The sequence below is a fragment of the Hirundo rustica genome, chromosome 2 (genome assembly GCF_015227805.2).
Source record: "Hirundo rustica isolate bHirRus1 chromosome 2, bHirRus1.pri.v3, whole genome shotgun sequence".
Lineage (NCBI taxonomy): Eukaryota > Metazoa > Chordata > Aves > Passeriformes > Hirundinidae > Hirundo > Hirundo rustica.
In genome coordinates this window covers 16368070-16440158 of record NC_053451.1, presented here as the reverse complement: position 1 = coordinate 16440158, position 72089 = coordinate 16368070, and the positions used below count along the sequence as shown (strand labels likewise).

At 40.2% G+C, this 72089-nt stretch overlaps 1 protein-coding gene across 17 annotated transcripts; it reads right to left on the bottom strand.

Moving 5' to 3' along the window:
• Positions 1-17490: 17490 nt before the first annotated feature.
• On the bottom strand, positions 17491-60973 carry EMSY (EMSY transcriptional repressor, BRCA2 interacting). 17 transcript variants are annotated; one of them, XM_040055048.2, is made up of 21 exons: positions 60772-60972; positions 59664-59772; positions 56158-56257; positions 55454-55528; positions 53085-53260; positions 51704-51856; positions 47526-47656; positions 42692-42956; positions 40436-40705; positions 38187-38336; positions 36272-36445; positions 33789-33925; positions 32122-32295; positions 31030-31228; positions 29513-29677; positions 29091-29249; positions 27335-27394; positions 26029-26180; positions 24052-24615; positions 22717-23085; positions 17491-21156 (listed from the first exon to the last, which is right to left on the bottom strand). In XM_040055048.2, the coding sequence occupies exons 2-21, from the start codon at positions 59731-59733 to the stop codon at positions 20962-20964; spliced, it is 3738 nt and encodes a 1245-aa protein (XP_039910982.1). In that variant the 5' UTR covers positions 59734-59772; positions 60772-60972; the 3' UTR covers positions 17491-20961. The 17 variants fall into 17 exon arrangements, with proteins under 17 accessions (XP_039910982.1, XP_039910986.1, XP_039910975.1 ...); XM_040055041.2 differs by having other exon boundaries at positions 17492-21156; positions 47397-47656; XM_040055053.2 differs by having other exon boundaries at positions 17492-21156; positions 22717-22881; positions 47397-47656.
• Between the last annotated feature and the right edge of the window lie 11116 nt (positions 60974-72089).

The window sequence follows — 72089 nt, the reverse complement described above, 5'->3', positions numbered from 1 at the left end:
CCCTTTCTTTCTGAATTATTATAACCTTGAAATTTAGGGACTTTCAGGCAAAGATATAGGAAAAGGAATAACAGTTCTTTACTAGTATATATAACGAGACAAGCAAACAACGACAACAGCAACCAACAACAAACAAACCCAGTAACTGAAATGAGGTGGAAAAAACTCCAGAACTAATAATAGTTGTTAGAGTGGTATGTATTTAATCGATATTGAGATGCGTGGGGAGTAATTTCACTAAAGACACGCATGAACACCAGAAAGCTTGCCCCACTTATTATTTCTTGAGATCTTACATATGCATGTCATTGCACAATCCACCTCATACATATTTATTGCCTGGCCCCGCCCCATCCTCTCCATGTATGGTATTTAACTCCACTCCTTTCTAGGCATGCTTAGTCTGTCATGGTGGCCCCTGGAGGTCTCTGAAGGATGAAGGAAAAAGAGTCTTTCTCAGGGAACTGTCACCTTTATATCTCTCTTGTTTGTGCTTTGGCCCCCTTGGTGCTTTTTCAAGGAAAAACTCAGTCTCGGCTGTCTAAGAGTCTGTGTTCTTCTCTTTATCTGCATTCTTAGTCCTGTTATCCCGTGGTGTTTAGGTTAATTCTTCTCTTTATCACCGAAGGGCTCTAAATGCTTTTAGTGTTTTAAAAATACATAAAAGGGTAACAGCCACAGCATTCGGAATTTACTAAAAGCCTTCTAAAATGCGATTTAATATATATTCTAAAGTACTACTTTAAATACACTCTAACGTACAGTGCACATTCTTAAGTTTACTATAAAGGATCAGCTGGGATTTTCTAATTTCTGTCTCAGTAGCAGCCTTCTCTCTCCCACCGTTCAGAGCACTTTCCCCTTTGGTGCAGTTACAGTCACAGCCGGCAGGGGCGCTGGTGGCTCCCGGTGGGCAGGGCAGGTGCGGTGACTCCCCCTGGGCTGCAGGGGGCGCTGTGACACACATGGACAATAGAGGACGCGCTCGGCCGAGGGATGGAGACGGGGTTTCCTTTACAGACCCGCAGGGGCAGCCGACCCGCTGCCCCCTCAGGGTCCCGAAGGGAGCTGTAGCGGGAACCCGGGGAGCAGCAAGCGGGAATGGCAGGGCGGGATCACCCGGGGCAGCAAGCAGGAGGCAGCAGAAACGCCGCAGCTGTAGCTGGAACCGCGGGGTGTCCCGGCAGGCAGGGGGTGAAGGGCTGCAGTGTAGCGAAAACCCGCCTGAGGCAGCAGCAGAAAGCAGTGGGGCTGGGCAGCAGCAGTCGGGCTCCTCCTCAGCAGCTGCCACTCCAGCCCGGGAGACGGGAGACGTGCCCTCCGGGAAGAGGGAGGTGTTTTGGGTCCTGGTCTTTTCCTCCGAGGCATCCAAACAGATGGACAGGATTCTTTCCAGTGAGGCAGGGTGCCAGTAAGGTCCCAGATCAATGGCTGCTCTCACGAGCAAAGGCCTACCCATGCCAGGAGAAGTGGTACAAGGCTGTGCTCCAGCGGCGGCACCGTATTTCCCCCCTAGTAAGCAACAGCTTGACCACTGTTAGGAAAATTAATCCATGAGCACCAGAGGGTTATGTCCAAAAAGGAGACAGAGGAGTCCTTTTACTTTATTTGAATAAAGAGGGAAGCCATGGGGCATTTCCCCTGGGGTCTCTCAAATTTTCAGAGGAGGCAGCCTCCTTTTTATCCTAATTTCCCGGCTGCATTTCCCTCTCTCTTTCCTCATTGGCTGAGGTACTTGGGAGGTACAGACTTTCCAAAATGCCTAAGACCTAAGATTCCCCTTTTAATGCATAACCCCCCTGTGATAAACATTAACTATTTTTTGTTCACTGGAGATCAAATAACTCAAGATAACAGGAAGTTACTATGTTACTATCTAAGCTTATAGGCAAACAGACCCTTGCCCATTCCTTCTTTCTCTCTCTACTTGCTTAATCAGCTTTAAGTTTCAGGAATTCCAGCTTACAACTACAGCCTTCATCTCTGCGACCACCGAGAGACAGAAAGAGACCCTCCCAGCAACACGTCACACATACATCATCGGAGGAAAGAAGCAAGATAAAAGCAAGACTGAAAAACCTGCCAATTCACGGCAGTTGGTGGAGCGAGACTCCCCTGCCGTCCAGCGCTGTATTTGCCTTTGCTTTGCCTGCTGCAATGTAATAAATTCCTATTGGAACTTTTCTTCGTGTTCATAGTCTATTACACCCCTAATTTTTAATTTTTACGGGATCTATGGGTTTTCCCCATTGTTACTTTCATCTTTCACTGTCCAGTTTCATTTATAAACAAACCTACAGTTAGTTTGTAAAGGCAAATTTCTTCTTTTCCATTCGTCAATCAGTAAAATCCTTCCCATTGTTTCTCTTATCTCTCAGTGCTAGTTTTATCTACCAGCAGACCCAGAACTTGTTTGTAAAGACAAATCTTGTCATTCCTCTCACCATCCCCCTCCGCTGCTGAGAGGAGCCGAGCCTAACCCCTCTCCCCCAGCCAAAATCTGGCGGTATCTCTGCCCTTCCCAAGAAAATGCCCATCAGGTACAATAGTGCAGACAGCTGCACCGCTCCCCCTTCTCTGTGGCTGCTTTTGTCTCTCTTAAGTACTGGTCATTATTGTCTCTCAGCAACAAGATGGGAGGAAATTCCCTGAGAGAAAGAAAAGGAGCAACACTAACTTTCGACACATGCCATGAGTGCAGGCTGTTCCCCACAATGCCAGTGGCAAAGCCAGAAAACAAACTTAGGAGTCTAACCTGTGTGTCTCCAGCAAACAAACAAACACTAGAAAGCCAAACAAACAAAAGAACCCACCCCAAAATAAGGTAAGAATTCCTGGTAACTTTTGCCTGGAAATGTAGCTGAAGTAGCTATGGATAACGGGTAACAACGTAGACACAAAACAGACCCACTGTCCTGGTATTAGTTGGCAAGAATTGTCTAGCAACTCAATCTAAGCTGCTGTGACTTATTAAAGAAATATGGGTATCGATCTAGTATTGATACCCAACTGTGACGGACAAAAACTCTCTAACAGTTTAGAGTTAGAAAGTGTATGTTTATTACGGCCGGGCAGCACGCGGGATAGTTCCCTAATTCGCACTGCAAAATTCACAGGTAATTACAAAGTCTTTTATTTACAAAAGTGTTGAATATCCAAAATACAAATGCATATTCATACCCCTGTCACCTCCCATTCCTCGCTTCGTACGCTAATTGGCAAAAAGGCTATTAAGCATGCGTACTTTGTTTCCTGAAATGAGTCGGGGGTCTATTTTGGGGAGGAGTCACCAAAAATGAGGAAGTAACATGAGTCTTCCTCGTCCTGACCTTTCTACCTTTTCAATGCATTCATGACAAATGAATCCTGGGTAGAACTTACAGTTTCCTGTGTTCAGGGGGTCCTTTAAGCAGGAAATCTGCAGCTATCTTATGTCCTGTTTACCACATTTTGTTTTTCATTGCAAGCACAACTACATAAACATAAACCTGACAAGAAATGAGTTAACTAAATCCGGGATATCTTATCTAAGATCTGGCTTCTGTTAACTGCGAACAAAGCTTACCTATCTACTTCAGCTAATTCAGCAACTTATTATCTTAACTTTCCAAAAACTCCTTAGTTCCCCAAAATTAACATCTGAGCTGCAAGGAGGGTGAGATGGGAAGGGAGCCTGAACACGTCACAGAGGAATTTATATCACATGCCATGCTTCACATGTAATGTTTTGTCCCCCACCTACTCACACAGTAAGTTTGTGATTTTAATCTGTTTATTTTTAGTAGGAATTATAAGTATGCTCTGAGCTGATATTTAAGGCAGGGAGGTTTAAGTGTATATGTGTGCTAGCTGTTGTTATGTTTCTGGATCTTGTTGGACTTGCTCTGAACACTCCTGCACTCCAGGAGAATAGCTTGTTTGGCTACTAGCACAAACACTCCCTGCTACTACTGTGCAAGCTGCTCAGGGTGGAGGTTTCCACACCTCCCACATCCCCCTCCTGTTCTCTGCTAAGTACGTTGGAGCTGTTGGAAGTTGCCAAATAGGTCTTCGGAGAGAATCCTCTTTTTTGTCTGCAGGACAAGTGGAGGAGCGACTATTGCCATGCAGGTTGTCCCTACACCACACTGGCAAAAGGCAGCCACTAAGATGGTCAAATGAGACACAGGCTCTGCTGTTGCTCTGCTTTTGCTTCATTTGCTGCAAGAAGTGATGAAATCAGCTGTAGCAGCATAAAAACTTGCTGCAAGCTCTGCACATCTTGCTAAACTACTTGATGACTTACATCTCGCTGCCTCCAGCATGTCAGTGAAGATGCTCAGGGCTCAGGTTGGTAAGGAACAATCTTTCACCTCATGCCTATATTGTAGGTCTTGCAGTCACTCGAGCAGTTGTGCAAGCACTTGGCCCCAGTTCCAAATCCCGCAAGCAGCATAGGATTCCTCAGGCATGCACAGATATCTTCTAGGACATCTTTGCATGGGAATATTTGTTGAAGAAAACTTTATAACTTGGTAAATTTGCACCAAACTTAGAATGTTTACACAGCCCTCTCCTTATTCCCTATTTCATTCTGACTTCCTGAGTTAAAAACTCTTAAGGTAAATATCAGATTTTTTATAAACACTCAGGTTCAATTCCAGACAATTTACATGGTGTTTGGGTAACATCATCAAATAAAACACAGTATAAATAATGCCAAAAACTATAGTGCAAATAGGTGTGAAAAGCAAGGTTCACTTTCTTAGAAAAATTCAGAGGTTTAATAAAAAGAAAAAAACCCCCAAACAACAACAACAACAACAACAACAACAAAACAACAACAACAACAAAAAACCCACAAAAAACCCCAAAAAACAAAACAAAACAAAACAAAACAAAACAAAACAAAAAAACCAAAAAACCCAAACCAACCAACCAAACAAACAAAAAACCCAAAAATCCCCACCAGACAGGAGAGACAAAAGCAAAATACAGTTTCTTGGCTGAGGATGCTTGGCACCTAGCCAGCCAGCATACTTGCTAACAAGTTTCCTCCTTAAAAGTATCAGCCTTTTGCATATTTATAAATTCACATGCAGGATTCCAACATTCATTTTGAGTGTGAATTTCTTTGTTAAGTTTCAACCCCCCCCCCCCCAATAACTTTATCCAGTAGATCCATCTGCAGGTGGCTCCATTCCATCTGATAGCACAGGTCCTATAAATTCTTCTCTTGGGGTTTTGGCCATCTTCATTTGGATAAGATACTTGATAACAGAAGTTCAATAGCTTTTTGGTCAGCAGTCTTCATGCAGGAATGAAGGATGACTCCCCCTACCTTCTGGTTTGGCCAGTTTAGATGTTACAAACAAAAAAAAAGAAACCTTAGTCTTTTACTTTTAACACTAGGCTACAATCATAAAAAAAATATAAATTCATCACATTTCTAAACTCAATAAAAGAAAATACAGTACACTCTTCCCACATTATACATACTGTGTTCATTTTAATATTTACAAAGAGCCAACTATATAATATGCATTTATAATACAGGTAAACAAATTATAAGGTCTTTTAAAATGACTTGATTTTGATTAAAACCAAGAATAAAAAGGCAGACCAGAGTTTAGTCTTCAAATGGCAGAGGTCTTCTTGGACTAGCTGAAGACCTCCCAACCAAAGTGTTAACATGCTTCATTTACTTTCTAGACTGTAAATCAAACTGTAATTAATCACCAACACCCCAAGCAAACAATCTCTTCTAATCACCTTGTCATGACAATACATCTTTGTAATATTGCAGATGCTCGGGGACATCTTATAAACAGGATGTAAGTGAATGTCTATTAAAAGAATTAACTGGATTACTGCAGTTGCTAAATATTATTCCAAGTTTCATAATACTGTGTGCTTTAAGGCCAACATATAAAACAGCTGCTGCTGTTAGAGGAGTTTGTTTTTCTAGTAATAACCAAATTTTGGCTTGTGAAAGGCTGTTGTTTTTCTACCCTAATTTATTTTTTCCCCCTGGGAATTGTTGCACCAAGCACAGGCATTAAAAAAAAAAAAAAAAAAAGGGGGGGGGGGAGGTGGTAATCCCCCTGTCTTCCTGATTTTTTTTAAACGTCTTTCTTTATTTTTGTCTTTAATCCACCCACCTCCCCACTCATCAGTAGCTGGTAGCTCTCTTCTGTTACACTGGTGCTGCTGGAGACAGCTCATTCTCTCTGCATTTATATTGCTAAATCAGGAGATTTCTCAGATCATGTGTCCAGATAGATGCCCCAAACCAGCTCCTGGATCCACATCATGAAGCTAATTTTTAACTCAGGTTTTTGTACGAATTAGCACCATAAAGGTGGAGTGTTCTTTTTGACACATATTACTATATACAAGGGAGAGAGATCCGCCAGTCCTGCCAAGAGAAGAATTGTTACAGAGACACACAAAGCAATCACACGCAGACAAGAGATTTTCGCAGAGGTTCTTCCGATCCAGCTCCCAGCTGAGAGAGTGGAGAGAAGAGAGCCCCTTTGTTTATTTCTTACTTTTTATACATTTGTGGGTCTAGCAGAAGATTGGCTTTTTGGGGTTTCCACCCCTCAGCCTCAGTGACCAGACCAATTGTCAGTTACAATTGTTTTCTGGTTAGAAATATGCAAACAAAGGACAGAGGATGAAAAACAAAGGATTTGTTTATGTTACATCTGTGGGAAAGGTAGAAAACTGCTCTTAATATTGTACAATAACTAAAAAGATCTGACTCCATTTAAGAAAATGAAAAGGCTCAGAAAAACCAGGGTAACAAAGAATGGTAACACATCCTGCATCAGCTGCCAGGGTGGAAAACCTAGACCGGGACATGGCTTTCCTGCATCACTGCAGAACCCTGAAGGTCAGCTGGAGGGCCTACTTGACTCACAGTCAAAGAATGAAGCAAGGGGCAGACAGGTCAATACAGACAAGGGAGCACAGGGAAGCAACAGTCATTCTCAACAAAAGCCATCAAGATTTCTGCAAGGTGTAGATTTATCCAAAGGGGAATTTTATCAAGGGCAAGGCACAGAATGGAAAAGCACAGACTTGTGGTTTTGGAAGTACAAGTGATCTAGTGAAGGTGTCCCTATCCATGGCAGAGAGTTGGACTAGATGATCTTTAATACCCCTTCCAACCCAACTCATTCCATGGTTCTATGATAAGCAACAATGGCCACATCCAGGCAGAAGCAGTTGGCTTCTCTATATTGTAGAAGACAGAGGGAAGAAAGTCTTTGACAGAACAAAGTTGAAGAACGTGTCCCTGAACATTTTCCCACAAACCTTTTTGCAAGGCTCCTCTATCTCTAATCTTATTCTGTATATTGGTGTTGGGCTGGATCATGATTTTGGTCCTCAGTGTTTCCTTATATCCACCTTCTCTCCTGAAGTATTTCGTCCATGCTTCTTCTGCCATCCAGCCATCATGCTGGACCTTGGCACTGGCTTTTGACCGCTCTTCTACCTCAACACGGAGAGCTCTCACTACCAGGACCTGCATTTCAAACACACTTCTTCCCAGAAATGAATGCATTTTCCTTCCAGATCCCACCTCTCCACCTTGTGTTGACCCATAAACCTCTGACTCTTTTTCCTCTTTTTCTGCCCTTGGTGTAGCACATAACTCATGCTTTTCTTTCATTCCCAAGTCCACACTTCCGTCTTGGAGACCAAGAAATCACACAGTATTTAATCAGAGAGTTGAAGTTATAAACACAGCTGTCCTAAGACCTCTTCTTTTCTACCTACACTACTCCCCAACCTTCATAAGTGGAGTTGTTCCACCCAGGACTGAGATCCAGACTTTTATTTCACAGTACACTGGCTTATCTCTATCTTTTTATTGAATTTCTTTTTCTATCTCTTTACATTCTTGGCCCTGTGCCTTTGCCTTTTCTTTGTGTCCATTTGTCAAATGTCCTCTTTTCTTCAAAGCACTGTTTAAAATTCAGCCCTCCAATCAGCACTCCTCTTTTCTAATCACTGGCAACCTCACATAATCCTTGTGATGAAATATTTTCTCATGCCCTGCCAAGTGTTGAACTTGACTACTTTAGATTTCAAAGTGTCCTAGACAGGAAGTATGTCAATCTATAAAATAATGTTCACACCTAAGGTACTCTACAAATGTTATCTAATAAATGCAATTCATTGCCCTGTATTTATGATCAGCTATAAAAGGATGAGGAAGACCAGCTAAGATGTGAAGTTAACTGTTTAAAGCCTAAAACAAAGAATCCAGTGATGTGAAGACTTGGATTAGGCTTTGAGCTGAAGGCAGATAGATTTAGATTGGATATTAGGAAGAAATTCTTCCCTTTGAGGGTGGTTGAGGCCCTGGCAAAGGTTACTCAAAGAAGCTGTGGCTTCCCCATCCCTGGAAGTGTTCAAGGCTGGGTTGGACAGGGCTTGGAGCAACCTGATGTACTGGAAGGTATGGAGTGGAATTGGGTGAGCTCTAAGATCACTTCAAATCCAAACCATTTTGTGATTCTATAGCTTTCAAGTGAGATTTTGCTTTGTTGTATAACGAAATTATTCTTTTGCATTTGAGCAAAATGCTGAATTTTGCTTCAGGGCTTCCACTCAGGCAAAATTTACTCCGAAACATGTGCCTCAGATCTGTGAATAAGCCTTTCAGGTTGCTTTTCACGAACAGTAGTTAAGGTCTTGACAACCACATGACTATGCTCTGACCCTGTGGGCTTACTGCGAGAGTTGCAGCCCATGAAGCTACGCTACTGAGACCATGTGTATTGCCATAAGTTGGAAGAAAGGGAATTACAAAAGAGAAAAGTGGCTTTTGACAATTCAGGAGAAGCCAGAATGACCTCCAGTTACTTTATAGTCACCAAATTGGTACCTCCTGACCTTCTATGTAGTGGGAAGATCATTTGGGAATAGAGCAAAAGGCAGTTTAAAATAATTTAAAAATGAATGGAATTGAAGCTCATAAGCAGGTTTCAATCAGTGTAGCTCTACTACCTAGAGCATGGACTGGTTGGTGTACAGTCCTTTTGAACCCACCTAAATCATCTTAACCTAACCCTGTAAAACACTTTATCTCGTATCAAAACTACAAAGACCTTGGATATCACTGCATGGTTGTATTTGTACAGTCATAGCTATGACTTCTGTGGATTTTTAATCTAACTCATAAATTTGGATTTGAAGTAAGTAATAAAGGTTATAGATAAATAATCAGAGAATCTCTCTATATATAATCTAATAGCAAAATAAGGCTAAATTGAACACAGCTTCCTCTGAGGAGCAGATAGTGTGGGGAAAGCCCTGGAAGAGGATGTTAGTTGGGTCTTACTCTTCAGGCATCACCAGGAACGTTGCAGGGAATGGAGGAATTGTGCCAGATGAGAGTGACAATTTGCCAATTAAAAGCTGCTAGCTGGGGAGAGAAGTTGCAGGGTCCTGTAGAGAACTGTAGAGCAAGGACACCATATGAGCAGCAGCTTGGGATGTCGAACTGGCCCACGGAAAGACACAGTGGCTGGTTAATTACATGAGGAGGGTTGGAGACCAGAGGAAAGACTCTAGAAGATGCATTTTTCTATTTATGTACTTTTAATTTTGCCCTAAGTGCCAACAGTATCCAAGCGACTCAATAACAAATAGATTTTATCTTTATACTACCCTGTGGAGAAGGAAGAGGACCAAAGGCTTGGGGGGCCAAGGCAAAGAGCAAAGCAAGTGATTTATTAGCCTGGGATCACAGAGATTCTGGTGATACGAGCCCTTGTTAAGCCTCTTCACCACAAAGGCATGCTTTCCCCTAAGGAAGGAACTGATCAGCAGCCTACTGGTGTTTATTTGAAAAAAGGCCTGAAGGTAAGGAAAACACTAATCATGGAGTCATTAAGGTTGGAAAAAAAACCCCTCTAAGTTTATCAAGTATTTATTAAACCAGCACCACTGTGTTCACCACTAAACCATGTCCCCAGCTGCCATATTATGGAGAAGTGTCACACACACACAAAACTACAACGATATTGTTTTTATAACAGTTTTCCACTGAAAAAGAAATACATTTTAAGTGTGCTGAGACACAGCTCAGACTGTATCATACTGTTGGGTCTGCTCATGAGAGACAGTAGTGCAATGGGTCCTGATGAGAGGCAGGATATTGGTCCCCTACAGCCATTCATGTGGGTTTTTTCCATAGGCTACATGAAAAGGACTCCTGCGTACCTCTGAACTTGGAAGCCACAGCTGGTCCAGCTGTATTTCCCACCATTTGAACAGTTTGGTGAGGTTAACACGTTTTCCCCAAAACAACAACACTCCCTTGGGGCTTTTAGACTGGCAGTTCAGTACCGATATAAAACTGATCATTGCTAGGTGATGTTCCATTATTTGGATACAGCACAGTCTTCCTTGCTTCAGCACAAGCCTCTTTTGCTTAGAAGTTCTGTTACAAAAGTTCACCTGTAAAAGCAGAATATGGGAGACACGTGAAGAGTAGAATAAGAAATTAAATGCAGAAGCATAATTTTTTTATTCCATTTGACACATAGAATGATTTGGTTTGGAAGGAACCTTAAAGATCATCTACTTCCAACCCCATAGTGGAGAATTCATTCTCATAGTGAAAAATTTGTATTTATAGTGTCATGGTACATGGCATAACCAAATTAAGTAATTTGGGGATTTTCTGGTATTAACTTTATTTTTTTTTTTTTTAGCTATTTCTTTTGTAAAAAGATCACAAATAAGACCAGCCTGCCATCACACTCAAACTAAAACATAAAAACTGATTAGGTATTGTTATTCACAGGAAACTATTTATAGTATGACACAGTTTGGGCTGTTCTGGTTTAGGTTTACTGTGACACATCTGCATGGGGTTGTTTACACTCCTGGAAAACAAGAGAGCTTACAGCATGTCTGGAGAAGCCTGGCTATATTCCTAGAGAGCTTCATGCAGGTGGCATCCAGTAAAGGTACCTGAGGCTTTGATTTGTCTTTTACATCAATAATTGTATGTTTTTGAGGGGGACAGAGTGAAATCATATGTTGAATTCAAAACTCAGATATGTTTTTTTGCCAGCAAAAGCCTTCACCATTCATAAAAGAAAAACAGAATCATACGACATCATGAGCTCATGCTTCAAAAATGAAGCATCCAATTAAAAGAGTCAGTCTTTTCCAATCAGCAGTCTTTCTTCACTTCCATTATAGTCAAGTTATATTATTTTGCAAAACTATTTACTTTTTTTCATATGAAACAATGAATTCTGATTAGCTGAACCTGAAAGCAAACAGAAATTGAAGCTGTGGCTGAGAAACCCATGGAAATCAAGGGAGGACCAGGGACAATAGTTTTAAACTAAAAGGGGAATTTTAGATTAGAAACTCATTTCCCAGAGAGTAGTGAGGCCCTGGCACAGGTTCCCCAGAGAATCTGTGGCTGTCTCATCCCTGGAAGTGTTGAAGGCCAGGCTGGATGGGGCTTGGAGCAACCTGATCTAGTGGAATGTGTTCCTTTCCATGGCAGCGGGATTGGAACGAGATGATTTCAAAGTTCCCTTCCAACCCAAGCCTTTCTATGGTTCTATGAAATCCAAACTATAACTGGCCTTTAGTTTTGTGGTTTAACCTATCCACACTACTCATGGCCCTGAGCTCCTCTTTGTCCTTAGAAATTGAATTAGTGCATTAGAAATTGCAGAGGCTCCTTGCTTTTCTATTACACAAACAAGCAGTGTCCTATGTAGTCCAGAAGGGACTGGTGTTACCTGAATAGTAACAAGACAGTAAATAATAGTAACAGAAAACTATATCTCTGTGCTAATATGAGATTGTAAGGAAAAGGAAGCAGGAGCAAGGGTGAGCGAGGGTGAGCAGTCTCCCTGGTAACTCCTCTCTAGTGAGAAGATGGACTAACAAGGCACTAGCATTAAGAAGAAATTTTTCAAAAAGTTTGTGAAAGAACAGGACAAATCTGAACACCCCCCAACAGCAAAATGGGGATGTTACAACCACAAACTAAAAGGAACACTGCACAACATGGAACATGTTATGGACCTCTGTAAGCTGGGTCCCTGCCAAGCCAAACCAGAAGATACCTACACTAAGCTCTCCCGAGTTGGAAAGCTTGTTTTGGTATCACAAAATTAAATGCAGAAATTAAATACCAAACAACATTTTTGGTGATACTCCAACAGCAGCAATAGTGTTATTTTAAGCTGCTATTACAAAACATGTCTGGCCAAGGGAAGCAGAAGACAAGTCTGATGGACAAGTCACACCAAAAAGACAACCACCAGAATTTCAAGAGTGAGACTATTCTATTTCATTGGACTTACTGCACTGGTTTGGTGGAAACTTGGGACTCTACAAGAAATATTATGATCAGCAGGATGGGTGGAATATGACAAAAGGAGGGCTCAAATCACAAGACATTGAATTTTCATAAAACATCAAGCCTAAAAGTGGAAATGTATGTTAGAAACAGATTAAGTCTGTAAGAGGAACAATCATAATTTTCCACAGGAATAAAATCCAAGTTGTTCAAGTGCATCCTGGTGTTTCCATTGCCTATTATATTCCAGGGTTCATGAGGGAGCTCAAAAAATAATGCAAGAGCTGTCACTGCTTTAAGGGACATTGTCATAGGATACAGCAGCAAATGGGATGTCCGGCAATAGGGAATATTTTTGTAGTGTGGACTCATTTATTTGTGGAGGACTGTGTAGCACCCTGCCAAAAAACAAGCTGAAGGATGAAAACACGTTAGCTTCCTCAAAGGAGACTCCACAGGTCCTCGGGGGTCATTATAACGTCTGTCTTTGCTTCTGTGCTGCTTAATTTTATCACATCCAGGACTCTCTACATATCCCATGGGAGAGATGTAATGATTGCATGGTTGATGTCACCACATCTCTCAGGGGTGTGACTGACAACCTCAAGTTTGCAAGCTATGTGTCATTTCACCTGCTGAGCTCACCAGGCTACAGAAGGCATTCTCTTCCTTCCTTCCTGCTTCTCAGTGGCCCCGTGAACTCCACTGACCTCTGCAGTAGCTCATGTGTCTCTCCAAAGAGAAAGCACGTGTATAACACAACATCAATACCTTGGTCTGTGCCACACACCCTCCTCCAAACTGTAAACCACACAATTTTTAGGTTGGAAAAGATTGAGTTGCATTGTTACCCCAGCACTGCCATATTCACCACCAAGCCATGTTCACATCTTTCGGACACTTCCAGGGATCGCAGTTTCACCATTTCTGCTGGCAGCCTGTTCCGGTGTCCCATCCCACAGCACAACTCAGTTCTGTGAGGTAGTCTCCATGACATGGAAATCCAGATCTTCTAGGCTTATGGTGAGGAAGCAGTCTCATGGTTTTTTAAAGTCACCCTAACCAACTAAGGAATTTCTTGGCAATTTCCAAAGGGAACCTAATTCAGATTTGGCCTAAGAACCTCCATTCCTTACATTACTGCTGTACTGCTGATCTCTAGGCTGTAGATTACTGCATTATGACCACAAAGTCCAGGAAGAAAAAGACAGAGAAGAAGGGAAAAGGAAATCATGAAGTCCTCTGGAAATCACACAAAGGACACCCTTTATGCCTGATCCAAGATCAAGACTCTGATTTGTAATGAAAATGAACCTTACTCTCATAAAAAAGTTGTTGGACAGGAAAAGTAATTTCCAACAGCTGTAAGAATGAAGTTGGGTAATTTAAACTTTTTTCTCTAGAGGTGAAAGGTAAGGAGAAAAGAGGTAATGGGCAGGCATAGTCCACCTCAGTCAGGAACTTGATAACATTTGAGTTCTTTTAAGTTTCACAAACAAGAGTACCACTACCAAATCAACCACCTAGGTGCAAACCATGGCTGTGTCTCACCATAACAGGACCTGCAGCTCTCTGTAGGGGATTTTGGTAGTTCCACTCCATTTGTCCTGCTGGCATCTGTAGACCATTTTTTCCCACATTCCATCTGTACATACTACATACATCCAAATCAGGAAATTCACCAGATCAATTCTTCTACCCAACTTTTGCAATGGGACTAAAGCTCTGAGACCAGAGTTGTTCTTGTGCCATCTGCACCTAGATTGAAAGATTTTAAAGGATCCAGGTTACATTTACCCTCAAGTTTAAAGTTTGCAAACTTTGTTCCTCAACACCAGTTTATTTCAGCTTGAGGTTCCTATTTTATTTCCAAACAATAACTTTCCATAAAGCACCTGTGTTAAACCCAACCAAAAGTAACCCCAAGCCCTATGGTACTTTCACAGTGGCTGATCAGATGAGGCAATTGCTCACTGAGTCCATGCCCTACTATCAGTCAAACTTCATAGCAATTATTTGTAATACAGCCATTTGGTAACAATTATTTGTAGTAAAGCATTATCCTGTGCTCTCTGTACTTAGCAAGCTCTGTTTTAAAGCATCTTCCTGGGTTGTCTTAAGATGCTTTGGCAGCTTTTTATCATGACTTTGGTCTCCTCAGCTCTATTTATTGCAGGAGAACTCATGCATGCTCAGGACAAACTCAGGGAAGCACAATCCGCAACCAAATGAGTATATGCATCCTCAGGGAGTGGCTCTAGCAAGGCTCCACCCTGACCAAAATCCCTGCTTCACAGCAAAGACAGCCCTCCAGTTCTCAAATTAGTCATTCCGGGCTTGCATGTGTTAAATTCACATGGTGGATTTGAACAAAAGCCAAAAATCAAGATGTAAAACTGTGCCAATGTCACCTATAGATCTATATTATATATTTTCATGCAAAAAACCCCAAGGCTGCACAATGCTCAGTAACACTTGCATCCACCTGTATTGCATCCACCTATAGATTGATGAAGTTGGAAAAAACATTTCAAAGCCTTCAAATCCTTCTCTGGAGTCCTTTTTAATATTAAGAAATACTAGAAAGTGACATCTGATGACAGAGTTTTGTTAGTACCCTGTGTCTCTGCAGTCTTGAAGTTGCTGCAAGGAGAATTGAAGAAGATGAAGTCCGGAGAGAAAAACAAATATCCATGTTTCCGGGAATGCTGCAGCTACAAAACTTTGTTCTCAGTAAATTTGTGCTTCTTCCTTGTGGTTTGTTCTTATGTCGTTGTGAGCCTCTTCTCCATATAGCACTTCTATTTCACATCCAAAACAAACCAAGAGAAAAACCAGAAAACACAGCACATACTAGGAAAGAAGAAAAAAGAATGTGTGGGTAGTCACTGGAAAAGGTTGTTGAGTTTTCATCATGCTAGGTTTCCAAAAACCAAGCTGGACACAGTCCTGAGCAGTTTGACCCTGCTTTGAGCAAGAGGGCTGACCCAGAGGTTCCTGCCAGCCTCACTGATATGTGGGCACAAAGAACTGTCCCCAGCTCTTCGCTGTATGCAGGTCTTCAGCAGCATCCTTAACAGCAAAAAAAGGCTGAGCAAAGAGAATTCCAGAGCTTTTAGCTGGCTTCTTATAGAGCCTGACATGAAGGAAGTCACAAAGTACTGGAGATCTATGAGCTTCTGGGACAGTTCTGGCTAAGAGCTGTGACAAACTGTTTTTTTTTACTATAAAAGAATTTCTGAACAATGTTTGCTCTAATGAGTAATAAACTAGGCTCTTACAAGTAAGGATTAACAAAGTTTTACTAGAAGTGTAATCAAAAAGGATTCCTGCTAGATAATTTAGACATTCAAGTGACAGAATTAGATAAATCTTGGTTCATTCCTTCAGAGCCATATCATTCTATGGAGTCTAAAACCCATATGTAGTCCATAAGAGACTGGTTGATGTGCCTACCACTCTCTGAAGTGTTCAATAATAGCCCAAAACCCCCAGGGCACTAATCACCCACTCCCAGTTGGGTGACAAGAATGGTTTTCCTAAATCCATTTAATAAAGGCAGCTACAGAAAACGGGATAACCAGGATTACAGAAAATTTCAAAACTGCTGAAAACCTTACTGAGCTGGAAAGCTGATGAAAACACCAGGAAACCCCCCAAAACACACAAACGAAAACCCCCTGAACAAACAAACAAAAAACCAAAACAACAACAAACACCAAAAACTCCTTTAAAAAAAAAAAAAAAAAAAAAAAAAAGGCGCCAAGGATTGAGCAAAATTCAAATCATAGGAAGTTTTGAGTGGGACCAGATCTGGGGTATCAGACATTTCTAACAGTTATCATAGAATCACAGAAGGGTTTGAACTGGAAAGTATGTTATTATGTTATAAATCATCCTGTTTCAATCCCTTGCAGGGGCAGTCCTGAGCTTCAAAAATTATACAAGACCATTTGTCTACTCTTCAGTCCACAGTGCTTGAAAACATTTTAGTATCTTTTCTGTACCACATAATTCAAAGACCCTTTTCTCTAGAATTAATGAGCAAGTTCACAGGTACTGATTTTCCTATTTTAACACTTCAGCTTTTCACCAAAGTACAGTGAAAACACCAACCCCCAAACCCATACAAGATGACTAACCATTCTCTGCATGCCACTCATAGCTCTACATGTCTCAAGGTACCACAAAGTTCTCCTTTCCCCCCCAGTTCAAATCCTCTGATTGCCAGTATCAGAGATAAAATGCCACAGGATTTCAACCAGTGCTGAATGGAAAGAAAAGACTGCAAATGATAGAAGATATTATACCCCTTGACAATCCCAGTTAATTATCCTCAATCTACTGTTTTTGTTTTTTTTTTTTTCCTGTCAGAGTATCAAGGTCCTGGCACAGGTTGCCCAGAAAAGCTGTGGCTGCTCCATTCCTGGAATTGTTCAAGGTCAGGTTGGACAGGACTTGGAACAACCTGGTCTAATGGAAGGTGTTCGTGCCCATAGCTGGAGGGTTGAACTGGATGAGTTTTAAGGTCCATTCCAACACAAATCATTTGATGATGATACTCTGCCTCTATACCGGACTGAAATGCCCCAACAACAATTTCTTCTTTCAAAGGAATCCACAAATACACCTAAAGGTACTTCTTCCCCTAAGTTTCTCTTTAGAGCTATGTTAAGCTCTAAATTTATCATAAGTTTAAGTGTTTCTTTTCTTCTGGAAGGAAAGAGATTCAAAGATTCTCAGGACAGACTTTGAGTAGAGGAAAGACTCAGTCCCACAGCGTGGAAGGAAACTGTGCACAGGCTGTTAGCAAACATTCTTCATGGTTCACTTCAAAAATTAGGGAAAGGAGCCAAGCACAGACACATAGGTGCTAAACACACTTTTTTTCCAATACCAGCAAACCCCAAAGCAGTATTTTTCTAGTTCATTATCCTAAATTATGATCAGTCTTCTCTAGATTGAGTGTTGCCAAGCTGAAATCATCTGCTTTGTGTGCACCTGTGGGAATGTACAACCACCTTCACCTGTGAAAACAGACTTCAGGAACTACTTGTGCATTACAAACAAAAGCATATATTCTTAATTCAAGATTCTTCGTTTTTTAGAAGGTTTTAGATAGGTGTGTGTCAGGGGGAATTTTTGTTGTTGTTGTTGTTGTTGTTTTTAATCCCATTGATTTAGTCATGTGTTCTGTTCAAAGGGCCCTAAGGGCCCTTTTTCTCTTTTGCCCTGAAATTTCCAGAGCTTGTTTTGTCAGTGGGAGAAATACTGAGACTGAAAATAGTCATTGCAATACTTTAACCTTTCCAGAAAACATGTAGTCTCCTGTGATTCCCTGCATCTTCAAAGCACACATAAATTCCCCCTAGTTACAGTACTTCCTCTAACTTCAGTTCATGTTCTTAGCATCCTTTTTTGAAAATTCATGTGTTACTGCAGTACCAGAGTATGTTCATTAAACTGCTGAATTCAAAGTGACTCATTAATGTCATTTTACTTGCTCTACAATTTATCCACAGCTTTCTGATAAGGTGGAAGCCTATTGCCTGCTAATTCCCAGTACCAAAAATTATCACCACCATACCTACTCTTTCTTCTATTCCAAGAAGGCACATCAGATAAATTTCAGGAATGAAGATGCAGCTTATGAGGGACATGGGATATGCAAATATATTTTCCATACTGATGTTTTATTTTTAGCTGTGAGAAGTGGATACATGGCTGCAGGGGGATGAAGTATCTGAAGGGCCAGTAGGAAAAAGCTGCACATCTGCCAGGGAGGACAAAAGAACAGGCAGGGATGCCTGGAGTTCATGCAAAGGAGAGAGGGCCAAATGCTCCAAGCACCTTGTCTTAGTGTCATTATCAAAAATCAAATAAAAACAAACCTCAACATATCTACCCTATATTTTAGCTCATCTTGTCTATTTCTTATTTGCAAAGGTATTCATATGATGAATGCTGATACAGACAAATTTAATAAAAGAATCTGACTAAAACAAGTTAAAATTTGGGAAAGCAGCAAGACAAGAATGTCAAGAATGAGCACACTGATTGGTTACCAAAGTTCCTTCTTCTAAATTTCTTACATCGCCCCTAGACATCTCCACCATGTGCTTCAACTTGCCAACCTTAAATCAATCACTTCTCATAGAAACATGAAAAGCTTTGAGGCGTTAAACAATTTGCTGTCTTCAAAGAACTGTCCAATAGTCCACTGTAGTTGTTCATTTGCTCCAGTCATCACTAAAGAGGCAAAGTCTTACTTAAAACATCAGAACAAACTGGACCAGAACTCAACAATATAGCGAAAGCATTAGGTGTTGAATTCACCTTAAGCCATTTCTTGGTATCTGTTTTTGGCTGGGGAGAGCATATACCTTTACCTAAAACTGAAACTGTAACTTAGGGCAGTAAGTCTTAAGTGCTTAAGAAAAATCTTGCTCTCTCTTATATTCTCATGGCCTTCCAGTCTGAGATATGCCAGGGACACTCAAAGCACTGCAAGAGCCCAGGTGACAATGAAAATTTGATACAAGCCAGAAGAACTGTGTGTGTCACCTGCTTTGGGCCCTTCAAAACTGGGTATGGAAATACAAACCATTCCTTATGTTGACTTACGCAAAGCACAACAGACTGTCCACTGCCGATAACATCACTATCAAGCCACTTTTTGTCATTCTGTAGCAATGTGGAACTTTCACACCTTAGAGCATAACTTTTTCACTTTTGTTGATTCCTGTGATTTCATTAAAACAAGAGTAAAATCTCCCAATCAAAACCTTAACTACCAACAATGACATACTGGCAGGGTCATTATTTAGCTAAAGAAAGCAAAGTGGACTGCTTCATTTATAACATATTATTCTCTTCAATCCTGAACACTATGGACAGCAGAACCCAAACCAATACTTATTTCAATACAAAGGTAAACACAAGAATCATTAGTTTCATAACCCAATATTCCAGTATTTGCACATCAAATAAAATCTGGACACTTCTCCACAATTATAAACTACATTATTTTGGAACTAATGTTGATGGAAAAAGAAAACAGAAGGAAAAAAAGAAGTATATGAAGGTCCTAGTGACTTAGTTTATAAGATAACTGACGTTAGCGAAAACCAAGAGCCCCCTCTAGGGTTTACTGTAAGTTCTAACATAGGTGGACAGGTAAGATAAGTGGTTTTTAAGAGTTTGTATTTTTCAGTTTGAGTTACTCCTATTGGAATTTACCCTTAACTACAATATCAACAGTAAAATGACAGCTTAAGAAAAAGACTGACGCAAAAAGCTGTATTAGACTTTGGATGAAATCTGCTTACAGTACTTCAGCACCAAAACATGGGCAGTTAGGCTTATACATGTATATACAATTAAATGATATGTCAAAGTCATAAAATGCTTAGTTATTTATAATGAAATCTATACAAAACAGTTAAAAACATGGTTTTATATACATTTTGGGGAAAAAAAAGTGTATTGTCTTGACTACCAGAATGTATTAAAACTGGTTCTCCTGTCCCATATGAACCCAAACTGCTCTCTGTGACTTGTAACTATCACAAAACCCAAATGTATTGCTTCAACAAGCCAAGGCATAAGGCTAATTTTGGAAACCTACCACTGTATACCCATTTAAGCTTTTAAACTCCCCAAATGGTCAACTTTAAAAACAGCATGTAAGAGTAAAATATAGATTTTTAAAAGTCTTAGCTCACTTCTAAATTCTCAAGTTCAACTTGGAAAGATGTTGAACTACTTATCCCCAGTTTTGAAAAACTGATTAATAGCAAAATACAGTTTCATCTCCCTGGTTTGTACTAGAATTAATGCAACTGCCTGTTTCACAGGAACTTTTTCAACAACTTTGCTCAATTTAAATTTTATATTTAAATAAATAATCAAAGGTTAACTAGAGTAGATGAGCATTTTGCATGCTTATGGCACAAAGAAATGCTTCATCTACCATTACCCTACTTCTTGTAAAGCATGAAAACAAACCTCCACTAGCAAATCCACTTTGCTACCAGCTAGCGGTTTTGGTTATTTCCAAACATTCACCAACAAGAATTTAAAAAAAATATATTTTAAGCTTCTGAAAAAAAATTAAGTGAGCCTGAGTGCAAGAAAGCTAGCCAATTCAAAAATTCCTGGGGCTTTTTCAGCACTGTCAGAAATATTTTTTTCTCTCACATGCTATTTGAAAATAAAAGTATTTATTAATTTTTTTAATTATAATTTTTTTTTTAATGATGTTTTGCTCAATAGCTAAAAAGACACAGCAAAATAATGATCCCTCTTCTCTCAAAGCTGTTTCAGTATCTGGGCAAGGGCTTCAATAGCACAAGCTGTAGAATTCACTGCAGATTTGTTTTTGAACAGGAGTACATTCCACTGTCACAGGTTTACTAAATCTTGGTACCTACATCTTCTCTTCTTTTTTCCAAAACAATTTTCAAGATGCAGCTTTTGCAATGCTGTCTTGTTAAAACATACTGATGCTTCAAGAGTCCAATGAGCAATTCTAATAGGCAAAGTGCTCTAAGACATCGCAATAGAAGGGCATCTTGGATGCTCAAAATCCCAAGATATTTTAAAGTGCACTCCAGTGTCCCAATTCCTTAGGATTGTTCAGCAGAACTTTGAGAGGGGCTGGGTTCAGTGCCGTCCTCAGTGCTACTGTCCACATCTTGCTCCATTGCTGTGTCCTCATCATCGAGGCGCTGACTGGTGAAATTGTTGAGCTCCAGGAGCCCACTGGGTTCCACCACCACATTGGAGCTGGAGTGACAAGGGATGGAATAGTGAGGGATCGTCTGAAAGAAAATATTTAAGTTTAATGAACAATTTTGAAGGTAAAGGCATCTGTACAAACACAGAGATTTATGGAAAAGGGATTATTTGGTTTCCAAGGGCAATTTTCCCTAACTAAGGCTTCAAAGCACCCTTTCATTGGATTGGGTTGTGAAAGATAAAATTTGAATAATCTTGCTCTCCAGGCAGTGATCTTGGCCTTTGATCTTCCCTAAAGGTCTGTGACAGCATAACCAATGCCCAGCATCCGTCACTCTGCAAACCCAAAACAGAGATAATATTTCCTTCAGCCTCATCTTTTTCAGACAAGACCTGCTGATAAAAGAATAACCTGAGTTAAAATGACTCACAAGGACCATCGAGTCCAACTCCCAGCCCTGCACAGGAGTACACCAAGAATCCCACCAGGCAGTGCATTGTCCAAGCACTCCAGGAGGACTATGTTTTTTGTATACAACAAAGTTCAAGCTCTGGCCCTGCTCAGAGCTGCAGCTCAGAGGCTGAGAAAACACATAATCTATTTCTTTCTAATAATATCATTATGTTTATTATATTATTTTTACATATACTTTCATAGGTTAGAAGCTAAATATCTGACTTTAATATGAAGTTCTGGGCATTATTTGACTTTTGAGACAGCTTGTAGCATGCTACAACAATATATAGCACCAATTCTCAAGAGAGACAGGTTTGAAGTAAAACAGAGATCTACCCTTGTCTATGCAAGGACTAAAAATGAATACAGAACTGGTAATTTCTACAAAAGATACGTTAGTCCCAGTAAAGACTTCATGAAGTAGCATGAAAAATTTGAAACCTCTGTACTCGAATTGTTTCTCACATCAGAAGTATTTTCACTGTAACACAAGTATGATACGTATTAAAACAATTTCAATCCACACTACCATTTGTGTGAACATATGCCATGCCAACTTGTCTACAAAGATTCACATTATACCACATTTGGAAGAATTAAATACCTCCTCATATGACATTCTGATAACTAATTGCAACATAAACCATCATATTTAAGGCAGCAGAATCAATGAAAACATCAAGCATAGCAGTTAAATAATGATTCAAAGCATTTAGGCTAACTTAGAAGTGGTCTTATCCTAACTGAAGTTAAAAAGCTTTCTTCTGATTTCAGACCTTATTTGCTGAACTTTTCCAGTAAGCACAATCCTACATGTGATTAATTTTATACTCAAAAGCAACATTAATAGATAATATAATATTCTAGAACATAACTCCATACTAAGTGTTGAAGCAGTTTTAAGCATTGCAAATGAAAGTACTTTGCAAAATGAGATACTTGGTTGTTTTCTTAACAGAAAAAGGAAGACACTGAGGACAGAGTAAATGATACAGTACTAGAAAAACCACAGCCAAATTAAGAATTACACTTCAACATAGCAATTGACTACAAGCTATGAGTAGAAACAGAACCCAAACCTGGGGAATAAACCCACAAGTACTCGAACATCATTCAGTGACTATCATCGCATCAGATGTGTTTGCTTTGCTCAATCTTTTGCCTTATTCGCCCAGTCATCTCTTACCTGGACAACAATTTCTGAAGAGCTCTCTTCAGCTTTCTTTTGTGATATATTCTGAATGTGTATAAACTGGTTTGTTGTAGGCATTCCTCGTGCATCGAGTTTCCTCTCTGGTAAAGTAGGACCAACAGCAGGAGGACTTGAGCTGGATTCTGTATGTGTCTGTTGCTGGGGGATGGAAGGTGCCGTCATCCCTACTGCAGCCACCCTCGGGCCCTGGGTACAAGGTGACGACTCTGCTTCACTAGCAGGTTTACTAGTGGACGTGGCCTTGTTTGGGGGATCCACTATCGTATGTTCTATGTTTGCATCAATCTGAGCTTCCACCACAGACACTCTCAATATATCTGCTACTGATGTCTCCGTGGATGCCTGCATGGGAAATAGGCTGGTAACCAGCAATGCCAGTTTGGGCACAGAGCTGCCACCTGCTACCTTTGAAACAAAAGGAGGCTCATGCCCCTCAAAAGTTATCTCTCTAACAGTGGATCCTTGCATAACAGTTAGATGTTTGCACCTGAAAATCAAATTTTTGCTGTGCATATTACAGTTAATATTTTTTTAATTGAAATCCTCAATATTTCCAAGGACAGAATGGCACAAACAACATACTTGCTATTAGGAAGACAATTGAAACTCAGTGTTTTAAAAAAGGAATTAGCAATGATAGGGCAACAGTTAATTGAAGCCTGGGGAAAAGCAGCTTTTTAGGCTGCTAGATAAGGATTGTAGCAGTAGCCTAAATTTCCTTTGGGATTTACAGGTACGTTTGCTAGTTTTCACATCTATTCCTGAAAGGGCCAAAAAAATTTGTACTTTTCTGGAGTTAGTTAAAATACATTTTTTCCCATCTTCCTCAGTCTCTGCCTTTTCCCCTCCCAAGGAAAATCAAATTACTCTTGTACATGAAAGCCATATAAATTCAGGAAGATGTAAAGGAAGAGGAACAATGGAGAGCATTAGGAGACTGCAGCGTATTCATCTTTATTTCTACAGAAATAAAAAATGCTATGGGAATGGAAATTACCGACGTGTCATTATCTAAAAATTAAAAGAAAATAACTAGGGACAAATTCCATGCACCAGTGGTGGCTGAAATCAATAAAAACTGTCCAACAAAACACGTTTGTGGGCTCTATAGATTTTTCCCCTATAACATGTGCTTCTCTTCTCTCTCCTAGTGTCAACCTTCTGCTGGGGTAATTACTACCAGCAGAATGAGGGATTCTCTCTTGCTGGGACCAAACACTGCTACAGCGATAGGGTCGGGTTTTGTTTGTTTTTTTTTTTTTCCTTGAACAGCGACGTGTATTTTGCATGCTATCAATATTCCGTTACCTGGCTTGCTGGCTGTTTCTCTGAAGAGGCAGGTAGCTGCATTTGACTCTGGGGGGGCTGGGGTTGCACGTAGATTTTTTGTGCCGTTGGTGCCTGTTGCAGTTTGGGCAGCTGCTGCGTGGTTTTTACTGCAAGCACCTGTACTACAGTTTGCTGTGGCTGTGCCACTAAGGTAGGGAGTTGCCTTTCTTTGGCCATCGTTTGGTGTGGGGGGTGCTGTGCATCTGGTTTGGTCTGTGCTTGCTCTTGCTGCAGGGGGGTTAGCTTTTGATGCCTTATGGAAAGTTGGGGCATTTGTGGGAGTTTGTGCTGGATTTGATCAGCCTGCAGATGGATTGTCTGCTTCTGCTTGGTCTGGAAACACTGCAGAGTTTTCACTTGCAGTTGAGTCTGTTCCAGCTGCGGCTGATTCAGTTTTTGCTGCTTTTGTGCCTGCGATTGTGTCAGGGCAGATCTGTAAAACAGGCCAGTCTGAGGATCTAAGGTGTCCATCTCTTCCACTTCTCCTTCCTCAGTTCCAAGTTGTTCACTGTGTTTGGTAAATGCAGTGTGACTGCTTAAAGCCTTAAGAAGAAGAATTTAGAGCAAGTTAGTAAAAAGAAATGTAAGAATATACAATCTAGAAATCATTTTTGAAGTTTCAAATGTACTATGTTAACTTTTTTTACCATTACAGACTCCCAGTTCTTGCATAAAAACATACTCTTAGGTGGGTATTTCACAATACATAAGCAATCTAGACCTATTATTATCATGTTAAACTGTGGTACATCTCTATGTGAGAACATGAGCTTCACAACTAATCCTCAGTGGGATTATGTAGATCTCACTTGTGTCAGACTGAGGCTCAAAGATCCCTAAGGTTGCCTGGCAGCTGGATATGAAGCAGCAGGGAGTAGCAGGTGGCTGAGCAAGTAGCTCCTCATTCAAGCCAGTGTCTCTCTGCATAATAAATTTTTACTCTCTGCCTCCTGAAAGCCTAATCATCTTCTCTAGGATTTCTTCTGCAGGGCCCCATATAACTACAACCTGTCCTATTTCAGCAGAGATCCTCTCTTCTTCCTTTCTCAAAATTGCACTGCAATTTTTCTTGGGCATTACACAAACATTTGACTTTTTGAGGGAATGAGCAACCTATGCTTTGTAAACCAAAATGTATAAATGTACTGACAAATGGTGTTAGCAACACCAAACAGCACCTAATCTGACACCTGTAAAAATACACTGCCTAACATGCAGCTGAAGTTCCCACAAGTTAAAGCACTGCAGAGCTGAGCAGGTCCTGATCAGTCATTCAAGTGGTTTCAGCAAGATTTCACTGCAAGCTGCACTGCTTGTTTGAATTGTTTGGAATCCCCCACAGCCCTGATCTAAATATGATCTGAGTTTCTGATTGAGGAAAGTTTTCCTATTCATAAACTAAAGACATCAAATGGAAAAGATACTGTGTGCTCTGTGTACTGACCAGATTCCATTTCAGCCCTCTTCCCCCTACACTACCACCAAGGTAACCCAAAGAGGTCAGGCCACTGCAATACTACAACCATCCTCACCATCAATACACAGTCACAGAATGGTTTGGGTTGGAAAAGACGTTAAGGACCATCTAGTCCAACACCCCTGCCAGGAGGCACCTGCAGGGACACCTTCCACTAGACCAGGTAGCTCCAAGTCCTGTCCATCCTGGCCCTGACCACTTCCAGAGATGCAGCACCCACAACTTCCCTAAGCAATCCATGCCAGTGCCTCACTATCCCCTACAGTAAAGAACTCATTCCTAATATTTATTTCTAATATTTAATCTAAACCTCCTCTCCTTTGGCTATTGAGGCAATATTAAAATCATTAATTTGCCTGTATGCTGAACATTTTTGGTGGCAGCACCACGATACATACATTTAGAATAAGCCTTGGTCCTATGTTAATTTATATGACCTACTGCTGTTTATATACTGCTGGGAAAAGAAAGGATCCAACCTGCTGCATGATATGGGTAATTGCGCCAGTGGAGGATGCAGGAATGGATTTCACCACAACTGAAGTCTGCGTTGCTGTCTGCGACTGAGCCACGTGCTGCAGCAGAGTCCTCTGGGGCTGAGATGTCTGGTGGGGCTGGGACCGATGACTGACTGAAAGTAAAGAGGTCAGTGGCACTTCTCCAGAACTAACTGCAGGAACTTCAACTGTTTGCGTTGCAGTTAAGCTTCAACTGAAAGCATGCATGAGTGAGAAAGATCTAAGTATGGAAAATGTCTTTCACTGTGTGCTAGTGGTCAGCCTTAATGGATAGATCAATTCTGAGAAACCTTTTAAAGTAGCAACTCAGGGGTTTTGCTTTTGTCTCTGTTTTCTAAGTAACCACACTTGGTCCAAACCTCCTCTGGCCACCCCTTCCCAATACACCAATTCTGCAAGCAGAGTTTATACTTGGTGTTCACCTGGGTTCTTGATACAGCACTAGAATATTGCTGTAGAACACAAGTTATTCTGTGGTTTTTACACTGTTAAAAGCACCTCCACAACTGACTGCAATTAATATCAGCAAGCCTTGCTCACTATGTTTCTACCACTGATAAACTGCACACAATACTCCCAGAACATAAGCTAAATTTGAAAGATTAGCACACAGAAAATGTTTGGGTACTATTAAAGCAAGTGAGGCTGATCAGAAATGATAGATTTAAAAAAAAAAAAAAAAAAAAAAAAAAAAAAAAAAAAAAAAAAAAAAAAAAAAAAAAAAAAAAAAAAAAAGAGAGACCTTGTTATGGGTCTGTGTTACTTCTGAGAACAGATCTAGCTTGAATTACAGAGCTATCGTGATAGACCTATAATTAAACAGTGGATTGACAGAAAAACCACGTGCTGCTGAGGAAAAAAAAAACCCAAAAACAAACAAAAACAAACAAAAACAAACAAAAACCCCCAAACAACAAACCATTCTATATTCCAGCCACTGATAAGAGAGGAATCCAAGTCACTTTATGTCTGTCCATGCAAATATTTGTGTAATTTAGTTTCTTAGTTACAAAATATTTCATCACTGAAGGAGAATAAGCAAAGTTTAAATTCAATTGTGACACAACATAAAATAAAAGTTTCTAGTGACCTTCCTGAATGTCCAAAGAAAGGTCAAATTTTGAATTAATATGGTAATTTTACTTTCTCATTCTGAGAAAGTTGGTTTATATCAATACTGGCCTGCATGCTGTGCCAGATTTATCCTGGGTATCTCCCAACAATTCCTACACAATTGAAAACTTAATTTAAAAATAAAGTTTCTAACCTATATGGTTGTGTAGATATTCTTCCGAATGTGAACCAATACAGTGTTGTCTTCCTGAGTCTGCAGACAGACAAAAAATGGTGACACTAAGATGTGTGAATTGCTCCCTTCATCTCATGAGGAAGCACATGCTGAATCCCAGCTCCCAAATACCTAATGATCTGTTCTAGGCCCATGTAGGACATTTCATAATAGACGATATATTCTTTCCATCTTACTAGTGAATTCTTAGTAGAAAATATAGCTATGTGGGTTACTGATAAGTCCAGAGAAGCACAAACTAAACTAAAAAGAAACTCAGTTACTCGCATTCCTTGGCAATATTCAGAGAAACTGGGGGAACGGACAAAAATCTAAGTGCAAAATAACCAGTTTAGTGCTGCAGCAGAACCTGCTGCTGCCAACCCATAGGAGTCTGCTTCTCTGGTAGATTCCCACATTTCAAATCAATGTTTAAAGAAATCTTAATATTTAAAACAGTATTTCTGTATCTCCTGGAATTTTTTAGCCGTTGCACTTTGTATACTTCTAAGCTGCAGAAAAGTACTGAAGTCTACATAGACACTGACTAATTTTCCATCCTCCCTGCAAAAGGCTCTCTTGTACATCAACTTTCACAGCAAGACTCATCAAAAACTGGAACCTTGAAGAGAAGTTCAATGCACAATATGTGTCAGTGAAGATATCTCACTGTTAATTGGAAAGCACTTTAACACAATTTATTATACTTTGGAGTTTGTTTTAAAGGAGATCCAAGGGAGCACGATTCAAACATTTGAAATTGAAGCCAAATACAGTAAGTGCTGTAAAAGATTTAAAATTTAAAAGAAAACTAACATCCCCCCAGCTCCAACTTCACACAACTTAAATTCAGGCTGTTCAATGGATGGGAGCAAGGGGAGGAAGTACAGAACAAAATGAAAATATCAGATTTGGCATTTAGCACTACAATCACTGGAGCTATAGATATGCAGTAATACAGTTTAATACAATTAAGTTTTATTTCTCTTTTCCAATGTAGACTTTCAACATGTTTTTGCTTTCATTTTCCAAATAATATAGAGACCAACAATATGGGTTCAAGAAATTAAAATGGAAAACAGGAAATCTGATCCTTTCATGGGAAGTAGCTCATATCTAGTGTTCTGGGGTAGTAGGGAACATCAGAGAGACAAGAGAAAGGACTTACACAAAATGGATGTCCAAACAGGAGGAGTCAAGAATTTAAAGATATGAATTTGAGTAACTTATATATTTTAAAAGTGCATGCTTATTAGTTCAAAGCTTTCTAGCAAATGAAGAAACTGGGGCTACATGAGCATGCTAAATCCATACCTGGCTTTAACTCGGGACTTATATGAATTTTAACAAACTCAATATCTCCTTTCAGTACGTACAAAAACCAGGCTACGGTTCCTGTAGCTTTTCTACTTTCTCCTTACGGGACATTTTCTTTTAAGGGTGGTGAGACTGTCTCCCTTCTACATCCAGGGAACAGAAAAATCTACTCAAGCTGGCTATCCTGAAGCAACCAACCACCCTTTGTTTCAGTTAGAAACATTTTCTCTAATGCCCCAGAAAGGCAGATGCAGTGTCTGCCCACTGCACAGGGTCTCAGGAGTGGAAGAAAAGACTCATTTCCTCTACAGAAAACTACAGCAAAACCACAAAAGTGAAACCTATTGTAAGAAAACTCCAAAATTAAGTCCTCAGAGTCCAACTGCAAAGCCATCCTCACACTACCTTAGCCACTTACCAGTTGTGATATATTCAGCCACTAGCTCTGACTCTACAACCGCAATGGAAGGACTTTCTGGAGAATGCCTCTTTTCTTGAGTCATCTGGATTGGAACAGCCATTTGGCTCAAGTCAATGGTAGGCTGCCTTGGCTTTGATTCCAACTTTTCCTTCACTGCTTTAGAAGAAAAGCAAAGCATAAAATCAACCTCTAATATATAAACCTTCAAAATGAAATAAACCTACAATATAAATGTATCAGTTTAATTAAATAGAGGTAACACTATAGAATAGATGCAAACAAACTGATACAGGATAAAAAGGAAGGAATCAAGTTGATTCAAGATAAGCACTTTTCAATTACAAAACTTATTACAAAGGCCTACTTAAGCAAAAAACAACTTCTGAAGTTATCCTAAACAATCTTATAGGTTTTCAGACCTGTTGTCTGCTGAAGTTCCAGCAAAGCTTTTATTGTGGAAGTAGCTGATTGAGATTCACTGGATACATCCTGGTAAATTATTGTAGGGTTTGTGTCCACAGCAATTTCATGTTCTGACCAATCTTGACTTCTTGAAGCAATCACATGGACTACAGGCTGAGAATCTGTTTGCAAAAAAAGCCCCAAAAACAAAGGCACGTCATAGAATCATGGAATGGTTTGGGTTGGAAGAAACCTTAAAGCTCATCTCATTCCAACCCCCTGCCAACGGCAGGGGCACCTTCCTCTAGACCAGGTTGCTCCAAACCCTGTTTGACCTGGCCTTGGACACTTCCAGGGATGGGGTAGCCACAGCTTCTCTGGGCAACCTGTGCCAGTTCAAGTCATCATAGAACCATTTAGGGCTCTCCTCCAACTTCTTTCTTTAAAGCAGGGTGACAGTTCAAAATTAAACCAAGTTACTCGTTACTTATTAGCTTTGAACATTGCCAAGGATGCATAATCTCATTTGGCAACATTTTATTTCATTCTATTTCAACTGCTTCTTGAAGTAAAACAAGATGATATTATGAACAGTTTCCAGCAAAAAACAGAAGTTCTGTATCTTATTTTTTTGTAAAAGATTTTGCATGAAAAATCAAAGTTTAGGAGGTTTCTTTGTATGTTGAATTTGCCTTGGATTAAGCTTTTTTCCAAAAGGTTTTAGCAGTTCAGGTGATCACCATGTATTCAGCATTCTGAATTAACAGTACCTAAGTTTTGGTAAGTTGGTTGACTCTTCAGAACTTTTTAAAAACTTACTTAAATGGCCATATAGACCAACAGTTACAAAATTATATAGAAAGGTACAAAGGTTTCACTGAGACTCTTGATTTTACTTGCTGTAGTGATACATATGGCCACTCCCAAACACAGGTTGGATTTTGTTCATGCCCTATTATTTATGCTCCTCTTACACACAAAGAGCGGCATCTGTATCATGGCTGGAAACCAGGGCAGAATTCCCATCAGGATTGCATGTCTGATATACATCCTGATGTACATATCTACAAAAGGAGTGAGATTTGTGTTGGTCCCATGGCAGCTTTCAGACATGCAACAGAGAGATGCTTTGATACACTCTGGAAAGACAGTGGCAGAGCACGGACTGCCAAAAAAACCTCCAAAACTTGCTACCCTGCCTACCTCTGGCACACTCTCCGTGAAGAGGGAACAGGTTGCATTTTAACAGGAAGTTGGAGCCCAGCAAGACACCTTTACCACCACTTTTCATGATTAATGAAAGCAAATAAGTAAGGATTAATGAAAGATATTATTAATTTAAAATATTAAGGATTAATGAAAGAAAGTAAGTAGCTCAAAAGAAAGAAAAACATAAAAGTAAGGGAACAATGGCGCTTCACTGCAAACAGATGGGGTGAAACCTGTGCAAAAAGGAGACACATAGATCTCTCTGGGGCAAGCTGGCATGCTTGGAAGACAGTCCACTCATGTATTATGTGACACCAAGACAGACCTTGAGAGCTCTGGGAAGACTCTGTAGAAGAAGAGCTACTGTCAGTGTAGGTTTGTGGTTCTTCTTTCACTTCTGGGAGAGATGAGTTTCCTGTCTCTGCTACCCTTGAAGCCTGCTGTAAGGTTTCGGTCACCAGCTGTCTGGTTTGTTCACTCACAACTGTTGCTTGAAATGTCACTGGCTTTGGTTTTATGAGGACCTAATTAGAAAGGTAAATTTTGTTTATAGTAAAAGCACTCAAGAAAACAGATCTGAGCAATCAGAGTACAGGGTGCCACTCAGATTTATGTACACTACCTACATAATATTTTACTTATAAAGTCCACCTCTAAATTCAGCAACTTTGATTATTAAACCATAAAGTCCAAGTAAATGGCAATGCACAATAATGTACTTCTCAGTAATTTGAAGTGTTTAACACAATAAACCACTAAACAGTTATTTTTCAGGACTAGATGAAACTAGTGTGATGAGAGAAAGCTACGCAAGTGCGCTGGAACATGCACTGCATTGATAAGAACAAGCACTTCCACAATAAATACAGTCTTGAACAACCAAAACACACAAAATGTTACGTCTGATAAAAAGTTTAGTTCTTTCAAATACTAAGTGCAGCCAGAGAAAAAACTGAACTGAAAGCACCCAGAAGTAAGCCAGATTCTCTATATAAGGCCCCACCAACTACACAAGGCTGCAGGGACAGCCAGAACAGGTATTAATCAGAAAATAAACTTCAATAAAACCTCAGATTTGGTGAATGACCTATGTCCAGACTCTGCATCCTTACTTCTTATGGTCTAACCATTAGCTATAAGATGTAAACAAGCATCTGGAGCCATGACCAGACAGTTTCAGCTACAGAAAATGCTTAGTAAATCCTTTTGGCTTGCTCTAGGCCTTCAGAAAAAGCTAACAAATGCAGATACTGTGCTTGAGAAATCAGGATCGAGGCCACCTCATTACACCACTAAATCTCATTCCCCACAGATATATATTAAACCTGGAACAAATGAGGAAACACATTGAAAAATTATTTACTTCCCATTAAAATTTAGGGGTACATTCCAAGACAGAAAGGGCTCCTCACTGTACCTGTGTTTTCCCTTGCTGACCATAAACAATTTTAGTTGGGATGATTTTGGTGGCTGGCTGGACCGTGGACCCTATTCCCTTTGGCTGTGTAACAATCATTTTTGTGATGGGTCTTGTGGCAGTGATGATAGCAGGTTTTGCTCCTGCTGGCACTGCCTGAATAGTTTTCTCCCCCTGTAGAGAAGTCAAAGTTTACAGGTTAATGGAATTGTTCAGTGAGACCCAATTTTCCAAAAGAATACAGTCATATGTGAGTGTGCGTAGCGTGAAAAAAATCCGCTGCTACAACTACATTTATTTGATGCAAAATACATTAGATGACCAAGAACAAAAGAACCTATGGTTTTGAATGGAAAAAGCTACCAAAATCCACTTTTCCATAATCTTACCTTTCGAGCAGCTCTGAAGGGTTGAATAAAAAAAGTAACTAAAAGACATGAAGTTTTTTAAACTGCAACTTTCTTCAAATCCTTCACGGATGTTTAAGACCACCAATTTCTATTAACACTAACTTTGGCAAGACATCTACAGAACTTGAAGTGAGATTCTAAAAAAATTGTTTAAATATAGATTTTGGCATTGTCTTCAGGACCAAGACATTAATTATGTACGGACTTTTTTCCAACTAAAAGTTCACTTAATCAAAAAATGCAGATTCACAGTGGTTTTACAGGAATCATTTGACTATAGAATAGTGTTTACGTATTACTCCTGATAGCTTAAGAAGAGCAAAGACATTGAGCCTGCTTTTTTTGAAATCTGCACAGCAACAAACCACGTGAGTAACAACACTAGTAGCCAATTCCTACCGATACCCGTGAAACAGCTGGAAATCCCCCAAACCATACTTATTTCAAAAATACTATCCCATTTTGGTAGCTACTATTGTGTAAACATCATAAGGTTTCCACTTGTCTGCCAATACACCTTTAATTCTAAAACTAGAGAAGTTCAAAACCTTAAAAAAAAAAATCATAAAATATTTTTTAAATATCAATTTTAATCTAAACTATTTATAAAACCCCATCAGTACTTCTGCTACTCAAGCAGCCTTTTCAATATTACAGGACTAAGGCATTAAATCTCACAGTTTTTACCTAGGAATATTGATAATTTTTATTTACAAGTACTTACAGATAAGCTCAGTTGATGCCAGAAACTTGATTTTACTCTTAGGTATACCTCAGGTTATCCCAAAAATAATTCACCACTATGCAATACCCAGGGCAGAGGATTTTGCAGTGTTACACACTACAATAACTGAAAGTGATTCCCCTGCTGTGAAGACACAGTTTATTTCTGCCCTCTATAGCCAAATGCAAGTTATCAACACAGGACCCCAGTTCTCACTGGAGCATACAAGGTAAGCTTCTAGTAATTTTCATCTATTTAATTTAATTCAGGAATACAAAATCATTATCCATGGAAATAAAGCAAGTTCCAAAGTTCCTATTTTCCTTTACCTCTGAAAACATCCCCAGTTTGCTTTAAGCATGGAATTGTATTTTCAGTCAGTTTTCAAACATCCCTGACATCAGGGCACGCTGGATCTGTTAAGGAGCTCATGCACAGTTTGCTTTTAATTGAGCCTTTAGCAGAATGAATGCAGCAGCCACCAGACAGCTTGTCACTAGGCTCTCCTTTTGAGACTCGAAACAATTACTTACCCCAGCATTCAACAGTGTTGTGACAACATTTTTGCCTGGAAGCCCTTGAATTGTAGTTCCTTTTCCAGTAGTTTTTTGCACAACAATCACATTGGGTTTCGATGTCATTGGAATTGTAGTGATTTTAGTTGTAGTCCCTACATTTTTGAGGGAAAAGAAATAATGTAAAGTTTATTGTATTTTGCATATTTCCTTTCACCACAGAAGTTGGTAAGCTATAGAGGAATTATTGTATTTAAATCTGACAGCACATCAAGAAAACAGCAGCATCTGGAATGGGAATTCATGTCACCCAACTCAACATGGAAAGATTACATGCCAACTTGACAAATCTTTCACCTACAGTAAAAACAGGTGTGCCAGGGGAACATAATGTAGTCTATATTTGCACAGGCGACCCCTTCTCACTAGTTACAGAGCAGACTAACACAGCTTTCTCAGGCAAACATGTAGAACTTTTCAAAGGCTGGAGTTAGGGTGGGATAAAGACATCACTAATAGTCAACTCAAGGTCCTATTTGCACAAATGCTCTTCTACAGATGACCTCTGTAGAAGAATCTACATACCGAGGATGTATCTCCAGTCAAGAGAAACACCGGCTCTTTCTGTTTTAAGTGATGAGTAGTGGATTGAAAGAAGGAAAAAAGAAAAATATGCTATTGTTTCACAACCAGTCCATAAAAGCTAAGTTTAGAAGTGTGTGTGGGGGGGGGTTTTGTTTGTTTTCATGGTTTGGGATTGGGTTTTTCTCGTGATTTGGGGCAGGGGGGGTTGGTTTTGTTTGTCTGGGTTTTTGTTGTTGTTGTTTTTGTTTGTTTTTAATGAGTTGTCTTGGCTATTTCTCTTCCTATGTTAGTATTTAATTAGTTCCATTCTCTTATCAGATTTTTAGTTACCTACAGTGACAGGTAATTCTGGTCAGCCTTCCACCGTCTACAAAAGTACATACATGAGAATCAATCATCAGTGCTATCGGACTGCCACTGCAGTAGCTACTCAGACATCTTTTCAGCAAACAATCTCTTCTTTCTCCAGAGGAAAGCAGGACTCAGTAACCACTGAGATGCAAATCCAATGATTCCCTTTATTACCTTCTACCTATTAGTCATGACTGTAAGTACTTCACAACCTATTTCAGATTAACAATTCTACTAATTCTGGGAAAGGGAAGAAAAGACGAGACATGATTATTATTTCTTTAATCCTACTGACTTCAGAGGCATCTAAAGACTGCTCCCTTAGCAAAAACAATTAAGCAAACAAAAGAAAAAAAGCAGGCATGATTTTCAAAATCCTGTTCTTTCAAGACAATCATTATTATTCTCATCAGGATCACTCACAGGTTTCCCCACATTAGCTGTTGCTCAGGAGAATACTTTCACTTGTGTATAATTCATTACAAGACCTAGAAACTGTCTTAACAATTCACCATACCCACAACCGGCTAAAAAAAGTTACTTGTTGCTAAAGAAGATGCTGTATCATCACTAAATATAATTTTGTGGAAATCAAAACCTGTAAAACTGCTCTACCAGATTACAGCCCAACAGTGCATTTACTGGATAGCTTGTGCAGCAACTTATGGTGACTGGAGGTGGCTTGGTGCCATGTCAGGTCTTTGCCAAACAAAGTTTAAGTCCCAAACATATACTAAGAAATTGTTACTGGTATTAGTGTGCTTGGTCCCAGCCCCAAAGAAATCTTATCATTAGAGATGATGGAACCACTGAATGTTTTGGGTTGGAAGGGATCTTGAAGCTTATCCAGTTCCACCCCTCTCAAGGGCAGGGACATCTTCCATTAGACCAGGCTGCTCCCAGCCCCATCCAACCTGGCCTTGAACACTTCCAGGGTTGGGGCAGCCAAAGCTTTTCTGGGCAACCTGTGCCAGTACATAACCAGCAGGGAGATCCAGGGCTAGTCAGCAGAATAACAAAGTTAAGCAGCATGTTAAAATACAGCATAAAGCTGGGAGGGAAAGCTTAAGGCAGATCATGGGCTAAAAGAAAGACAGGCTGCCACTGATAAAATACCCAAAATAAGGTGGAGACTGCAAAGCTGAATTTAACATATACAGTCCATTTTTATTCTGGTTCTTTGGACATGCAGTGGAACAGAGAAGGGCATTAAGATTATTAGATGTTTTAAATTTGGGCCAATAGTGTTTTCTGACCTTTCTGCTCTCTGTACAACATACCAGTCCCAACCCCACATTTCTCTTCCCTCCCAGTTTTCTTTCACATTTGCTGTTTCCTTCTTAAACACAAGAACCACCACAATTCTCAAGGACACTTCACCTTCAAACTTCTATCTATTACCACCTTCTTAATGCTCAGCTATTTTTCTTCTGAATTCTTCAGTAAAGGTCCTAATAAACTTTTTGAGCATGTAACCCACAGAAAAGCCCTGAACAATTAAAGCAAGCCCAAAGTTACTTTTGAAGTAGAAGTCTTAACAGTAACAAAAGTACTCATATGCCTACCAGAAACAATATTACTGCTGATGATCTTCCCTCCTAGAGTAGCCAGTGATTTTGGTACTACAGTAATGATGCTACCACTTGTAGTTTTCACATAAGTAGCAGCCCCTGGAGTTCCAGCCATCCGAGCTCCCAGAGAGGGGCTCACTGCCGGTCGCGTATACGTTGCTTGAGTTCCTGTTTTAAAGAGAGGGAGAAAAAAAAAATTATTAGTAGAGGATTGTGTTGTAACATTTGTGGAAAAATCTGTTAGTTTAGGAAAAGTGTGTCAGATTTATTCAAAGATATCCTAGCCTGCAATCTATTACCATCCTTTAAAATTCTTCCAGTAATTTTTGAATCCACAGAGCAATATTCAAGTATATACTAATTTTAAATTGATAAAACAGTCTTCTGAGTATTCTAACAAATGCTCCATGACTGCCTTATTTTAATTCATGTCCTTGTGCATAAAATTGTATTTTTCAATAGATGTGCAGATTCTGCCTGTAGGCTTGCCGCCTGCACCTTTAGATGCCCAGGAGTCAGGCATTTGATGACATGACCAGAACTCATCCCTTCCTCTCAGGAATGACACTTCTCCCATATCACAGATTGGTTATAAAGAGAACCACCAATGACTGGTTTAAGTAACACCCTTAGAAAAAATATAATTTACAATGATGATGCTATTTTATGGACTTAGCATACAGCAGCACAGAAGAAACCTCTCAACATAGTATAAATGCTGTTTTTTCAGAACTAGTCCTTTTCTGAATGGGAAGAGAACTGAGTCCACAAAAGAAACTTGTTCAAAAATAATAACAGCTACACAAACACTAAAATTCCATTCTGCTTGTACTGGTACAGATAGTGCCCTTAATTGCTAAAGATCACAGAGCAAAGCAGTTTATTTCATCAAGAAAGATGAAATCTGCGGATTTCTGGCCATCTGAAATCTGTTTGATTTTTGGATGTGTTCACATCCAAAAGAGCACAGACAGATTTTACCAACGAAATGAACAGCAAAACTTCAGTTTTTTCCTAACCTACTCAAAAATGTATCTGTGGAGTACTTTAAAAGTTACAGAGTATTAACCAGAGTGGTTTATGCTAAGGACATGAGAAAATGGCCTCAACTTGCACCAGGAGAGGTTCGGGTAGGATATTATGAAAAAATTGCTCATGGGAAGGGTGGTCAGACATTGGAATAAGCTGCCCAGGAAAGCGGTGGAATCAACATCCCTGGAAGCGTTCAAAAGCCATGCAGATCTGGCACCTGGGATTTTAGTGGTGAACATGGTAGTGCTGGATTAGTAGTCAGACTTGATCTTAGAGGGCTTTTCCAACCATAATGATTTTATGGTTCTAATATTCCCAGCCCTGGGAATATGTTTAAAAAAAAAAAAAAAAAAAAAGAAGAAATGAAGAATTTTCTGAAAACTGGGATAAAGCTACCTTTCAAGTTTTCCTCATGCAAGTTTACAATCAGAACAGTCTGCATTATTATCTATTAGAAATGCAAATACAATCAGATGCCCAGAAAAACACTGGGAGCTTAAATTTCAGTTTACTGGTCTTTTTATAAATTCACTGCAGGACTACGAGCAAGTCACATGTCTTTTGAAGTCCATCTATGCAAAACAGGAATGGTGCTGACCTGTCTGCTTAAGTTAAATCAGTATAAATCATGTAATATAAGGTACTACAGAAGTGCAAAGTATCTGTATAGGTTGCATGAAAACTTCCCTTAAAATAAACCCAGTGGAGAAGGAACAATGGTATTTTTGTGTACCAATTCAGAGGAATAAAAGAGCACTCAGTGCAAAAATCTTGATCTAGAATAAAAAACAGGACTGTGAATGTGCCTAACATACCATGTTTGATCACCTGTATGTCTGGGTTTACCCTCCCTTCCCTTCTCAGAGCCATAACTTACCAGTGGGAGTAGTGACCAGTTTAGTTGTCATGATAGTCCCATTACTGCTAACCACCATAATGGGTGAATTGCTACTGCTGGGCAAGGTCGCTGTAACTGGTTTGGGAAGGATTTTACTGGGCTGCACCTGCTGAGTGATTATTTTAACACCTAGGAAAGGAGAAAGGTCACTGTTAAAATACAGGCACGATAAGTTACTTTCTGAAATGCTTTCTCAGACCAAGGCCTAGTGGGCAAGTAGCCCCAGAAGGCTTCAATTCTGAGCCCATGCATTCTTGATCATGAAAAAAATTATTTAATTTTTGAGGGAGTTTGTTTGTTTTCAGCTTTTTTTTTTTTTTCTTAGTTTTGATTGGGTTTTTAAATTTGTTTTGCAAATACCAAGAAAGTCATCATCTTTGCCTTTCATGTGCCTGTTTCAGTTCCTAGCTACTTCCACTGTCCATTCCATCACTGATTCGTTGACATAATTTTTTATTTTTCCTGATCCATGATACGAAAAACCAGAACTTTCCCAGGAGCCAACAGGTCACAACCAAGACTGAATTGGTTCATATACAATGAACCACTTAAAAGCAAAGTAGCTCTTCATCAATTCAGACTGTAAATCCTAATGTGTCATAAGCCTAGACACACTTTACCATAAATTAAGTAACATTTCTGCACAAGGAGTACTAGTGGGTGTAAGGAAGCAACCGTGACACTGCCTGGGGAAGGTTACTTTAAGTAAACTGCTCTCTTTCCTCTTGATTTACTGGTTATCTTAAAGCCACAAAGAAATCTGGCTTAAGCTATGAGTGGAATCAGTAAGAATGAATGATGAGGGTACCTTAGTACCTCCAAGAGTCTGCTCCCTCTCTCCATTTTCTGTTGGGGAACGGTACCTCCGTGAGATTCACTTCTCAGCTGCAAACCAGCCAAGTCACAACATCTGTTCAAAAGTGCATCCAGGAGATGTGCATTTTATGATCTGTTCCATGATGACGTAAGTGCATTGTATTCTGGTGGCCAAATGCCATGGAACACACAGCCTGGATGAATCCCATCTAGATGAAGCACATTTGTACACAAGTATTCCTAGGTGAAAAATTTTGTGCACTTGAGATGTGGAACATCCTCCAGAGATGTTTTCTTCTCTCAACACTGACTATAAAAGCAGTACAGAGCAAGTAAGCTCCAAAGTGAAAGAGAAACTGAAGTCTCTCTATCATCCAGACACAAAACTGGATAAAAAGTAGTCTTCATGGAAACCAATTCACATCTTCTAGAAAGAATTGGTATCAGATGGTCTTTTCCAAAGAAACCTTTAACTAAAAAGACAATGAGCCTAAATTCATTGTAGAAGACAAGGAAATGAAGCTCATATTGATATTGTTCAGTGGCTGGAAGCCTTTTTTATGTCTTAATTAGTAGCTATTATTTTTCTTAAGCAATGGTCCTATAATCCAAAAAGGAGTTTTATCAAAGGACAGGAATAGGGCTGTTTATTTTTTCATTCCATGGTCTATTTTAGTTCTTTGATCTAAATAGTATGATATAAAATAATAATTTTACTGATAGGATTAAAATAAAATACTGATTTTATATTAATATACATAAAAATACTTTGCACTTTTATAGCACTTATTTGAGAACCAGATAACTTTGCAAACTTTATTTCTTACTACTTCTTGCTGAGATAAAAACTGTGTGCTACAGCAGAGAAAAGCCAAGAAATAAAGATTACATGACTTGCCCAAAGTCAGCTGAATGAATCAATGTCACAAAAAGAATCCAGTCTAACTTCCAGATCTAACAGTATTTGTTTTGATAAGTACCTTGAAAGTACATTTTGATTTCTGGACCAAAGAAAAGAATTAAAACATGGAGTAACTTATTTTTCCAGGTGATATAGTCGAACAACTCTTGGATCTTCAGAAAACTGGTGTGTTTCATGTTGCCAATCACATTACTTTTGAAGTTATTTACGTACCTCTCAATCTCTAAAATAAAGACATATATACCTAAAGCATGATCTGTAATACCTGAACTAAACAAGAAGACTGAAAGAACCAAATTCTTTAATTACTGTTACTCGAAAACATTAAAAGATCCTTCACTATCTAGCTATATTTATGTTTGAAGCCAAATCCTGTACTCAAGAAGTTATGCCTTCATGCCCACACCCCCACGTGCATTCTGGGACAGAATTCTGCCCTACTTTCCTGAGTTGCAGTCAGACCTCATCAATGTGACCCAAGATCAACTACCTGATTCCTGTTTGATCTGAATGGTGGGCTTGATGCCAGCTGGCAGCTGAGACTGCTGTGGCTGCTGCTGGGCTACAGAACAAGGCACCAGCTGCTGCTGCTGCGGTTGCTGCTGCTGCTGTTGGGCCTGATGGACTTGGTGCAACTGCTGTTTGGGAGACTGCTGATGCTGTTTGGGAAACTGTGCTAAGATCTGAGTTGGATTCCCAGCCAAACCTTTTGGGGAAGGTAGTCTAGTAGAGGCAACTTTAACTGCTGATGTAGATACACCTGTGAAAGAGTAAAGGGTTTAAGATTCAACAGTGCAGTAAGAAAAAAAAAATACTGAAATTTCTAAAATAATCTTACATTTCAATTATCTTTACTGAAAAATGCATTGATATATATGAGGAAATAAAGCTATTTAGCAGAAATGCTCTGTTAGGAGACAATGGGGCTTTATACAGATTTTCAATGTGGCAGCAGAACAGCAGCTGATTGAAAGACCACAAGTCTATTTCTGCACCTTCTGTAATACAAATAATTCAATAATATTTTCAAAGACTCATCTTTAAGCTTCAAGACAGCAAAATACCTATAGTGAAAGTACTTTATATATATATATATATATATATATTTATTTATAAATATTTATAACAACCTAGCTCAGTAAAAGGTGCTTCTGCCCTTGGCAGAGGGGCTTGGAACTAGATCTCTAAGGTACCTTTCAACCCAAAACATTTCTGTGATTCAATGATTCCAAAATCACAATGACAAAAAATTGGTGACAGGATGATGTCAAATATTAAACCAAGGGAGTATCTGTTAGCAAAAGAATCGGTTGGCATTTTAAAAAAATCAAGTAATTGTATGTAAGTTATAGACTGTGGGCCATCTGTATCATACTGTTAGGTTAGGTGATCTTACAGGTAAAAGGGATTAAAAGAAGTCTGCTGTAAGATGGAAAGAAAGTTCCCAAATAAATCTTATTACTTATTTCTGTCATTCCCCTACATAGCTGTCACAACATTTACAGCAAAATCTAGCTTTGTATATAATTGTAAACTACACATCCATAAGCACCAAAACAGACAAATATATGAAGTAATTTTTTAACTATATCCCAGTTGTAGTGGAAATAGAAACAGATTGCAGTGACAATGACAGAAATCACAGTAAAGGTACAATTCTGGCAATCTAAATAAGCAACCCTCTTCTCACTGAATCATTTAAGATGATTACACCACTTCCTTGGGCAGCTCTTTTCAATGAGTTTAACTTTGAATTTGAAGATATAATCAGTTCATATCACAAAACTTTTCACCAACATCTTGTGCAATGACACTGACAAGTCTTGGGAAAAAAAACTGCTGGAGAGATACTCCACCTAATGTACTTTAGAATTAAAGTCTCCTCCATGATCAAACCCAACTAAAAATCAACAGTTCAAACAACAGGAAAGCCTGCTGTGAGCCCTTCTGCTCCATTATTATATTAATACAAGCAATAGGGAAGGAAAATACCTCCTTAGCCTTGATATGGCTACCCAATGTTTTGTGGAATGGAACAAGAACGGAAAATACAGACCGGGAAAAATTGTGATGTGACACTTGTCATTGTCAGGCAGTTTTTCTTTCAAGTGCTGCTCACTAAGGTCCATTCATTTATTCATTCATTCACAGCTTCCCTTTCAAATGCTAGCTGGTGGCTGTGAAGCTGAAACAGTCAAGCTAGCATACACAGTTGGAATTTGAAATCAGAAACCTAAGAATTTTAATCAGGGCCACTCAGGTTTTAACTATAAAGGGCTTCAAAACTGACATGCTGATAAAATACACCAATAAAAAGGTATAAACACTTCTCTACCTTTCAGAATTGTCATCTGGGCACGTTAATAAGTTTATTTACTTGATGTTAACTTTGCATTTTTTGTAAATTGGGCTTTTAGAGGTGCAATCACCTTCAAATATTGAACATACACATTTTTCTATGCACCAGACAAAGTTCTTAAAGCCAGTCATTTTGAGGTTATATCGTTTTAGAGCTAGGTCACACCCCTCTACCATATCCAAAGGAGGATCTGCACATTAACTGCTGAAGTACAGAGGAAAACAGTTCAACAAGAACTTTTGTGGAGTCTCTTGGAATAGTTTCATCAACAGATTTCTTTCACGTGTCCTGTGCTTTACTCATATGTAAACAAAAAGTCCCCAGCACTATTCTCAATGCAAAGTCCAATTCCTCAATGAAAGAGCCTTTATAAGATAATTGCCATACCTTGTGCTACTGTTGACATAACCACTGATGGTGTGGATGACACTACAGCAGTCACAGCAATAGTACTTGCAGTGCAGGAGGGAGTGGAGCAGGCGCTGCTGCTGCCCACAGAGGACTGGGAAGCAGTGATAACCACGGGCTGCTTCTGAGTAGTTGAGGCAATGACTGATGTTGGGACCAGTTTTGTAACTGCTGCATAGTTGTGGGACTTGGAAAGGATGTTGGGTACAAAAGTTGAGCTTGGAGAGGTGGTTACTATTATGACCTAAAAAAAAAGAAAAAACAAAACAAAACAAAAACAAGAAGAAATTCATTTGCTCCTTGCATCTATTTAGAAGCATAGAAATTTCAGTAACAGGGTCTGTCTGTGTATTTAGTTTTAGGGATGCATATTTACTAAGAGCTTGTAAGACTTGTCAATCACATTTGCTCACAAGAAAAAGTTTCAATTATTTTGAAGAAGTGGTGATTAACATTTCCTCAAAATTAGGATTTTTAAGGAAAACAATTACTAGCCAATAAAGTAGAATTATCTCATGTCTGAAGGCAATCAGACAGGAATGAACCTGACTTCATTAAATTGGGTGAGGAAGCCTGAAACCCATTTTAAGAGAAACTGAATGGATTTCTAGCAAGTTTTAAGTGCCATTCTTCCAAACCTTGCAAAAATATCAAGAAACAGCAATGAGAGAAAATAGATGATTTTTTTTCTTTAACAGTTAACAACCACTTGCTGAGTCAGTATTGGGAAATGCTTTTGATCTATAAGGCAGTAAACAGTATTTCATCAGTGAAAGAAAAATGGTTTATCTTTGAAGGAATTCCTGCTTTATTTAGTACTCTCAGTAACAAGAAATTCTTTCTGATTTGTCTGAAAACCATTTGTCTGAAGAGAATAAACACTACTCCAGTGTAAGTTACAACTATGACTTCATGAATCTGATCTGACATAGAAAAACACAGAATTCATGACAGCATTGGAAGAAGTCTGTTCTTATGTAACTGACCTAGAAAACTAAACATTTATTAAGTATTAAATATGGGGACTGTTTACGTAAATAAATTCCTTTTATTCAACTTATATGTCCCTTCTTGTACTTACATAGTTAGAAAAAGCAGCATAAAAATACAGTATTTTCAGTTTATCATGCGAGAATACTGAGAAATTATTTTAATAATGCTGTTGTCCCAACAAAAATTTTGGTTATTAAAACCTTGAGAATTTAAACTTATTAACGATTCAATGTCACAAAAGCTGATAGAAAAATAAGGCACAAAAGGGGCAAAGAAAAATCAGTGACAGCTCACGCAGAAAGTCTTACACTGCTAGCCAAGCACTACTGAAACCTTGTCTGATAAAGAAATAATATGATAATGGCACCAGATATAGACTTAAGCAACAAATCAAGCAGCAAGATTATGAGTTTATAATTTGCTTAAAGAAAAATGGGAAAAAAAAAAAAGAGAAATAGCCACATGGATGGAATAAAAGCAGCAAATTTCACCACCATGGCTGGTTCTGCCTCTTCTTTTGCCTCAGTTCTTAGCTTGATGATCTCTGCTGCTCAGATAAACCTTTAATATCTTGATCTGAGAAAAATCAAAACCTTACTACCCCACAAGCTACAGCAGGTTGATCACAACTAACCAGTGTCTGAAGAGGGCAAGATTTCCACATTCTGCTGCTTTTCTGCCTGGTTGCATTCTCCAGTAAGAACATTTTCTCTGCATCAGTCTTATTTTTGCATCCTGTCTAATCTTGACTGAATCAAAACACCCTTCTCAAATTGCTCGTAGGCTACAAACATGCAGATGAGCTGAAAGTGACACAGCTTGTTCTAGTGGGAGAATTGGAAGTGAAAGGATTCTGTGATACGCCTCTGGAGTTTTATCCTGTTTCTTAAACTGTCAGCTAACACTAGGAATACTTCCAACTGTCTGAAGTTTATGGACAGCTCCATTCCACTCAGGGGTAACTAATTTAGGAACACAATCAAAGGACAACTTGCAGTTTAAAAAGGCAGATTAGAGCTTAGTGTGAATATGAACTATACGATGACAGGGCAAGTTCAGCATCACAACTAAGTACTGGTACGCAGAATGAATCCGGGCATAATCTCAACTCCTGTAGACCACTGCAGCTCTAAGTCTAAGAGTATAACTTAAAAATACTTCATTTCATTGAGGAAGGAATAAAGCCTGTAAAGCATTACAGTTCAACAGTGGCTGCTATACTGTGACTAAGTAGTTTTGTGTCTGTCAAATCTATCTCATCTTTCAAAATTAACAGAGTGGAGCAAAGTTCAGGAATCTTCATGTATGAAGTATATCCAGAAATTGTAAAATTCATGTAAAAATTTCAGTATGAAAGGTCAGATCACAACCACTGTATTTCTGAAATACTGTTTTGTCATGTATGTTGAAGTGATCCAAATAATCTCATCAGAGGTACCAAAACTGCATGCCATGTTTTACAGCAGAGAAACTGCCTGATTTTAAACATGCGCACACAAATCAAGGTGGTAATTTTGTTGTTGTTGGTTTTAATTGCTACAGTAAAACCTAATTCCCAACAGGCACTGAATTTGTCCTGTCAGCTCTATTCTGAGAGATGTCAAAACTTCATCCCTGAAAAAATGTTGTTTTAACTGCCAGAAACTTCACTAGCTAGATTCCTTGTGTCCCACACAGGTGACCTTATTACAAGAGAATTCAGAAACTGGAGCTGTGACATGATTAGTCGTTACAACAAATCTTCCTCCAACCTACTAAAATGTCAAAACAATTCAAAGAGATGGCATGCAGAAACAAAGAATTTCATTCGTATCTAACAACTTACACTCAAACTGGAAATGTGCTGTTGAGTACGAATGAACAAGACTGATTTTTAATTTAAAACTGCTAAAGGGGATTTCTCCCACCAAAATCATCCAGTTATATATTTTGGCATATCTAAATCCAACAAAAGAGGGCACTGTGACAAGTTCAGATACAAACACTACTCTGGCTGCCTAACAAAAGAAGCACTGATTTTTCTGTCACTGCAGATTAGTAAAACAGTCAAATAACAGAATGCAAAGCAAACGCTAAAATTTCCATGTCAGAACAAGGGGAGAGGAGTAACTGCAGGAAAGGTCCTATCAACAGTCCACTCTTCTGGAGACTTAGTACACTTCATCTTTAACTTCCATGATATATAATACCCATACTTAATACAACCTTACATATATTTAAGGCAAAAAATTCCTGCTGCAGAAATTATAATCCTAATGTGCAACAGGATGGACAGGTTAAGCCCTGTAGCAGCTGTGGAGTTGATGCACTGAATTTAATTTGATGGTTTATGCTCACTTATGGATTTCTCTTATACACTCATATATTCAGAGATGAAATTTGATTAAGGACACTGTTAATGAACAATGAATCAAATGTAAGCATCTTCCCTGGAGTGGGAGGAGGTCAGAAAGCAAAACCATTATTGCACATTACTTCAGTTAATCTTACTTGGTTTTAAAGTTTCCAAAAATTAAGACAAAGGAACTCTGCTAACCCAAAAAGAGCCATAAAGCAAATAAGACGACTTGTAGGAGGACAAATATACACAAAGGTTTGAGCTCAACAGTCAAGCTCTCACAGCTGGAAAAAAATGCTTGTTAGTGGCCAGCTTGCCATAAGTCTATTGGTATCAAGATCAAATTAATTCCACAGAGACCCTGAAGTCTCCCTGAAGTCTGCTGTAATTAATAACTGTATCAAGAATGAACTTGGGCTAAACCATTCATTTTTTTAAAAATCTTAAGAACAGAGGAATAGACACAACTGAAATGCCTCCGAAAGAAAGGTAATACAGTCATGCCATAGATCTATGTCCAGTACAAAATTTAAACAAGGAAAACCTTTTGTGCACACTGCATTGTGGTGAAAGCTAGGCACACTCAGCTGAAATAATGCAACTGATTTTGACCACTGTAACACTGTTAATGTAAAATGAGAAATGGCACACTAATACTGAAAGGAAAAAAAAAAGGCCCCCAGACTTTGACCAGCTCCAAGAATAAGCATTATAGACCCCAAAAAACTAGTTTCTAGATAAAAGTTTTGGCAAGGGAAAGCCCACGCCGCCTCTCCTAGAATTCTACTACTGCAAAGAATAATTATAAATAATGAAAATAGAAATAAGAAAGATTACCTTTGACCAACAGTTGTTACCATCTGAAGGCTGTTCAGTGGCCTATGTGATCCAGTTTTCAGTGGACTAGTGTCCATATCACAAAACCCAACACCACAAATGGTACTAACTGGTAACCTTGTTGGCAGTCTCACCAGACAGGCCAAGAATTTAATGAGCATGGAGACTGAATCCCCTCTCATCCCTAGAAGTGGTCCCTTCAGGTCAGGGTTGAGGCACATTGGTGGGGCAGTCTGGGGAAACTTGCACTCCCGCTGCCTGTGCTGTACCTGTTCTGTGGATAAAAAGAGGGCTTCAGTCTCCACGGCTGTCAATCCAGGTCCTTTCACACACAGGTGAACTAAATTCATACAAGAGTTTGGTTTTCCCTTGTTTGTTTTAAAGAGGGATTACTTTATCCCAAGCACAATCCTTAAAAAACAGCTAGTCAGATCACAGAAAGGAAGAGTCAAACATCGTATCTTATTCATTGATAAAACCAGAATAAAGTAACAGTTGGCAGCTTCCCCCACATACCTTCTGTGTTGTGGTGTTTGTTGTCTGTGTTGAGGGCTTAGTGAAGGTTATTTTCACAGGCGACATGTGTGGTGGTAAGGAGTTGGCAATGCTCTGCATTATATTACTCATTTTGGGGCTCCCACTTACAGGCACTGTGATAGTTTTAGTGACAGGAGTCACTGCCTTCGGGACTTCTTTCAGGAGAACAGGGGAAGAACTAGAAGAATTTGTTCGCCGTCTTTTGCGGGGCTTTTCATCATCGTCTGAGCAGCTGACACCTGGAAAAGAAATACTTCTTCTAAATTATATTTCCCCTGTCTGCAGATCTCAGTGCTTTCTGAAACACTACATCCTTCTTGAGTCTTACACCCTCTTTCAGGTAAGATAAAAGAAATAAAGGACAAATTACATCTTATGGTCACAACCAAGCGGTATCACACCTCAGTCCTTGATACAGGCCACACGCAGCGCCATGAATCAGAGACAAATCGCCCCAAACCCCAATCTACTCAGTTACTGGGTTACTTCATTCAGTTTGAGAGAATAAAAAAAACATAAGAACCACTACAGGGTTTTCCTTCTGTCTACAGAAGTTTGACTAGTGAGACTACACACACAAGGGGATTGGGATCATGCCACACACTATTTAAAACTTTACACAGCTTTGGTTTTTTTGGTGGTGGTTTTGTTTACAGCAACTGGACTATTGAAGTTCATCCCCCTGTACTTTCCTCATACTTCAGCCTTTGCACCTACTTCCATGTCATGTTTATCCTTACAGTACCCTTCTGCCTTTCACCTCAATACAGCACCTTGAGATACAATTTTTTTTTGTTATATAGTTTTAGTGTGAAGGTCAAGCTTCACTTCATCACAAAATGCACTTTGGTGCATTTTGTGCAACAGATAAAAAATGGCATCTAGCAATCATGAAAAACAGAAGTCCAGGTTCAAAAGACTTCTTTCTTCCTCAGAATCACATACTGCACACATAGAAAAAAAAATCTGCTGCAATATTCAGCTCAGCAAAGGATAACAGCATGATTAATGGATCTTAATTCCAAATGAAACTTGCCAAGGTAGGCAAAAGATTCATAAACTACAGAAAGACACAGGTTAATAACCCTGCAAACTCTTAGAGCTACTCAGTAGCACTGAACCCAGGAAGGCTCTACAGAAGGACCTAAACATGCTGGATCCATGGACTGAGGTTCAATGAGGCCAAGTGCCAGGTCCTGCCCTTGGATCACAACCATTCCCTGCACAGCTACAGGCTGGGGGCAGAGTGGCTCAGCAGGAAAGGACTTAGGGATGCTGGCCAACAGCTGGCTGGATATGAGCAAGGTGGGCAAGGACAATGGCACCTGGCCTGTACTAGCACTGGTGTGGCAGCAGGACCAGGGCAGAGACCATTCCCTGTGCTGGGCACTGCTGAAGTATCTCCAGTCCTTGGGGTCACTTTTGGGCACCTCCTGACAAGAGAGACATTGAGGTGATGGAGCACATCCAGATAAGGGAACAGAGCTGGGGAAGGGTCTGGAGCACCAGGAGCAGCTGAGGAAGCTGGGGGGGCTCAGGCTGGAGAAAAGGAGGTTATGGGGGGACATTCTTGCTTTCACCAACTCCCTGACAGGAGGGCGTAGCCAGATGGGGGCTGGGCTCTTTTCCCAGGTGACAAGAAGAAATAGCTTCAAATTGTGCCAGAGGAGGTCCAGATTAGATATTAGAAAAAAAAAAAAAAACAAACTTCACTGGAAAAGTAGTCCGGTATTGGAAAAAGTTGCCCAGGGAGATGACAGTCTGGAAGTGTTCAGGAGGTATCTGAATGAGACACTTGGGGGTGTAGTTTAGGGGTCATTATGATGGTGCTGGGTTGATGGTTGGACTAGATGATCTTGAAGGTCTCTTCCAACCCTGACAAATCTGCAATCCTGTTATTTATGCTTACCATGTTAACCTGTGTCAAACCATTTAAAAAGAAAAAAAATCAGAGAGAAGCTGAACAGATACAATCCAGCCTACGCAAAAGATGATTGAAAATCTTGTTCCATGTGCCTGGAGCTTAAAGACAAAGAACACTATCACAGCAAAAAGCAGTCTTGCTGATTATCAAAGCAAACTTGGTTAGTAGTCAACCTCTAATTAGGGCCAAGATCTAATTATGGCCAATCTCTAATTAAAACTACTAAATATTCTGACATTCAAAAAGTGAAGTTGCAAGAACTAACATGGGCAAGAAACTGCCCAGCACCACAACAGGCATTTCTGAAAAATGGTATTATCTCTGAGCAAGAGTAGCAGCTCATTTGCAGGTACATATCCAAAGGCTGACAGTTTTATCAGAGACAGGAAACTGAACTAGGAAAGAGAAGCAAACTTCAAGAACATAGCTTTAGTTGGCTGTAGCAGTACAAGTGAAGTATGGATCTACAAAACCAGATTTCAAAGCTCTAATCAATAATTTACTTTATGCCTCTGAATAAGCCTCATGGCAACCTCTCTCTATAAAGCAGAGGTTTGATTACATAACTTTAAGGTTTATTACGGACAGGCTTCTACGTATTACTGTGAACGCACTATAGAAACTTGTAACTATGTGTGCACTAATCATATTGAACATGTGCAATAATTTAAAAATCTCAGAATCCATTTAAATCTAAAATTCACATGCAACTAGCATGTCAGGATACAGCTGTTATTTGGTGGGGCACCAAGAAATAAAGAAAACTTTGTGGTCCTCAGTCACAAAAAAACCCATAAACCAATCAATCAGGACATAAGAAAGTAACATTAAACAAGCAGAGCATTAATTTATGTTAAGTACAGCTCATTTCACCTCCTATTTTCACTGCTGGGGTTTTGTAAGATTATTCCTACCATTTCACGTTAGAAATTGCTGTACAAAGTTTTCCACAGACATTAGTTAAAAGGTAATACAGCTTTTACTGTAACTCACACTTGATAAGTAAGGAAGAGTCATGGAAAGGTTAATGGCTCAATCAGACTGTGACTTGGAAGAGGTTACACCACAGACCAGTGGTGAAGTCCTGACTGTAACTCAGCTCTCATGAATCTGCTCTTAAGCAGTTTGTTAAAATCAATATGACTGATGTAACATACTCTGAAAGAAACACAATTCCTTAAAAAAAAAAGTCAATAAAAACAGTAACAACAAAATGAAGCACATGAAGTAGGGAAGAAATTAAATCTAGGGACAGACAATTATAATGATCATCCCTGTATCATGTGTCTAGACGTATTTGATTCTCATTACCATGTAAGAATTCAATAAAGTCTACATTAAAATTTTAATATGTTAAGAACATTTTCCCCTGACTCTTCAAACTAAAGCCAAATGATTAGTGCATAGGTCAGAAAAATGAAAAACCTTAATGTAATGGGTTTAATGGGTTGACAGAGCCATTAATGATGGTTTTTCACAAGTAACATTATATTTATGTACTGTGTGGCATTTCTGATTAGCTAGAAGCTTATACAGATGTATACATATATCATAAAAAGAGTATTTTTAAATAAGTAAATATTTTTAAAAACATTAAAGGTATACTGAGCAAGCATAAAATAGCATTTACCTACTTCACTATTATCTTTACTTGTTTTAATATAATCAAGAAAGAACTGAAGGAAACATTTTAATAGTAAAAGAAAACTACCCATGATGAGGGCATATATATGAGAATATCATCTGCTTTTAGACCTAGCTGACTTATTAACCAAACAAAGATGGGGACACAAACATACTCAAGAAAAAAGACTGTTTCTAGATTCTATGTCCTGGATTTCCAGATTTAAGTACATGCAGATAGGTCTCTGGTAGGAATTCATATGAAGTTTTTGCGGCTGCCAAGGAACATAAGCTTCACTAAGACTAGTAAACCACAAAATGGCCAGACATAGCATGTAAACACAAACCCTTGCCAAACTGCATCCAAAAATAAAAAAAATTCTATGTCAACTGTGAAGGTGGAAGAAGGACCTTTTCTAATTCAAGTAAGTGACTACTATGCATTAGTTCTCAACAAGGTGGATCAGCAATTCACCGATATACCGAAATTTCTGTATTTAATTTTCAAAATATTTTTCACTTGTTGTCCTTGTAGCTTTAGTGCTCCTTGCAGCATTTTGCAGCAAGTGGATTTATCCTGAACACTATTTATCTGTAAAAGGGAAGCACTAAATTAATTCTCTAGACTAAGGCACAAAGGCCTTAAATGATTTGCCCAGTGTTGGAGTGTTTAACTTGGTCTGTGCTTCAGCCACATTCTTTCTTTCTCTTTTGTTAATTAGTTGCTAGTATCACTTACTTTTGATGTAAACAGTACTTCCACTTGGCAAGACGACTACATTGGAGGCTGGACTGGCAGGTCTGGGGGACTTCACTGTTGCTACACTGCCACTTGGAACAGGGGTAGATGTTGGGGTTGAAGTGGTACTTGTGTAGGAATAGCAAACCACCACTGAAGAGGAGAAAAGACACCTTCCATATAACTGAAGTGCAGAATCCCATTATTCTATCACTATTTTTACAACTGAAATGGAAGCCAAAGACTTACTGGGTCATTATCTGTGTATTTGCCTCTGCATTCCTGTTACTGTGGAATACTCCCCAGTTTTAGCTAACCATGGCCATGGAATTAGTGGTCTTCAAAGACAACACAAAAATCTAAACTCCCATCCTCCCATACCCAAAAATCTCTGCTGCCAATGTGAGATTTTTCTGTCTTAATCTTTTACAATTTGTTATTTTTAATTTTAGCATTAATTCAATCTTTCTGCTTTTCTGTCAGTGATCACATCTGGATTAGTAACTGACAGAAAAGTGTTACTGCCTCAACAGCACATCAGTTGAAAAAACCCAAAATATTCCTTCAGTAGTGATTGTGCTAATCAGCTTTTTTAAACCACTGCTTTAAAGTAATAGCACAATGATACAGTATTTCTCACAAAACCAGGATGAAACAGCTTGTTTCAAGAAGTGTTCCACATTCTCCAGTTGTATGAAGCCTAACTCAAGCCACCTGAGCCAAGCAAGTTGGAATGTATACTACCATTATTTAAAAAGCATAGGGAAAGCAGAAAGCAACTTTTTACTTGTTACAATAGTACATTTAATCAGAAGGAAAAAACCCAAAGCAGTATTTTCTTGACTTTAACCAAAACCTCTTTGCATTCTTAAAATAAAATATTCTGATACAGCTTTCATCGCTTACAGAACTTTACAGAATCCAGCCATTAGTCCAAGTTTTTAAGGTTTAGAGAGCTGAAGAAGTTTATCAGTGAATGTACTCTCCTGACAAATTAGGTTGCTTTTATATTTCTGTTGCTAGACTGTCAATAACACAAAGCAGTCAGATTAATGCTGCAGATGCCACAAAGATATCTTTAAAAATGGGGTATTTTATATTTCTGTGAATAATGTTTGATAAGAAAGATTTGGACTTTTTTCATAGGTTCATTGAATAATCATTTGGTTTGGAATGAACTTTAAAGCTCACCCAGTTCCAACCCCCTGCCATCAGTCGGGGAGCGAGGGGACACTTTACACTAGGCTGGGTTGCTCCAAGCACTGTCCAACATGGCCTCAAAAAAATAGTATTTAACACTTAAAATCTAAGACACCAATTTCTACTGTGACACTGTTTTCATATTCCCATAGGTTGTAGCAGAATCCCGTATTTCTCTCACCTTCCTTGTTTCCAGTTTCTGCAGGAACTGGAAGGGACGCATTGTGCTGAACGGCTGCATTGGCAACAGCGTTGGCGGTAACAGTAAAAGCTGTTTGTGGAACAAGTCGCGGCATCAGTGGCACCAGTCGACGACCTTCTATGGACCACTCGGAAGAGCTGTTTGGTCCAGACATACTAAACAGAAATGCGTCTTCTGTAAGTATTTTGACAAGTTTCCAAATACTCAGTATCTTATTTAAGCACATTTTTTTTTCCAGTAGTGCAAGTCTAAAAGGCAGTTTAAGACATACTAGAGTACTAATACTCAGCTTTCTTTATTTCATTAAAGCCCTAGCATTTTTGTCATCTGATATAAAAAACATCCCATTTTAAATTGAAGAGTAGGCTCTTCTTTTGTTGTTTTGTTTTAGCAGAGCCGTTCACGGGCCAGAGGTGCGTGAATGCCATACTCAAACCCCCACATTAGGTTAGCTACTATTCAGGTACAGTTGGTATTCTCTCTACTTCTGGATTACAAAAATACCAAGAAACCAAACAGATATCATAATCCATTGAAATGGATTGTGTTATAGGGAAAAACTCTCAGCTTCTAAGGTAAATTTTGTTTCACCTGAACAGAAGAGTTTCTGATGCTTATTAAAGTAGTCCCAAACAAGGTGACACAACGTCAGATTATTTAATAAACAGAAAGCAGTCTTCTGCTCTAATTTACTCTTAACCTTAGTACTTACACCCACTCTAGAATGTTTCACAAAAACACTGTTCTTATCTAGATGGAGATATATTTTTGACTGTTCTACATGAGTCATTTGTCAAATCAGCAAAACCAAAACGGCAAATTATTTTTCAATACTGTAGTGTTTTTAAGCAAATCAACCTGTTTAATGTATTAATATATTCTAAAAAAATTCTCACATGAAATATTTCAAGCAAGTTGCAGGAAGAGCTACTACAAAGTAGTTTGTAAAATGCCGAGTATCTGCTCTGTTGTTAAATCTTGATATGCTTCAGCATTCCTCATGCATATGCACATCATATAAAGAGAGCAACATAAGCTGAGATAAAAATACATTTTAAAAACAAAAAGGGTAGAAAAGCTATCCAAGTAAGCTTTCCTAATGAGTTAAGATAATTATGTAAGTCAAATACTATATTATCAACCATCACTCATAAGGAACCATCATAGCAAAAATAAAGAAAAGCAGCACTTCAAAACTGCACCTTGTCTGGATTATAATATTTCATTGAAGTGAACACCTCAGGACAAACTATTCATGTTCTGCAAAATGCTAAGACCAGTAGTACTACTTGAAAGGAAAACTTCTTTCAGGAAAAGAATCCTGATTTGAGAACCATATGCTTTTCATATTCCCCCCTCATTTCTTTAAAGGGGTGTAAAGAAGTTTGTGGGTTTTGTTTGGTGAACAGCATACTTCTAAATCTTTAAACTTGAAAACTAAAAATTACAAGTCCTTCTACAGCACTAAACAAGTATGCTGATTTTGACTAGACTTGGACCAAACAATTGCCAACTCCAAGTGCCCTGCTATTCATATTATTTCCTTTCTTTCCTCCTCACAACACCTAAGCTACAACAGTCAAACTTAAAAATGTCAACAGTTGTAACACAGAAAAAGAAAATAAAACAGACACTTAAAATGCAGCTCTGTTTTAAGGTAGTCCTTAAAACTAAGACTCTTAAGTAATTATCAAAGATACATAACCCCTTGATCTATTGCTCCTCCACCTCTCAAAATCATGTGGAGCTTGTAAAAACAAATCCAAGGAGGCACCAGCCCAGCTGATGTCAGTACAGCAGCTGCGTCGCAGAGAGTGGCGGACACTGATGTCATCAGCTTGCTGCAGCTTTTCCTACTCTGGCCATTTTTTCCTTTCTATGCTGATACACTATTTTCCACTAATCTGCCACCACTTTCCCTCTGTCTCTCCTACATAGTTTTCTCTTTCCTCTTAATACAGCCTTTCCAAACTGATTAAAATAAAACTAAAAGCAAAACAAACAAGTAAAACCAAACATGTCCATCCTACTTAGGAGCTTCTCTATTTTCTCCATTCTTGGTTTATTCTGGTCTATCTTACAGAAAGGTCTCCATGCCAAAAAAATGTTTCTTACATCGTACTTGTACAGTGAATGGAATGGCCTTGGATCCAAAATGTAGTGGGTACTAAATAACTCTTCCTAGGTCCCTGTAGATCTGATACAGTAAGTCCTCCATCCATACAGTGTTTTAAATACTGGCTCTTTAAACCATCATCAATCTTCAAAATTCTACCATTCAGTTAAAGCATAATGGTTTTCCCAAAAGGTACTTTTGGAAATCAGTGACAAAATGACCTGGAACTTACTTGTGTGCAATTGTTGTTAGTCGTTCATCATTAACTGCTCTCCGAACTTCAGCACGATGTCGCTCTGTTGAAATACTATTAATATACAATAAAGCAATATATTTTAATCAGAGGAAGACATGAACATTAATCTAAAAATTCCAGCTAAAATTAAGCTTATGAATAATCTATCTAAGAGAAGAAAGGGAACAGGACTTCACATTTAGAGATTGTCACTTAACTCTTGCTATCGCAGAGAAAATTAATCATATTATTGCTCAAAAATACTACTGAAGAATGAAAAGAACATTACTGTTCACAGGGTATCCTTGAGAAACATCTAGAATCCAGCCTCCTAATGAGAGCAGTACATTTAAAGGATATGGCAGAAAAATTCACACATGACATGCAGCATTCTTTCTTGAGGTACCTTGGGCTCAAAGACTTCGGAGTTCTACCTTGACAAAACCACAAGCCAGTGTACATTCATTACCTGGCTGTAACCCTTTTAACACTCAGTATCCCATAAAGCACCAACAAACCAGCAAGGTTTCTACCACTGAAGGATGGTTGCTTTCCTTATTAAAAACTCCAAGGAGAACAGGAATGAAACCTCAACAACTTTCCAAACTCAGACCTATGCTGTGATCCTGGCGAAAGAAAAAGCATGTAACACCTTAAAAGAAAACAGATCATGGTTCTTAGTTTAAAAAGATCAGGGTTACCTAAGCACTTTAGAGAGTTCTCCAAGAAGATCCTTCTTCTCTTTTGTAAGGTCTCCCTGTGCACGTAAGGCACTGATGACACCTGCATAGGCCTCCAGTTCTGAAGAATTAGAGTGAATAATATTTCTATTTAATGCTCACAAGAAAGGGGGAAAAATATTGTTTTCCATATTACTGACAGTATTCTAATAATTTTCAAGATCATTAAGAGGAACATATCTTTCAATTATTTAGTGCTTTTTCAAAAAGAGACTGATGATTTGGAACTCTCTCAGTCAATTATTCTGCAGCATAAAACATTTCTATGAAACAACTGTCTCATCACAGAAGATTATCTAGTTTATAAACCCAAATGAATGTGTCAAGCTCTCTCTGACCTGACAATTCCAGCAAAAATCTTGAAGAAAGCATTTGGAAAGTAGTTCAGAATTCTCTCAACACGTATCATTATACTAAGAGTTCTATGGAAAAGCTTGGCTTGGAAAAGAAATACACTATCAAAAGAGCAACTGGTCTTTTTGGAATGCCTTTCCTTAACTAGCATGGACAACATCAACTCTAGTTTGTTAAATATGATCATCATAATCTTTTATGCCTATTTACTTGATAGGGTACAACCGCTTGAATCTGAAAGAAATGCCACACACTTAATTAAACCTGCACAACACAAACAATCCAGCTATTCTTAAACACAGAGCTACCACAAAGCCTAACTCATAAAAATGCAACTCTGATTTACCAGAAATGTGTAATTCCAGCTGACTGTGATGTCATGCCATCGGCAGTCAAAAAAAATGGAACTGTTAAAAGGCTACTGATGTTTTTGAATTTTGTCCTACTAAACAGGGTGAAGATACACCTAGTGCAAATAATGAAGCCTGCTAATTTGGCAAAGAATGACTTGCTATTCTCAGCTTCACACGGTTTAGGGAAACCAGAAACAAAAATTCTTTTGATTCTTACATAGCTGCCTTTCATTTGACATTTCAGCAGCCAACCCAAACAACCCCACAACAGATCCCAGTTAACCAAAACCAAGAATAAAAGATGCAGGCCAAAACCTAACACTGCCGAAGTTTGCTGCAAAAGAAAAGGCTCATGCTATTCTGAAAAGCTCTCAGTTTAGGATTCCAAAGAGCTAATTTACACATGAAATCAAGGAACTATGCTGAAAAGAAATTCTGCTTTCCTGTCTCAATTAAACAGATAAAACAAAAAGAAGAGTCATTTTTGTTAACCATGCAGCCTGCACAGGGATCCTGAGTGACCTGCAGAAGCATTTACAGCTTTAGTTATAAAACATTCACTAATTAATGCAATGGTTATTGCTAATATCAACATTTAGTTAGACAACCATGTTACAATATTTACGATACTAATTATTTTCCTCTGTTAACAACTTAAAGTAATTCTCAGATGCAACCATATAATTATTTATCAAGGGCACACTTTTTTTTTCCTTCTGCATTATAAATAAAGATCCCCTACACCAGAGCTGTAAAAATGCACATTCTGGTCTTCTGGAAGCTAGTAAGGATTACAGAACAGCTGTAACTTCCTCCCCTTCATGTTTATGCAGCAATCACTAACTGGTATACTCTCTTTCCAACACAAAACAAATGAAACAGCCAAAATGGGTTTGGCAAATAAATATAATTTTTGCTACTGTTAGGTGCTACCATCATCACCTCATTCAGTAATAAACCACGATCAAACCTAGGTCCTGCATACCTTGAGATGCATTTCAGCCTCACCTACATCCCCGCTTCACTCCTTACTCCCACTACTGCTGTACCATTAGCTAAATTAGATGTTGGGCAGTGAGCTGGAAAGGCAGGACCCTCTAAAACAAATGGCTATTGCTGAATGTGACTATCACACAGCTATTGCTCCCACTGCCTGTGCTCCTTCAGGCCCCAGTCCCACGGTGTGCGTCTCAGCTCAAAGGGGTAGTGCCTCAGCCTTCCCCTGCTGGCAGGGCCCCTTTGTGGGGACACAGCTCATGCCAGCAAAACAAAATGATTATGTTTTGAATTTTTCCTTCCTGTCAGCCTAGATTATGTCATTCAAGGGGGTGTAGCTGCAGTTCTGTTTGGCTCAGCTGCACCAGCACACCTCTGTCAGCTCAGGTGGAAGTTGTTTTTTCATGCTTCCAGCCAGCACAGCTGAAACTCAGTAGCACAGATCTGGTCAAAAGACTTCCGCACTCTGTACTTTCTCCTAGCTTTTGTACTTCTTGAGCCTTGTTTAAGACTTAGGGCTGTCACCTTAACAGATAGTATAGCTTGTTGCAACGTTATGTGCCACATCGGCACCACTGTTTCAATAGCACACAAAGCCCATATTCCCAAGAAATGAAATAAACAGGGCAAAGGGAGGAGAATAAATTCTCAACTCTCAGAAAGTGGATGGCTCCACAATGTATGAGAACTTTGGCACAGTTGAGAAATGCAGCACACCATCTCTTAGCAGTCAAGCAAAATAAGAACAAGAAAAGCTATCACTTGACAGTCACAGGAAGTTAGGGGGAACCTCAACTTTCTTCTTGACATAATTTCCTAGACTACAGTCCTCAGAAGAAACTGAAAAATCTAAGGCTTTTTTTTCCCCCCACCTAGTATCATTTAACTGGCAAAACCTCAAACCCTTAATTGCAGAAATTCAGCCTAAGAACTCAAAACCAACTATTCCAGATCAAAGGTCTAGCAAGGGATTCTCTCCCCTGCAGTAGCCAAAAGCAGATATGTGAAGAAAAAGCAAATGTTTTTATTACTTTCCAAAACACAGAAGCATCTCTCCTCATACACTTAGATCTACAGAGGCAGAGTGCTAAAATATCTCCCAGTGTCTATCTCTTGGGCAAGGGCCTCAAATATTGAGCTACATTTGAAACAATGAAAAACGCTCCTGTGGTTATGGCATTTGAGCAAGGACATCATTTTCCCACTTGACTGACAACCTGTGTAACTGCAAACCACAAACAGCATTTTTTTAAATCCTGTTTCATGTCTTTGCAATCGTAACTTCATTACTTGAATTCATCCCTACAGCATCAGTTAAACCAGGATTCCACTATGTTTTTTTGGGGTACAAAAGGTGTCTAATACAGAACTGGGAGTGGGGGAGGGGAAAAAAAAAAAAAAAAAAATCCCCCACCCCCCCCCACCCCCAAACAAACAAAGCCCAAAAACACCCAACCCCAAAGGTTCTCCTTTCACAGAAAATTTTGCCGCATGTTAATACTAACAGAAAAACCCAGCCCTGCAACACAGGACATCCAAGAGAGATTCAACCAAACCAAAACAATTCTTCTCTACTCGTTTTGCTAGAGCTGAGTGTCAGCCAAATATAACTTTAAGCCAGGGCTGTCAAACCAACGACACATGGAAAACACAGGAAATTACTTGCAAGTTGCCTGTAGACATATTAAAATATTTAATGCAAGCAGCATGAAGGCACATCTTAAAAGGGCAAAATACAGACCCACAAATTGTATCTTACTGTACCCAGTTTGCGAAGGATCCTCTTGCACTCATCCCTGCTGAGGTCGAGAAGAGTTGGCCACACCACAGGCATCCTTCCCTTGTGTCTGTGCTCCCACAGAGCTCAGCCTCGCTGGAAAAGGAATATAAACGCTCAAGCCTATAATTTATTGATTTCCCAAGCCGATCAATGCAAACTCTTCTCAGCCTGCTCACAACTCCACCGACATATTTGCTCCCATCCCCGCCCCAATCTTTGTAGTGGCATGAAGGAATTCGGCAGCTTCACAAGGGCATGGACCTCCTATACTCTCTAGCTCAAATGCATCACCCAAGCCTTTTTACGGAGTTTCCTATCTCCTTCTCAAGCCTTTTTTTTTCACGCTAAAACTCTCCCCGAATTGATGTTCAAGTCTCCTCTCTCTCTTTATGCGGAGTACCTATTAAAAGAATTCTTCCAGTGAACCGCACGCTTCCCCTTGCCCCCAGAGAATGCGTTTTGCGCCAGCCTATGACAGGATGGCAAAAACATCGTGTGTGAAAATTCGCTCTCCACATACCAACACCAGCCCCTTCCCCCCAAAAATAAGGCAAACACGGGAACACCTCGATCGCAACGAAGCGAGATTCCGGGGATGGCGGGGAGAGAGGGCACATCTCCCCGATGCGACGAGGATAATAAAAGAAAAAGAGCAGCCGGAGGCGAGGTGGGCAAGCGGGGCTTGGGCTAGGCAGGGAACGGCACGACAGTGGGGCTGGGCACCGGGAACAAAAGCCTCGGCGCCGTCGCAGCTTCCAGCGGGGGACTGGAGGAGGGGAGGGTCTCCTGCAAGGGCGCCCGAAGGCAGCCGCCACCCGGGCATTCCCTGCCCGCCCTTCCCGGGCCCTGGGCGCGGGGGACCGGCCGGAGCCAGCGGCGCTGGGTCCCCCCGGGATCGGGGAAAGAGAGGGACGGAGCGGGCGGCGGCTGGCGCTGCTTCCTCGCATCAGGCGGAGCGGCAGCGCCGACGGGAGGGGGCCGGGGCGCTGCCCTGGGCCCGTAAGGGGGCGGCGGATCCCCGCCGTCCCGGAAACGGAGCTGCCCCTCTCCCCGAGGCGGACCGCCTCGGGTAGGGCGGGGAGCAGGACCCACCTGCCCGGCCGTACCCAGTACATCGAAGGCTTCGCAGCAGCCGCACCCCACACACACACCGTTCGCCAAATGCCGCGCTCGGGTTTGTTTAGTGGCGGCGGCGACGGCGTTTACTCGGGTCAAGATGGCGGACAAGAGCGCTACGCATGCGCAGGTACCGCGAGGTACGCTAGGAATTGTAGTCTCTGCCACCCCTCGACCATGAGGAGCTGGAATAAGCTGGTGCCAAGATGGGCACTCGAGTGAACATTGCGCATGCGCAGCGACAAGAAGCATGTCGGGAACGGTAGTTCTCTCGGTGATTCTCGACGTGCGAGGAGCGGCGCCCACCTTCCCGCCATGGCTCGGCGGGCGGCTACGGGCAATCGGAGGGGACAAAACACGTTGCGCGTTCTCCGCCCGGGCTGGGGTCCGCTGTGAGGTTGGAATGCAGCCGCGTACCCCCGAATTCTAGGAATTAACAGCTGGCCGCCACTCCTGGAAGGAAATCTGGCAGGGGAGAACGTCACCCCGGCGCCACTTGGGCGTTTGCAGTTTTCTTACTTAAAACGGACGCGCGGGGCTGTAGCGAACCGCCTGTAGGGAACAATAAGGGAATAAATTCCGCACCTACAGCCCCCTCACAGCCGCTCCGGGTTGTCTCTGCTTCCCCGAGTACTGCAGCCACCTGCACCCCAACACTGCGAGTGCCACTGTCAGAGCCTCGGGCCTGGCCGCTGTTTTGGATATTACAACGATTATAACTTGTTTGCCTGAAGAATTCCATGAAAAGCGGTAAATTTTAGCTGTTTGAAAATCTTTGGATCAAATTAGAAACGGAAGATAAAATGTCTCTGGGGCGCAGCTGAAAAGCAACGCATCCAGTTGTGGCTGCATGTTGCAGCGAGAAAGTATAAAAGAATCTGATCCATAAGACTGCCTGCGAGGAAATTGCAGAAAAATCACATCCAACCCACTTGAGGATGATGCTTGCTCCTGGCTCTCTGTCGCACAGGGCTCGGTTTTTGCGGCAGGCCCTTGTTTAGCACGCTTCCCGTCTTGGACGCGCTCTGGGCACGGGCACTTGGGGCCAGGCAGCTTGGTGAAGTGGAACGAAGGCCTCCTCGTTCTGCGCTCTCCCAGAAAATCGAGTGCTGCACTTTTCACACACAGTTTGCTTTCAGAATGCCAGAAACAGCTTTGCCGAGGAGGATGCAGGGTGTGCACTGAATTGCAACACTTATTTCCAGCAGATCTGCAAGGGCTGTTTTCTTCCATCTCCCTATAGATAGAAATGTTTCTTCCCTGTTATCACGGATGAATTTTTTCTCACTTGCAGTTTCCTATTATTCTTCACAGCAGTGTAAATCTCAAGTACTTGAAAACAATTATGCTGAACAGTACAAGAGAGCTAGAATTTTTTTTTTCTCCTTTTAATGCCTTACTAAAGAAGAATGAGCTGAAGGCAAGTAGCATCATCTTTGCATAATATTGCCTAATAAATGTCCTAAGATTTGCACAAATGGGAAGATGCAAGTTTGTGTCAGAATCTGAAGTTTTCCTTTCCAGGTCAAAGACTCCACTGGAAAGGAAATCACAAATTCCCAATCTTGAAATCACAGAATCCCAGCATGGTTCAGGCTGGAAAGGACCTTAAAGCTCATCCAGTTCCAATCTCCTACAATGGGAGTAACACATTCCACTAGACCAGGTGGCTCAAAATTTATCTTTATGTCAGACTACTCTGGTCAACAGGAACATGCAAGGACAGCCTCACCACTTAGCAGAATATAATCTTTTTGAGGTTTAATTCAGAATTTGTAATTATGATGCTCTAGCAGAGTATGAGTTTTATTACACCCAAGATGTTTAACTCCAGCCCCGATATCTGTAGAATAAATTATTCCATGAGCAGAAACTACCAAACCTGCCTTCTTAAAGAAAACTTATCTACTAAGATCTAGATTTTGGCTGCATGTTATGAGTTTGTGTGTTTATGAAAGTGCTCTGTTCTCAGAGTGAAATCACTGCTAATGATGCAGCAGAGAATGAGCAGAAATACTTTTTTCAGGCCTGCTTAGTAGTTAAATTCATTAAACGTAATTAGATCTATTTTGTATTTGTTTTAGATCTTGAATTTCTTTTTTCAACATGGATGAAAGTAGCAAAGAGAATCTAAAGTTATTGTGTGTAAGGGACAGACACACACTGACACATATGTTCATATGTATATATTAAAGAAAATGGTATTTGCTTCATTTCCATTAGCACACAGAGCAGAAAAGCGATGTGAAAAATTAGTCAGTTATGTATATATGTGTCATAGTTTTAATTTCAAACCGGGCAGAAACACCAATTAATGTAGTGGTTTCACATTCACTAAATTTTGGTCTTGGTACTTATTTTTGTGAGAGAGAGACTAGGAGAAAAACAAAGCAGGCTCAACCTTAAAATTAACAAATAGTTTATTAACATACACTAAAAGAATAGGAAAAAAAAGAAAGTTGGAAAAAAACCCCTAAAATGGAATGAAACTTCAAAAACACTTTTCCCTTCCCTTACAAACTGTTCACTTTCTTACAAGACAACATAAAGAGACAAAACTTGTAATTTTCAGTCAGTTTCACTATTTAATAATAGTCTTTCATGAATTCATTAGGGGAAGAGTCTCTCTTAGAGTCATGGATCCCACTGACAACTTAGAACAGTTCTCTTGTGGGTTTTAAACTGTCACAAAAACAACCACCCAGAGAAACCTGCCTTTGTGACCTTCCCAGGAGCAGTTTCCCAAGCTGCTTATGGGTCATGGGTCTTAGACTTTTGCATATTGGGGTGTCACCTTTTAAAGATGAATAACTCCAAAGCAAAGGATTCTTCACCTCAAGTACAGCGATATCTTCTCACTTCTTCACTGGCGCAGGGGGCGTCTCATCTTTATCTCTGTTCAAGCATCTTATAGGATATTACTCAGTTCATCACAAACACATTTGCTTAAATCTACATGCAAATTAAAACAATCATCTCCCCAAATGCATATCTTTCCCATGATTTAAAGGAATGACCTAAATATAGAGTTCATTTCCATGGCTCAAGTAAGAACAGAACAACCAACTCTTCAACCCTCTGTCCCAGTAGTCTTTTCACTCTTGCTCTACTCTGACTTCATGCTGTTGTTCTTTATGTTCACTCTGTCCTTTCTTACTCTCTCAGAGAAGGGCCAAGCTCTGGAAGCTTCATGTTGCTAAGAAAGAGTTAAATCTGCTCATAGTGTTAGATGTTCAAGGCCGAGATGATGAGGGAGGAAGAACTCACAGAAACATCAGAGATCGGAGCACTCAAGCAGTCCGGAATCACAAAAAAAAAAAACCAGGCAGGATCATAAATGCCTTCTCAGCCACCCCTCAGTGTAAATTGGGGTGGCTTCAGCCCAAATGGTGCCCATAGCTCTTATCAGGGCCCAGCAGAGATCTCTCCCTGCTCCAGAGAAGTCTGAAGAAAGTAGCTGTTACAAAACAGCAACCTCTCCTTCCCCCCCCTTCACCCGGGAGCCGATGGAATCCGGCCAGGCCTCAGGCCAGCTCCCCCCTCAAAAAGGGGGAGCAGCAGGCCCAACTCGATGTTACCTGTCTCTCTCTGGCCAAAGGAAGAAGAAAAAGGACCCACCTACAGGAAATTCATGGGGTTTTATAGGGTACTTCCCAAAGTCGCAGCCAACAATTTCAGTGGTCAGAATAGATGCCAATATTCCAACTAACTCTCTGATAGGTCTCTGTCTCTTCTAAAGCAATTCCCAGGTCCTGACCTGGAGAATTATTTTACATTTTTCTATAACTAAAAAACTAAACTGTACTAACCCATGACAATATGAAATGTCTAAAGCTGTGATTGCTGCATTTCTACAGATGTCCTAAGATGATTTCCAAGAATATTTCTTTCTATTAAGGATGCAGACGCAGACTTGGAGATGTATGAGAAGTTCAGAAAGTCTGAAAGCCAAATTTTCCTTGTAGTTAAAGCCATAACGTTACCATTTACGTCAGACTTAAATCAATTCTCCATTACCCAGAAAAATGGGAGGGCTGATATAACATAGACAAAGTAAAAAAGTGCCCAAAGCACATAAATAATGAATCCTGAAAAGCATAAGAAGGCCAGAGCTCTGCAGCAGTTGATCAGCTTGGATCAATAGCCAAGGCTGTCTGAGCAGACACACCAGAACTATCCCCAAGCCCAGCAAGGTCTGGTCAGGAGAGTCTTCTCTAGTCAAATCTCACATCACATAGACATCACTATGCTGCTGTACAATCTTAACCAGTCCAAGAACAGCACAGATCTTTCTGTAAAACACAACTAGGGTTGTCTGAACTCGGAATGACTACACACAGCCACCTCAGATCTCGTAGCCTAATCCAGGAGACTGAGACTAGGCAGCCTTTCTTTATGTCTGATGACCAAAATATCAAGTGTTCCAGTTATAGACTAAAAAATTAGATGAAAAAAAGACAATATGGTTTAGGCTTACTTCATTAATACTTCATTAATACAGAAACATGGCTAAATGTCCCACATTCTGTCAGTAAATTCATATAAAATAAATGAGGTAATTGTAGGTAAAAAGAAAATGTATTGTGAAAATACCAGAATTTTTTCTAGCCTTAGATGCCTCACAGATACTAATAATTTTTTCAGTTCTCATTACCTATAGCTTTGCTTTCTGAGCCATCATTTAAGGAAGCCCAAAATTACAGAGCACTTTCTGAATGTCTAGAAAGTAAAACAAGATACAAAATTGTTGACAGCAGCATTTTGTCATCTTTCCTAAGGAAGCAAAGCTCAATAGTGTAAAAAACCCACAAAGTGAAATTAATTTTTTGGTCAAGGGGACCTAAGAACTCAAATGATCAAATCTGATGATGACCTATGGGCAGCACTTTGCAAGTTGTTGCGATTTCTCTTGTGCCTTCATTTCCCACTTTTATAATGCATTTTAAAAAACTAATGACAATGATATATAATAGCTAGGCATTATATGTGTAGGGTGGTGAGGCCCTGGCAGAGGTTGCCCAGAGAAGCTGTGGTTGCCCTATCCCTAGCAGTGTTCAAGGCCAAGTTGGATGGGGCTTGTAGCAACCTGATCTAGTGGAAGGTGTCCCTGTCCATGGTAGGGGGCTGTAACCAGGAGATCTTTTAGGTCCCTTCCAACCAAAACCACTCTGGGATTCCATGATTAATTTTATAAAACCATGCTGCTGAGTATTCTTTTAAAGAATTTGCTCAGTTATATACATTTAAACAGAATCTGTTCCTCCTTTCAGAAAGGGAAAGAAATAACCATCGATTTCTACTACTTTTTGCTATGTTCTCTACAACCCAACAATTTTAGATTCCCCATTGGCTTAAGTAATATGAATCTCATCAATAACACACACTGGTCTAAATAACCCCACTTTCTGGGTGCTAACAGAATATCCGGTCTCACCACACTTATTTTTATCCTCAAAGACAATGGAAGAGAAAAGGAAGTAAGCTTGGAAGCCTCAGCGGTGAGATGGCCCAAGGAAAAGCTACGATTTCCCCAGGGATGTGATTTGCATGCAACTCGGGTCACCAGGACAAAGCTGTTTCTCAGCTCTTTAGGAGCTCATAGGAAATGAGTGGAGCAGCCTCACTGTAGTTCTCAATGAGTTATTAACTGCATCTCCCCTCACATCACTACAGCCTGATTGATACAGGCTCTGCAATAATCCCTTTTCTTCAGAACGGTCTTTCATGGGTAGAGGAGAGGTGCTTCAGCTTGGTACTATATGGGAATCAGGCACAGCTACTGCAGCTGCTGCTTTTATGAGGTAAACAGTGAATTTCCAGATTCCAAGAGACGTAGCTAGTAATTTTAAAAGTATAATTGGAAAACCAAGGGGAAAAATGTATTTGTTTCAGTCTGCCAGCAACTGAGAAAGAAGCAAAAAATCCACAATGCTTTTGATACTAAGATGAATGCAACACTGTAGATAATTTCAAACTTTAGGGAATTTAAGGATAGTTTAAAGTATCTTCCATGTCTTGCATAAGAGAGAAATAGCCTAGATTCTAATAGAAGTTAAATTATTTCTTGGCCTTTTTTGTTTCCAAATGGCTTAACCAATGGAGTTTCCACTTCTCCTAATAGGTTATTCAGTGACTCAACACATTTTCCAGACATAAGCATCTCTATTTTAATGTCATTCTTCTGCCCTCAGATCACTATTAAAATCTCTCTTCTTCCTCAAACACCTTTCCCATCACATTTTCCCTCCTAGCTAAGAGAAAAGCAGAAGCCTCAACAATGTCTAGATGCTGGCAGCTTGCAGAGGAGCTTTTTATACACAGCGTTGTCAGATAGATTGCCACCCAGGACTATTTGTATTTAATTTCACAAAGATATTTCAATTACTTTCACTAAAGATAGCTTTGTGTTGCCAATCAATAGATATTTCCCCCCTAGTGTAAGTAATACATATTCTATTCAACAAATGTTTTTGCTTTACAAATCCTAACAGCTTCTGAGCTGAAAGTATCTAAATTCAGCAAGCGTTAAAAATGCGTCAAAATGCCACTGTGTATCGAATTGAGCATCTATTTAATACTTTGCTACACTGAGGCGAAAACTCAACTACCTAACCTCAGCTAATGAAAAAAAAAACCACTTGTGTCATTCTGTAACCTATCAAAGAAGGAATTAAACCTGGTACCCTCTGCAATTTTGGGAGGTAGATGAGAAACTCCATCCTCTGTGGCTTGCTGTATTGGCAAAGAACATACAAACTTGCTTGCTCAGAAGACGAAGCTAAGGAATAAGGCAAAGTATGAAGTTATTGCTCCGCTGAGCCACTTCAGTCCTTATCTACAGCCACATACATGTTATACAAATGCTGGGTATCTCTAACAAGCTTTTGCCATTCAAAGAGCACATATCCCAGATCAGCAATTAGCAGAATTCAGTCACACTGGGACTCGATTTGCATTGTATTTTAGGAAAGCTTGCATTTTCTCTTTCAAGTTGCACTTTTAACCCATCAAACAGACCGTCTATTGCTTTGAAGTTCAAATCAACTCACCAACAAATTACCTGCTCCTGATTTTGACTAATTATTTTTACAAGGCTGGGTATGCTATAAATACTGGGGAAAGAAATGAAAATTAAAGATTATCTAATACTAACATAAGTATTAGAAATTATATTGATCCTGGAACACCTTGCAAATGAAAGTTTAAACTTACAGTATTGCCAGGGTGACAACAGCATCAGAAAAGCAAGCTGGTGCTGCATTTGCAAACCAGAAACTAGCATTACTGTCACTGTGCAGTTTTCAGTGAAACTTAGGGCAAAATTCACGTGCTTTAAGAGGCTGATGTTAAGACTGGGGGTTAGCAAGGCTTATGCAGACAAATAGAGATAACTATGAGCAGGGTTAAGCAAATAGGGAAAAAAGGAGTCAGACTCTCACTCCTAACTCCTTCATGCTGGTGTAACAGTGTACTGCAGCACAGCATGGGGTGGGGAGGCTGTGATCTTGCACTGCCTGGAACTTCAGAAACTGCAGCAGCCCAGGGAAAAGCCCAGACTAAGAACAGTTGCTTGGAACTTAAACAGCTGCTTCCCTCTGCAGCAGGGAAGTAGCTGTAGGCCAGAATACACAGCTGAGTAAAAAGAGTAAGAAGTAGAGCTGGTAAGAATACAGACAGCCTGTGCACAAACCATGGGTTTTCGGCAGATCCTCACATCAAAGTCCAGTGCTGCAAAGACAATGGCCCTCTCGGTTTCCTCATATTGAAGATCTGGTAGAACATGTAGGAAAATCACCATTCTTTGAATCAGAACCATAAAAAGAAAAAAATATTCCAGTGAAATAGGGAAAATGCAATGGAAATTTGGTCTGATAACCTTTTAATATCATCACAGACATTAACTTTAATTTGCAAAAAGCTAACCTCAAGGGAGGAGATGAGATGCTGCATTACTGTAACTTATGGTGGGAGTTAAGTTGCATATTGGTCACTAGTATTGCTTACTCAGCCTGAGTTCACCTGTCCCCAGAGGTCTGACACACCACTTGCAAGACTTGGTTATTCCCCACCTTTGCCTCCCAGTTCTTCAGAACAGCAGGCACTTAGGAATAGAAAGAGGATGTATCATCTTTGGAAGGAGGGTCAGGTCTCTCAGGAACTATTTAAGGGGGCTGCTGGAGCATGTAGGAAAAAAATTAGGGAGGCCAAAGCTCAGTTCGAACTTAGAATGGCAACTTCTGTAAAGGATAATAAGAAATGTTTTTACAAATATATTAATGCTAAAAGGAAGGGTAAGACCAACCTTTGTTCTCTACTGGATGCAGGAGGAAACTTAGTAACTGAAGATGAGGAAAAGGTGGAAATGCCTAACACCTTATTTGCCTCAGTCTTTAGTGGGAAGACGGCTTGTCCTCAGGACAACCGTCCTCCTGGGTTAGTAGATGGTGTCAGAGAGCAGAATGGTCCCCCTGTTATCCAGGAGGTGGCAGTCAGAGAACTGCTGAACTGCTTGGATGTTCACAAATCTGTGGGCCCAGATGGGATCCATCCCAGGTTGATGAGGGAGCTGGCAGATGAGCTTGTGAAGCCACTCTCCATCATTTACCAACAGTCCTGGCTCACTGGTGAGGTTCCAAATGACTGGAAGCTGACCAATATGACACCCATTCACAAGGAGGATCAGAAGGAAGATCCTGGTAATTATAGGCCAGTTAGTCTGACCTCAGTACCCGGTAAAGTACTGTAACAGTTTATATTGAGTGTCGTCATGCAGCACTTAGAGGATGGCCAGGGTATCAGACACAGCCAGCACGGGTCTAGGAGGGGTAAGTTGTGTTTGACCAACCTGGTCTCCTTTTATGACCAGGTGACCTGCCTGGTGGATGCAGGAAGGGCTGTGGATGTTGTCTACTTGGATTTCAGCAATGCCTTTGGCACTGTCTCCCACAGCATACTCCTGGATAAGCTGGCAGCCCATGGCTTGGACAGGAGCACTCTGTGCTGGGTTAGGAACTGGATGGCCAGGCCCAGAGAACGGTGCCACATCCAGCTGCTGGCCAGGCACCAGTGGTGTCCCTCAGGGGTCTGGGCTGGGGCCAGTTTTGTTCAATATTTTTATTGATGACGTGGATGAGGGTATTGAGTTTGTCATTAGTAAATTTGAAGATGACACTAAGCATGTCTTGATCTAGTTGGGAGGTAGGAGGGCTCTGCAGAGAGATCTGGAATGGTTGGGTGGATGGGTAGAGTCCAATAAGATGAAGTTTAATAAGTCCAAATGCCAAGGCCTGCATTTTGGCCACAATAACCCCCTGCAACATTATAGGCTGGGGACTGTAGCAACGAGGAACAAAGACACAGACCCCGTGGTGCATGCAAAGGAAATCACTTTATCGTAGAAAACACCTTTCTTACATACCTTTAGTTTCTACTGGACATAACCAAATTTAACAGAACACCCAGACTGCTCAGCTGCAGTGCTTCTGTCCATGCATCCCACCACACAATCAGCTTCCCGCTCACATGCTCTCCCCACAACTGCCTCTCACCCCACAGTGACCTCTGATCGCTCAGCCTGCTGCTGTGTCCTGCCACAGGGCTTTCTGGTAAACATAACCATGATCACCTTTAGCAAACACAACTCCATATCTCCCTCTTTCTTTTTAATAACAGTGACAACAGTAATGACCACAACAACTTTTCAAAAACTGTAACATGTACCTCTAACACGGCTACTACATCAGGATGGTGTGACAAAAGGTCACGCACTCCAGTGAGGGAACCCACTGTCTCTCACATGCAGTCTGTCCCATCTCATCTCAGTTTAAAAATTGAGGACTTTAACCAGTTTGTCATGAGGGCACCCCGACTCCCCCTTTTTTGTTTTTCAGGTATGGTCTTTAAAGTTCTGTGGGCATGCTCAACCATAGCATGCCCTGTGGGAGAGCGGGAAACGCCCATTTTGTGAGACACATCCCATTGCTGCAGGAAGTTACAAATTCGCTCTGAGGTGTAGGCAGGTCCATTGTCCATTTTGGTGCTGTCTGGAAGGCCTAGAGTGGCAAAAGGGGTGAGCCAATGTGGGATAGCATCATGGGCCTTCTTTCTGGTGTGAGCAGTAGTAACTTAACAGGAACATAATTTAATTGTGAATGAAGTTAACAAGGTGAAACTTACGACTGTTTATATGCTTTGCTGTCATCCAGGGACTGCCAAGGAGCCTTCTTTTCACAGGACTTGGAAAGCCTTGTCCAGATAAGGCTTCCATGTCTGTCTCAAAGGAAAGTGATCCAGATTCTGCAAACCAAATGAGCTAGTCAGAGTGACTTGCTTCCAGTTTTAGCACAGAAACACCTGGCTTTGATGTGACACTTTCCCATGGCAGTCAAGGCCATAGCCCGGCCAGAGCTAAGGCCTAGACTGGGAAGGCTTCCCTATCATATCCTCAAAAGAAATCTTTCAATAATAACTTATAGAACAGCCATCGGCCACCGCGCCATGGTGGGGTGGGCTTGGGCACCCGTGGAGCTGAGGTCCATTGGGTTCTGAGCGGGAAAGGGGCTGAGCCCTCCTTCCTTCTCAGCCCGTGGCCAAAAGCTGCGCCCACTGCTGCTTCCCATGGGGCCACCCTGCATGGGCATGGGGGGCAGTGGGCAGCCTGCACCTGGAGCCATGGCGGGACCCATGCTAGGAGCAGCGGACTCTGTGCTGCCAGCCATGGCAGGCACCGGGGCAGCGGGCAGCCCGCACCAGTGCTGTCCAGCAGCACTGAGGTGCACCCAAAGTGGCCGGCGGCAGGCTTTCTTGCTCCCTGGCTGGTGAACTCCACCCAACCGCAGCTACAACAAGCAGGGCCCTGGCAGCAAAGAGGAGCACGTCAGCTAGCAAGCGAGGTGTCCCCTCCACGGGATGGCCGGAGCTGCCGTGCCTCAGGGCATGTAGGGGCCTCGGCTGCGACGACCTCTGCAAGCTGGGTGCTGGCTTAGTGCATTAACGACTGCCTGGTTGCCTTCCATTGTCGTGGCTTCACTGCATTTTCACCAGCGCTGGATCTAAATGTCACCACTTTGGGCTGTTTTGGTGGGCTTCTGTTGTCCTACTCTTTTAGCCTTCTGATTGTTTGCATCTTTGTAGTGGGGTTTTCTCACGCATTGTAACATAAACAAAGTGTTTGTTTTCGCATTCCTCTCTGAGAAGGGACAATTGATGGACTTCTAGTTTAACCAATGGGGTCGGAGAGGTGGCAACCTCATTATCCAACCCCTGGTCATTGTCCAGAATCTATATAAGCGAGG

Bases quoted from the DNA above. Each gene is read 5' to 3' on its own strand.
- EMSY (XM_040055041.2), bottom strand. From the start codon at position 59,733: ATGCCTGTGGTGTGGCCAACTCTTCTCGACCTCAGCAGGGATGAGTGC. The intron at 38,337-40,435 runs GTAGTTGATCTT...CTCCTTTCCTAG, and splicing joins TCAGATCAAACAGGAATCAG to GTGTTAAAATAATCACTCAG. The intron at 27,395-29,090 runs GTAAGTGGCTAA...GTCTGTCTGCAG, and splicing joins GGCTGAATATATCACAACTG to ACTCAGGAAGACAACACTGT.